General features: G+C 40.8%; 3 protein-coding genes across 11 annotated transcripts; 1 reads left to right on the top strand and 2 right to left on the bottom strand.

Annotated features, from left to right (window-relative positions):
* Nucleotides 1-2125: 2125 nt before the first annotated feature.
* Nucleotides 2126-20789, bottom strand: OXNAD1 (oxidoreductase NAD binding domain containing 1). Of its 7 annotated transcripts, XM_063325143.1 has the most exons (11): nt 20710-20789; nt 20015-20087; nt 17196-17510; nt 16272-16434; nt 15954-16017; nt 12590-12696; nt 8923-9064; nt 5630-5666; nt 5424-5524; nt 3186-3294; nt 2126-2495 (listed from the first exon to the last, which is right to left on the bottom strand). In XM_063325143.1, exons 4-11 carry the CDS (start codon nt 16400-16402, stop codon nt 2341-2343), a joined length of 846 nt encoding a protein of 281 aa, XP_063181213.1. In that variant the 5' UTR covers nt 16403-16434; nt 17196-17510; nt 20015-20087; nt 20710-20789; the 3' UTR covers nt 2126-2340. The 7 variants fall into 7 exon arrangements, with proteins under 7 accessions (XP_063181213.1, XP_063181206.1, XP_063181212.1 ...); XM_063325136.1 differs by having other exon boundaries at nt 5424-5666; XM_063325142.1 differs by having other exon boundaries at nt 5424-5666; nt 17196-17343; nt 20710-20727.
* Nucleotides 20772-26510, top strand: DPH3 (diphthamide biosynthesis 3). Of its 2 annotated transcripts, XR_010069864.1 has the most exons (4): nt 20772-20935; nt 21091-21165; nt 21698-21872; nt 24672-26510. XR_010069864.1 is itself a non-coding variant. In XM_063325144.1 (3 exons), exons 1-3 carry the CDS (start codon nt 20828-20830, stop codon nt 21761-21763), a joined length of 249 nt encoding a protein of 82 aa, XP_063181214.1. In that variant the 5' UTR covers nt 20773-20827; the 3' UTR covers nt 21764-23263. The 2 variants fall into 2 exon arrangements, 1 of the variants encoding a protein (XP_063181214.1); XM_063325144.1 differs by lacking the exon at nt 24672-26510 and having other exon boundaries at nt 20773-20935; nt 21698-23263.
* A 12191-nt stretch (nt 26511-38701) lies between these two features.
* Nucleotides 38702-67471, bottom strand: GALNT15 (polypeptide N-acetylgalactosaminyltransferase 15). Of its 2 annotated transcripts, none has more exons than XM_063325135.1 (11): nt 67316-67471; nt 65828-66376; nt 60411-60577; nt 59044-59248; nt 50531-50698; nt 49805-49922; nt 48832-49026; nt 45059-45190; nt 43871-43972; nt 42978-43118; nt 38702-42035 (listed from the first exon to the last, which is right to left on the bottom strand). In XM_063325135.1, the coding sequence occupies exons 1-11, from the start codon at nt 67339-67341 to the stop codon at nt 41889-41891; spliced, it is 1950 nt and encodes a 649-aa protein (XP_063181205.1). In that variant the 5' UTR covers nt 67342-67471; the 3' UTR covers nt 38702-41888. The 2 variants fall into 2 exon arrangements, 1 of the variants encoding a protein (XP_063181205.1); XR_010069863.1 differs by having other exon boundaries at nt 41899-42035; nt 43871-43941.
* Nucleotides 67472-67715: the final 244 nt, after the last annotated feature.

Raw genomic sequence — 67715 nt, 5'->3', positions numbered from 1 at the left:
GCACACTGTCCTATTTACATTCTAGAATGAACGAACCAGGAACCATTCCTTGAAATAGGGGTACTCAGAAGGAATCTTCCTCTCCTTTCAGGGGGAGGGAATTTGATGAGACAGCCCCGCTGGGTCTGCGGTGGCCGCTGAGGAGGTGAGTCATTTCAGCTTGCGTATGGTGCCACACGGCAGAGGAGCACAAGCTGAAGGGGATGAGGCTGCAGGCACCAGAAGATGAACACTTATGGGCAAACCCTCATCACGGAATCATGGTATTGTCCCCAAAAGGCAACTCTTTAAGGTCCATCATTCAGAGTTCACCTCTTCCTGATCCAACATACAGCCTGTTTCCTTAAGTTCTGTTTGTTCTAAGCCGCGGTGAATACAGATTTTTCTCTTTGAAGCTCAGTTTGCTGAAAAGCTCTAGGAGTATTTCAGTTAGTTGTTCAACCAACTTCTGCAACAATTACAGCACCATTCTTCCAGCAAGGGCTTGGAGTTTCCCAGTTAGGCTGTCTCACTGGTTTTTAAAGATGAGGTGAATGTGAACGTGGCAGTAGGTATCACAGAATCACAGAAAGGTAGGGTTGGAAGGGAGATCACCTAGTCCAGCCCCCTGCCAGAGCAGGGTCACCCAGAGCAGGTGGCACAGGAATGCATCCAGGTGGGTTTTGAACGTCTCCAGAGACGGAGACTCCACCACCTCTCTGGGCAGCCTGTGCCAGGGCTCTGCCACCTGCAAAGTAAAGAAGTTCCTCCTCATGTTTAGGTGGGACTTCCTGTGTTCACGTTTGTGCCTGTTACCTTTTGTCCTGTTGCCCGGCACCACTGAAAAGAGCCTGGCCCCTCCTCCTACATGCTGTTAAAACATACCAGAGAGTGATAAAAAGAGATTAAGACTAGAGGCTAAACTCAGCATATTGAAGCTGAAATGATTTCTTGGGAGAGGCCTACGGCTGGGCTGGAGGCCTTTTTGGCTAAGCACTGGGATGTAATCCTTGAAAAAAATTAAGTGCTTCATACCAAAAGTTCTGTTGCAGGCTGGAGACCAGGTGATGGAATCGGTATCTTTGCAACCTCTGTTTAAGGCAGAGCAGAGGGATGCTGATGGCAAGAAACATGCTGCATTACCTATCTGATTATTGTCTGAAACATCCAACTCCAGGAAAAGAGCCACTAATAAAGAGAAGGCCTGATCTGTTTAACATTTTTAGTAATTCAATAATAATTTAGTATTTTTAATAATTTAAATTTTCCTTATTGAGGTTTTCAAATGTACAGCGGGAATCTCTGCCACTTAAGGACTTGAACTGTCTATACAGATAATTAACTCACTCGTTATGGCTTTTTGTTATTCTCAACATTTATACGATGAGTTTTTCTGCAAGTTGAGGCAGGAAGTTTTCTGCAAGTTCTGCAGGTATCGGCCGTAATCCCTAGAGGTAAAAAACTCATACCTTAAAAGAACAAACTTTACAGAGACTTTTTTTCCAAACAGAACTGGGATGTGCTGGAGCCTTCTAAAACTCTGCACTGAAGCAGGATGAGGGAGATTTCCTGTCTCGGCTGGTGCTGGCCATTGCTGCTTTTGAGGATGTGGCACGTGGAAGCACAAGCTGGATGGGCTCTCTGAGGTTCCCATGAATAACTCTGAACAGCTCTGGCAGAGGCCAACAGATTTTTAACACATTCTTATTTTAAAATTAAACTCAAGTCTGAATATGATTATGAAAAAATGCCTTTTACTGTCAACACAGTTGACAAACCACATAAAAGGTTTGGTTTTTTTCCTTTTAACAAGAAGTGTCAAGAGAAGGAAGTCAGAACACAGCAACTCTACTTCTATTAAAATATTAATTTATTAATATTTATATTAATTAAAATATTAATTTATTATCTAGAATGGGGGAAGGCAGTGTGTTGACACGTTAGCACAACAATTCGGGGCAGATTCAGAAGTCGTGGCCTGAATTGTTATTTATTATAAACTGACCTGGCATTGCTGCACACCTGATTCTCTGCAACTACTGAATCGGGCACTAGCACGCTTGTAAAAGCTGACTAACAAAATAAGTGTGTAAAGTGAAAATGCGCTGCCGCCCATAAGAAGTAAGCAAACCATGAAAAACCCCAGAACAATTAATGTCTTTAATATAAAATCATTTTTCCCCCAAAGCAGGAGCACTGTATTACAAGTGCATTACAAATTAAAGGAACACCATCATGACTGAGGACATCTTCATGTATAAAGTAAAATCTTCCAAATAATTCATAGTCCATTTTCTGTACATTTCAGCGTATTAAAATACACTAGAAACAAATAATATTTTTTCTGTTAAGCGGGTGTCACTACCACCATTTCTCAAAGAAAACACAGTTTCTAGGAACACCAATGTTGGACAGTAGTTTGGATATAGATTCTATCATTGGAGGTGGACCGCAGATGTACCATAAAGTATCCTTAGATACATGTTTTTCTAGATCCTTTTCAGATATTCTTCGCTCTGACAAAGAAAAAAAGTAGGAAATGAGAACAGAAATATTAATCATGAAGTAATTTAAAAAAAAGAATGACTGATTAGAGGTATTTCAAGCACCCCTTTCTTAAAAATGCCAGGCCTGTTTTAAGAATAATAGGTATCAAGATTTGAGGCTTCCAAAACCATTTGTTCTTCTGGGAATTTAGATCAGTATTTCCAGTTGGGATGCATGAGATACTAGTCACTGAAGAGGAGCATGGCTTACATACAGCTAAAAATCCCACATTCAGATAAAAAAAAAAAAAAAAAAAAAAAAAAAAAAAGTATCTCAAACACAACAGAAATAGAAACACGATGAAGTATCTCTTCTTACAAGCAGTCAGCTTATCCTTCAGCAATCCCACCTTAAGCAAAGTAAATACTTAATAACTTCTGTAATAAAGTTTGCAGTGGGAAACACCAGTATAAAGTTTAGAATTAACAGAGGAGGTTTACTGGAAATGAAAACAAAAACTGCAAAGGGAAAATTTTTCTCCAGAGCATAATACGTACAGTGAAATTATTTAGGTATAACTCACATCTCATTTTGAATCTTTAAATGTAAAACTACTAAATTATGCATACACTAGAACTAATTATATTAAACTTCATCCTCTAGGATGTAATCAAACTTAGATTGTAGAAATCGCCTCCGTGCGTTGCCAGTGTATTTACCTGTAACATGTGGCTGAAGTTCTTTACAGATCTGTGAACTCTGCTGGGTAACGTGGAAACGACATGTGATCTTTCCAGGAAATGCATTCATCAAACCAAGAATATTTTTCTGTAACGTTAAACACACTTGCTTATACCACAAGCCATTAAATCAAAGCAGATGTATGCATGCGGTCCCAGAACACCAGTCATTATTACCAAGTACCGAGACTTTTGCATTTCAGCGCTGAGAACTTGATGGGCTTGATTTCGCGGGGCTGACCTGTACACGTACACAGAATTTCCATAGCTGGAATGTGAGTACACTACCAGCCATGTTTTCTCCTTTTTTACATAGGCTGCAATTTGTAAGATTTGGATCTAAGAACCGGTTATGTCATTTCCTAGTTTCTTCCCCATGCAAATTCTCACATTTCCTCCTTCCACTTCCATATGAGTTTTCCATTTAAAAAAAAGCCCTGCGGTTGGTATTTACCATTTGCTAGGAACTTTTTGAGTATTGTCTGCTTTCTCTGGTAAGATGGCTAGACCTTTCACTCTCTTATGTTCTCCAGGTAAAACCAACTACAGCGTAATGCTAATGCTATTTTTACCAGAGTAGAAACTCTGTGATGTTTCAGTTCCCCGAGTCACAACTGTGACAGTTACCACCAAAACCCCAGTGGCTTCAGTTCAAATCATAGTTAAAAAAAACACCAACAAAAACCAAACCCAACTAAATCCGTCAGTCAGATGCTATAGTTAGCTCTGAAACTAAGATTTCTTTACTGTCTACATTCTGCGCTATTTGGCATTTTCACTGCTGGAACGGACACTGGAAATTCTTTCCTAAAATATTCTGAAATAAAAACATTTTCTACTCTGTGAATAGGTAAATTAGCTCATTGTGTTATGTGTTTGCTTACTAACTAGTTACTACACTGAGCAGTCTGCCATGGGCAGCTTAACAAAAAACCCCAGACAGACTCTACTTAATAGACAAATCTGTTTCTGATTCCCTAAGAAGAGCTGGAATGAAGAGCAGCACAGAGAGATGCTGCTGTACGCTGTTCCACTAGTACCTCTGCCTGCTTTCGCTCTTCTGCATGTGACTCTCAACTTCTGTCCCCTTTATAGGGAACCACGTACAATTTGATAGCACTTTTGAAACTAATCGCATCCCGTTGAGTTGAAGTCCTAGGACCACGCCAGAAAGCACGCCTAAGGTGGGACTTAACCTGCTGAAATAATCCTGCAGTCATTCCCAACGCCTACTTGTGAGCTATTGCTCTGCAATTCAGTGACACGGACAGAAAGGGGCAAGTATCATACATGCGACATAAACCGCCGCAGTACTATTTTCTAGTATCCTAGGACAAGAGACAGTCTCTCTTTAACTGAACGAAGGAGAATTTCAACAGCTCAGCAGGTTCCTTGCAGCTTAATAAGGTAGTGTATAAAATGAAACAGACAGCTGAGCAATCGCAACCTAAAGGAAAAGGCCTATCCCCAGTGTCCCAACCATCATAAGGAAATGAGGGTCACATTCAGTCCTAACAAAATCAGGAAAATCCAGCTAAATAGCATCTTGAAGCAGCAAAGTTATCCTTTGTGCTATCCTTTGTAATTCTTTACAGAAGCTATGCTAATTTGACCCTAAAATGTTATCAGTGACCCTTAATTGCTGAGTGTGACACCTGATCTTTAAGAGCTGAGGAAACGTTGATGAAGTACTATTACAAGCAATTTTACAAGAACTGCTTATAAATCCTTTATTCCTAGACTAGTACCCAATAACAACTAATGCAGTATCAATAAAGCTCCCCTATTATTTTAGAAACTATTTCCTTTGGATATAATTGCTTCTGCTAGTCTTTAAATTTCAATGCAACATGTACTAAAATGATGTGGCTATAGCATATAGCATTATGCATACTATTAGTGTGTATATACACACATATATATTATAGTATATATAATCTTTAGTATACTGTGATGGTCTTATGTGATTATAGTCAAATGCAGACACTTAGGGCTGACTTATCAGTGAATCAATAAGGCCAGTTATGCCCAACAACATCCTCCATTTGTACACTGGTATAAGTAATTAAAACACACGTGGGATTTGAGGCAGGAAGGGACATTTGTCTCTGTACATTGTCTTACACAGAGGGGCCCTCTGGAATTTGTCAACAAAACAATACACACACTAATAGCTGAATATCTGAGATCTATTTTTTTAAAAAGCTTTTTATTTACCTTAAATAAGAGTTCGCTTGTATTTTTTGCACTGTAGTACAGCTTCACTGTTCCCATTTTGTATCCATTTCCTTTACCCTCTTGGTATCCCTGAAGATCTGCTATATGCAGCAGCATAGAAAACAATGGGTTAATTCCAACACCCCCTGCTATCAGCACTAGTTTTACAGGGGAGTCACCAGGCTGAGGGTCAAAGAAGAAATCACCTCCCACTCGCAGAGCCACTTCTGAGTCAAGAGTACACTAGGATGGAAAAGAAGATATTTCATTTCAAAACTAAAAGCAAAAGTTGAAGTATTATTCTTCTCGCACCACAGTCACGAGACTTGCTGGGCTGTAATTTTTTATTTTTATTGACCAGTGAAGGAAAACTGGAGTACTTTAAAATAAACGCGCAGTTTCCAGCTATCTGCAGTAATCTGTTTCAGTGTCTCTAGGGATCTAGTTCAAGTCTCAGAAGTTTCACTCTTCTGATAAGCCAGGGTGGTGACTCCCCTTCCCACTCCTGTAAGAGTTGAAAGAGGAATGATTCATGCAAGGGTTTTTCACCAGCAGTATGTGGTTGTGAAAACCCGAGGTTAACATGTGAGATGACACATTTACCCAAACCCAGTCATGTCAAAAAAGGCCTTGCTATGAGGTCACAGAAGGAAGTCAGAACGACTTGCAAAGATGCAAAAGGTTTTTCCATCCCCATTCCTAAAAAATAAAAAACACGCATACATGAAGCAGGTATCCACAAGAATATTTTTTGCAGAACCACTTCTGCATTTGCAACTTCAGAGTTGCAGAAGAAGAAAAATCAGGGGAAAACCTTCTCTCTTCCTCTCCGTTCGTATGTAAGAAATCCTTTCTTACAGAAATTCACCAAAGCATGTTTTCTGATACACAGAAAACTAAAACTACAGCAAATAAAACATTCGGCTCAATATCTTCTTAGTAAACTGCATCCCCATATGAAGGGTGAAACTGCAGCACAGAGAAGCCAGGTGAGTTCGCCCACATCACCGTAAGCCCACAGAACAAACAGAAGCAGAAAACCGAACTCACTTCAGATCACATACAGCATTTAAAAAATAAAGAGGATAGGGAAGCCAAGGAAGGTGGGAAAAAAGGAGAAGAGGGAAGAAAAAAAAAAGTAAAGCTACAAGAAAAGCTGAAAAATTAGTAGTTAATAATTTACAGAATAAAAACACTTCAACCAAAAAAATATTTTTGATATCAGGAAACAGTGCTTGAAACAAAAGAATTTTCATTAATGACACCTGTATAGTAAGCAAAGGTCTAAATATGTAACAATTCCACCAGGAGGAGGAAGGAGGCCCTTTGACACAGGTACTGCACAGACCACAGAGGTTCCTACAGTAGTAAGCACTGACCATTAAAAAAAAAGCTTTTTGCCTTTCTTAATTATTACATAAAGTATTATCTCTCAATTATAGTGTAAGACAACCAGCATTTATTATCTGAAACTAACTTCTCTCTCCCTTTTCAATGGACACTGCCAGGCTTTCCCACCATGTTTTACTTTGTTTCCCCCCAAAAATGTTTATTTCCACAAAGGATACCATATTCTATGTCCTCCTCCTGCCACATGAATCTGGAACACTCCTGGATTAATGCATCTCTGAAACAATTTCATTCTGGTCCAATCTGCGTCCTTAACCTGCTGTAGCTCATCAGGATGGGACATAGGACACGGGAAGACTCTCTCTTAACCAGCAGTCTCCCACATATTTCAGTGTGTTAACCATGGCAATGTCAGGTTTTTTTAAAACAACAACCCAATAAAGTCTAGAGTAATATGGTGAGAAAGTGTTTTCCTTTAGCCTGGTTTGTAAATACAGCATTGAAATGGCGTGGAGAAGTAAAGCAATCAATTACACATACATTCTTCTAAATAAAAGGCTGTACTTTCCTAAGCTATAAAGTACACTGTCCTGAATTTTATTTTTATATACAATAATATTGAAGAATAACTCTAAATACCTCTGAAAAAAGTGAATAAATGAGTCATCATATCTTTTACTCTGACATATCAACTTCAGTTATAAATAACTTTATTTAAAAGTTAATTATTTAAATTAAGTATCAGAGTTTCTTCACCATATATACAACCTTTTCAAATTCTAGGTTGCTTTTTTTTTTTTTCCTTCTTTCCTAAGGAAAAGCATGCACTTTTGTTTAGCTAGAAGAGTCCGTATATACCCTGGAGGTTTGCCCACAGCATCAGTTTTAACCTAGGCTTACCCACTAACTAAAGATTGTCCTATAAATTCAACCAGAAAACTCAGCAACAGCAAACTGACTTTTATGTCATTATAAACAAAATCCTAAAAGAGCCTCCAGAGACTGGGAATTATGAAGTGAGGCCTCCCTATTCTCTAAAGAGCAATACCAAAACCCACACAATCCTCTTCAGTATTAGGTGCTCTGCTGGCACATACATTACTAGTTCTACACATCTCAAAAAAGGTTATTTTGTTTATGTTCCAGTGCTATAACTTGCTATAACAGCAATTAAAATACTGTGGATGGTCACATGCTAACTACAGGATTAGCACCGCTTTGGATATTCTCAATTCTAATAACTTTGCGTCAATCTTTACTGCAACTGTTCGCCACTGAACAAAACTGAAATATCTGTAAACCTGAAAGACTGTGTCAATCTAAACCTTGCAGCCACATTTAAGAAATACAAATGCCAGGCAGAGAACAGTAAATAGGAGAGATCACAGGGGGTTGTGAAAAGAACTAAAGCTGATAGGACAGGTCATCTATGAAATATGATCAGCAGCAGAAACAGGACTCTTCTGACTATAATTAAATGGGGTAAACGGATGAACAAAACACTGCAAGAAGCCAAAGTGTCAGACTTGACTTTTAATATAGCAAAAAAAAAAATCAAGATTTGGGTTGTGTCAATATTACAAAAATATTGCATATTTAAAAGAATACTATAGACATTCTGAAGTATTCTCTTGTTTTGTTATTTCGGAAACAGTGATCTAAATATCTCCTTTTGCTCCCCCTTAATAATCTCTATTTGTATTTATCAGACAATGATTCCCAGTTTGTATTTGTAGAAAGGGCCAGGCATGATGGCAATTTATCAGATGTAACTTTGTAATGTGTAACACAGCCTGTTCTCAGGGACACAAGTTTTAACAGAGGTTTTTCGATTTTTTTCAGTTCATGAATTCCAAAGGAGTAAAAACCCTTATACACCTTAACTACAATATCACTGTAAGTCCACCAAGCACAAGTGGAGTCAAAGATCACAATAACCATATTCCCGCATGAACATCCAATTTCATTCCCTTACAGAATAAAAGGTTTTAAGATGTATGTTTTATTAAAAACGGTTCAACAAGTCAACAGGAGTTTTGCAGTCAATAGCAAAAAAGTGGTCTGAAATAACACACCACCCTCTCCCCCCAGCCCAAAAAGAAAAAAAATAAATATCCAAATCTCACGATCAACGGGTAATCTCATTTACCTCAGTGTGAATCCAGTGAGCAGGAGGATGAGCAGTGTCCTTTACTGCCAGCTCTAATATTCCTTCTCGTTCCAACAGGCCAGGGCTTGAACATATTGAGAATCCCCCAACTACAGATACTCCAGGAATAAAGAAATCAACCCTAAAAATAGACCAGAAACAAAAGTTTAAAGAAAAGCCAACAACCCCAAACATGGAAAACAACAACCAAACCAAAATGTCTGCCTTTGTTTTAATTATTCTTCCTTTACAGAGACATCTTCATTTCCATAACATAACTTTTCCAAAAAAGGACTTAATCTTGAGTAATGCCATTTATTTAAGATTATTTTCATCTAGAAACATGTCATCACCTTTGTTAAACTAGCAGGTTTTTAAACGGTTCTGCTTTTAGCATTAGATGCCACATCTCACAACAGACTAGAATTCTAAGTGTTTAAGTAAATTATTTGCATATTATAACAAAAATACAATATGGTCTGACAGAGTGGCTTCAATCTCACTTTTTTCAGTCTCTTTGATGGGCTCTTCAATTTTGAAACATAAGATTGGAAAAATAATTTTAGGGAAATTACTTTTGATTAGACACTTTCGTTTCTTGAGAAGATATTTCTTGGGAAATACGTGAAGTAAAACCACAGTCTGTAAAAAAAAATTCTTATATGAAAAACCAGTTACTAGAAGCAGAATTGCTTTACCTATTGAACTGCAGTGCCCCCTGGTGGCAGGTATCTTTTTCTAGTTGATAGAAAATTGAACTGGAATAAATTACTACAATATTTTTTAAAGTTAAAAGTAAACCATGCATGAGCTTCTACAGATTGGAAGGCAACATATGGCTAAGCTTTTGCAACACCAGCAATTAGAGAGTATGGAAGGCAAGCCATTATTACACATGAGCTATAATTCATTTTTGTAAAAGTAAGGCTTTGATATTCCAAATAGTATCAGAAAAAGTTAGGAGTCAGTTTATGATCTAACATTTAAACTCCTCGGTGTTGCATAAATCTTAAAATACTTTAATTTTCTACAGCACATAACAAAATCCCTGTATTTCAAAAGAAAACAAAGGTTTAAAACTAATTGTGCTGCTCCACTTAGGGAAGAACCACGCTGGTAAGCAGTGCCAAGTACTAGAAAATCATTATTCAATCCAAGCCTGAGTTAGGCTGGCTCAGTGTTAGTTAAATGAGAATACAACAAGAAATACAGCCTGGCTTCCACTGCACAGATATTTTCTTCAAACAGCAAGGCTGTATTCTTCATGGAGATCACAAATTCTTGAGGGAGAAGCACTTTGAATAGTTCACTACTTTTTAAAGAAAAAATCTTGCCTGCTTACTCCCCACAAAACTTCACCCTTCAAAGAAAAATATCCCATTTTTCTCTCAAAAAATGCACAAAGTGTGATATATACAATACTATAGTGATATAATTTTTAACTTTATGCTAATAAATTTGATCACGTATAGAGGTATCTGACTGCAAATGAAAGGTCAACAACCAAAACCAGTTGAGAAGGCTTATTTTGCTGTCCTCAGCTTCTGCAACCCCACTGACCATGGGGCTCAGCCTTCCTGGAGGTAAGGATCTAAGAGATTAGAAAGGACAACTCTTGTATTGCAGCATTTACTGTATAAAAGAACACCGCAAGATGCTACTAAAGCTCTTTACCACCCTCTTGTGGAAAATAATCTTACTGCTTACATTAATAACAACAAAAAAAAGATAAAATGTTACATTTATGCTGTAAGGTAACAATTTGCATTCAAGTAAAAATGTTCTGATTGACATATAAGGGAAACATTATTCGTGACTCGGGGGGGAACATACAAAACTAAACATTGCTGTAAAACCTAAACTAAACATAGTTTTTACCTTCCTAAAGTACTAATGTAGGCATATGTTTCTTTCTATATTACTATTTCTTTTCCCGTTACATAATTATGAAAGATTTCAGTGCACAGTATACTATATTACAGTGGACCAGCTTGCATTTCTGATGGCTTGTCTCATCTTAGCTGTGTGTAGGAAGGATAAGAGGACTCCTGAAGAAATGCTGCCTGTGACAGCTTAAGGGAAAAGAGTAGTTGTACAAGGAAAAAAAGGGAAAAAAACCAGCCCTATTTAAATCCACAACAGAGAGAGGCGCAAAAAGATATAAAACGGAGATCTTATGGTGGTTTTTCATTTCCCTCCTTTTAAAGGCTACCTAAGCCAAATCTTTAAGAAAAGAAGAACCATTGGCAATTGCTGGAGGAAGAGATCAGAAACATTAAAACCATAAAGCTACTTCTTCAAAGTATTTATAACATGCATATACCTCAATGCATGTTTTAGTAAATCAAAACAGGTAACAGTTCAATATTACTTGAAGTAAGGTTTTTTTGTGCTTGCAAAACAAATTCACTTTTACTTCTGAAAAACTTGATAATTAGAACACTTTCAAAAAATATATGTGTTTTAGTGACAATCTTTGGCTGTAATGTCTTCCTAAAGCAAATTCTAACAAATTAGCCTTTTCTACGCAGGAAATCGTTGACTGGTGTTTTGTAGTACTCATCAAAAAATGCAACCACAGTTCATAGCTACAAGTATAGAAAAGTTGCTGTATCCCTTACAATAGCATTAGAATACTTTCAAGGAAGAAAAAAATGAAAAAGAGTAATTATAATTAAAGCTTTCAGTTTTCAGCATCATAATTTCTAAAACATTTTTGGAGGGTAAATGCACTTTCCAAGTACTGGCAAGCAAGAATTTAATATGAGTCACTGCACATGTGCAAAAACTGCAGCAAATTACTCCACAAACAAATTATTGCAATCAACATCTTGTGTTCTGGTTCTAAATTTAAAAGCCAGCATATTAACACTACATGAGTAACATACGCTGTTAATACCCTAGCAGCTATACTTTGATTCCAGCAAAACCGCTTTCAGATGGCCTAAGCCAATAAAAAGTTTAAGAACATTTAAAATGACCAACGCCAAAAGAAATGCTCAGAGTTTTAAATTAATTTTTAAGAGGAAAAAAAAAAGTGATTGAGTGGAGAGTATTTTTAACAAGGAAGGAAAACAACCATGAAAATCCACTATTTCCCTGGGAAAAAAAAAGCTGTAAGGTTGATTAAACAAACAGCTGATTATTTCAAAGGCTTAATAATTCAAGTTTTTTTATTTTCAAGTTTGAGTATCTATATTCATATATTAATCTGACCTAACAAGCTTGATTTTCAGCATGGAAACTTCTAGCGGAAGAAATTAAAGTTACCAGGCAATTCTGACTTAATTATAAACCAAAACTAAGTAACTTGCAAATCAGCATCAGTCTCGGCTCCACTGTAAAGATAACTAGTAAATAAAGACAGTAAAGACAGCTTGCAGACTAAAGTGCAGCCTACTTCAAAGTATTCTTGAAGAAACAATGTAATATACATAAACCAGAGGAAAATACTGAAACAATCAAACTGAACATGTAAAGAATATTGATTTTTGCCCTTTTAAAACTAATTTTAGCATAAAATTATGTGAAATGTCAGCTATTTCACGGAGCACTCAATAATAAAACATCACATTATATAAATTAATGTTTTTTTCCAGAGCTCAAGTATCACAGGCCTTTTAATATTTTGTTGGTAATTTCCCCCACAAATATTGGAAGATCTTACCACTGTCCTGCTTTGAAAGTAAAATCTTTATTTGCGATAGCCAAACGAAGTCTTTTGACTGTCTTCGATTCATTGGTGATTCCACACACTTTTGCTTGTGAAATTACCTAACAAAAGGAAAATACACCATTGTGTTACGTAGATATCATTTGCAGCAAAAGTACTCAAGAATCTGTGTGCGAGACACCTACCGCTTTGCGTGTTACCTGTGGCATTTCATTACCTAAAGCACCAATATTTTTTCACTGGGGTAGAGAAATAAAAATGGATTCACTTACACAGTCACTGAATGGAGAAATGGTGTTCTACTTACAGTCCACCACGTGTGGCACTTTTGTCAGGTTTATTCCAAGATTATATACAAACTTATTTTATTTCAGTTGAAGAGAACATAACGATAAAAAGAAGCGATTGCTAGTTACCACTTTCTAGATTCTTTTGACATCTATACAAGGCAAACGCTCCTGTATCTTTCCAGCAACAAAGTAAAAGATCTCTGATATAAAGACTGACAAAGAAAACTCATAAAATATCAGCTGCAACTGAAGTCCCAGGGAGAATTCTGGATCTGTATCTAGTTTTATTTAAGTAATTAAATGCACTACTGAAAGGTTATGCATTAATGTGTAATGCATTAATGAAAGAAAACCAACGAGCCTTGTGTTACTGCTTTTAGACGCATACCCATTTGACCACATATGTGATCTATGAACATGGGGAAACAGTGACACAAGCATTCATTGCAAGTTAACAGAAGAGTTTTTTGTTTGGCAACCAGATGGGAGGAGATGTAAGAGCCATAGCTGATACCACTTTTAAAGAGTTTTAAAAAAATAAATTATGAAAAATAATGCTTTTCTAAATGAAAAGCAGATTTTGTAACAGAACCGTCGGGGAGGAGCTCCCCACTTAAACTCTGATGCCCACCAATACAACGTGGATTTTCTTCCCTTCCCCTCCCTGCCCTTCCTCCTCAACTATTTTTGAGTTATAATTATTAGCCTTTTTCCTCTACACAGAGAGTAATGTCCTAAATATTTTCTACATAGGCCAATATGCAGATCTCACTCCGTTAAAAAATTCAGATGTCATTTACCACACTAGGAAATACTAATAATACCACCACAACTCTACCGTTTCTCATTTGTGTAACATCAAACAGATTAAAGAACTATTTAAACTTTAAGCAACTATGCTCTAATTTAAAACACATGGCAGGAAATTAATTTATTCATAAACCAACATCTGAACACATCCACTGTCCCATTAAACAGCAGGACATTTGCCAATTTAAAATAAAGTAGCATACATTTCTTTTCCACTTTAGCAGACAGTATTACAAGGGGAAAGCAATCACTCTAAGTTAATGAGAGAAATGTCAGATACATGATTTAAATGGTTGTTCTGATAGAGAAACCTTAAGCACAGGAAATGGACATTAAGTTTGGATCTTCTTCATTCCCTTCTTTACTCTTCAGTACACTCTCTAATTTGTTCTTTGGTTGATACATCTGACAGAGCACTGGAAATTTAATTCTTATGAAGTTATTGCAAAAATTGAATTTGAATCAGGGTGATCAAATATGTTCAACCAGTATTTTGGACCATCACAAGAATATCCAACAGACCCAGAGCAAGGCTGCAGTGAGAGGGAGGAGGACAGAGGACTCCAGACTTTGCTGTTGTATTTCAAGAAAGTGTTAGGCACTTTTTCTTGCCCTGGTCCTTCCCATTACCACTCTTCAACAGGCAATATTGTGTAGCATGCACGCTAATGTAACACAGACCTACGATTCTTTCATCTTTCTACAGGACTGAAGTGGCCAAATAAGGCAATACAGACTGAGGGAAGCCAACTGCTGATTATATGGAATTTAAAACCAAGCAGAGGATTTAAAATAAACTGATTTTAAGGCAGTCAGAAATAAAGTAACAAAGAATAAATCAAGCATTAAAAAAGAAACAGCATAATCCTCTGATATGCAGAGAATTTGCAGTACCAGAACTGAGCCCTGCTCTTTCACCTATCCCATACAACTTCTTTCTCAAACCTTACACGGTTTCCTGCACCACCTCAGAGCTTCCAAAACCTCATAAGTATCCATTTTCCACATATTTTCCAGCTACCCAGCATTTATGTTGAGCCGAAAAAGTAATCCAGCCAAGCAATCAGAAATATCCAAGATAAAAAACACATGGTTGCAAAACTCAAGTGCAAGCATTTTTTTCATGCCAGAAGTAAACAAGAATGTGCATCTGTCCGTAGCCGTCTCCATACTCATTCTGTCCATGTACTGAGTTAATTTGGCATAAACTGGATCCACCTGAGAAGCCATATGTCCACGAGCAATGCTAATCTAGGCCTGTGACTTATTCTCAACTATACCCATAGTAAGGGAAAAATGTAGCAGAAGACTTAATGACGTACATACATGCACATTAATAACTGTTAGGGCATTTGAGAACACAGAGTTTGTCCTGCTTTGTGACACACACAGGACTGGCCTGTCACAAATGGCTACTCCTTAACACTGAGAGAAGCTAACTAAAAATGGAGAAAGACTGGGCACTGTTTCCCAGTTCCTGGGAATTAAAGACGAGATTTTTTTCAGCCAAAAGTGTGCCATACTTCTGCTGAAAAGTCTAAGAAAAATGCAGAATTGTTTCACTGGTGAAACGTTTTTGAGACCTGAAGTCATATTCTTCCAGTATTTAAAAATTTTAAAACATCTACTTTAGCTAATTACAGAAAGGAAATACCTATATGAAGTATAAGATGTTCACCTCTGAGCATAATGAAAAAGAATGCTTGCTGCACAAAACTGAGATTCAGAATTAGCATTTCTGGATTTTGACAGAGAGCAATGCTCTATCTTCCTTGTACTTCTGAATTAAAATAGATACAAAGTAAGATCCTTTTTGCAACTGTCATGTCTCCCTTCAAAATGTCTACACTTTTTAATCTTACCACCTATAAAAGGACATTTGCCGCATTTTTTTAATCTCAAATTTGAACCAGAATTGTAGAAATCCATAAAAATCTGAGAAGCCTGTGTAGAGATGATGGGTTTCAGTGTGCTTTCATTACTTATCATAATCCATACTTGACCAGAATTCTATTAAATTTCTTGTTCAACATAAATTACGCAGCATTACACGTCACTGACAATTTTTATAACTCATTACATTTCACCCATTGACCACAAAATACACTTACTTTACAATATCAAAATGAAAAATGAGGAGAAAAGAAGTAAAACAGACTCCAGTAGAAGACAAAATGAAGCCTAAGAATCAAATACCATTATCCAGTTTCTTCACACCAAAAAAAAATTACTTACATCCTAAAGAACAGAACACTAACCTCTTGGCGAAAATTATTTGCTGTCCTGTCTAGATGATCCATTTTCCTTTTTGATTTTATTGTGCTGCAACAAAAACCAAACAAAGATAATTGTCATTTTGACAGCTATGCTAGATAGGAATTTCTATTAACGTAACAATTTACCAGAGCAATCCAGACAACAGATGACATAAGTCCAAACAAGAATTAAATACAAATATATATTTGGGAGTTAAATAAGTATTTATAGGTCTGTAATAATTTCTCGGCTTCATTTTGACGGTGTTACTATGACTTTTTTTTTAAAAAAAAAAAAGGTTTTGTATGTGGATAACATACCCGTTCACTGTGCAGTAACAAAAAGCAGAGTGCCTCAACACCACCAATGCTGAATGAGTGGGAAAAATCCTGCTAGCACCTCTCAGTAAATGAGGAACAGTAAACCCCACATGAACAGTAGCATGAGCCATGATGACTAGGCTGTCTTCAGAATCACCAGCTCCTGAAAAATCCATATAAATATTTGTTAAATAAAATACCCACTGTTTGACATGCCTTATTTTCACCCTGTATTTCCATTAAATCAGAAAGGCCAAAGCTCAGCTGGAGCTAAAACTAGCAATAGACATACAGGGTAACAATAAGGAATTTTAAAAGTACGAAAGTATCACAAAGAAGTGAAAATGTGCAGCCATCGATTGACGGGAAAGACAACCTAGTCACAGATGATACGGAAAAGACTGAAGTACTCAACGTTTTCCCTCAGTCTTCACAGGCAAAGCCTGCACCCAGACCTCTGCTGGTACCAGCAGCATCGAGGAAGGAGAGGCATAAGTAGAAGTAGGGCCAGCAACTGCTTAGAGAAGCTGGATGTATTCAAATGCACAGAGCCAGACAGGTTACACTCAAGGTTGCTAAGAGGCATGCTAACACGTTTGCGAGGCAACTGTTTATCTATTACCTATGAAACACAGTTCTCAGAGAAAGTCGCCAATTAACAAGAAAAAGGCTAACGCATGGTCATTTTTAAGAGAGGCAAGAAGCAGTTCCTATGTCCAGTCAGCACCACCTCAATCTCTGGAAAAATGCTCAGAGCTTGTCCCCTTGGCTGTGTGAAAGCTAAGAAAATAATCAGGGAGATTCAACACAGATTTACCAAGGGCAAATTATGTTTGACAAATTTGAACACTGACTGTGAGGAAATGCCTGATCACGCAGCTAAGGGGACAGCAGTGGATACAATCTACGATTCTATGAATATACCTTGACTTCCCTGTGGCTTTTCACACCATCTCTCATAGCATACTCCTTAGGAAGCTGCGGCCAGATGGACTGTTGGAGTGGTTGAAAACTGGCTGGGCAGGCAGAGTGAATTGAAGGCTTGATGGCTTCAAGTTGCTTCAGTTGCTGGCTAGCAACAGTAAGAGTATTCTGGGGTTGTTATCAGGGCTGGTACTGTTCAGTAACTTTATCACTAAGTTGGGTGAAGAGACAGAATGTACCATGCTAAATTAGAGGGATGGTTGACACGCTGAGTGATGTGGCCTCACTTCAAAGGAACACTGAGACACTGCAGGACTGGAAAACAGAAACCTCATGAACTTAAAGAAGTACAAAGGTCTGCACCTGGGGCTGGCCTAGTCCAGTGCTGGCAACCGTCATGCTCCAAGCAGGAGCTTTGACTAGGTGACCCTCAGAAGTCCCTTGCAGCCAACATATCTCCGATTCTCAATGCTTAAACAACAATTTTATTTGGAAGAAGATCAGACAAACACTGAATATGCATTCCCTTTCTATTGATAAAGAAAGCATTCTAGTTGGAAAATTTTATAAACACTAAATAAAACTTTGTTTACAGGTTTATTTAAAAACATGTAAATCCCTCATACTTCCATATATTCTACACAATACCTACATCTCTAAAGAGTTAAGGAAGTAGCAGACACAAGCTACAGTGGAAACATGGTGTGAAGCTTCAAAACTGCACGCTCAAACGGAGCTATGACAGAGAAAGATAAACTGACATGTACAATATTCAAAATAAGTCACAAATATCCTTCACTTACAAAGTGTAGGAACAGGCTCATAGTAAGTGAAGAGATATTTCTCATTGCTCGTAAATCTGCCTTTGTTTTTCCTAAAATGGATTAGCATAATTCCCTATCATATTATCATCACCTATCCAATTATCATATTATTTCTATGATGCAGTCCATTACTTCTTTAAAGCATTCTTAATCTTTTACTTCCATTTAAATCTCTTTTCCTGCATTCTTTAAAAGCATGTAATTTATTTTCAAAATGTTTTTGTTTTTCATTTTGAATCCTTTGAAATGGCAATGATCCAGCTTGTTTAACTAATCAGGCCTATACTCTCTAGGCTTTCACTAACAGCTGTGTTGGCTGGTCACTTAGTAATTTGTCCTGTTTGTAATCTCGTACAAACGGGAGGCAGAGCTTTCATAAATTAGGCTGCTCGGAAATGGAATACATTTACTGTAACTACTCAAAATGCCCACTTTCAAGCACAAAAAATACTTCCTGCAGATTTAAACTGTCCATAATTTTTAATAGCTTTTCAGCATTTAATTTCACAGCAGCTTGCAACTTTTCAAAGTGGAATTATTTAAAATTCATCTACCACCAGTGAGCAAAATTACTTAAACTTTTTTTTGCCATAGCATCTACAGAGTACCATATTTAAACAAAATACTTCAGCATTTTCTCCATGCAAATGTGGACAAACTACTGGTAACAAAAGTATTAACATTCTTAAATTATTTTAGCAAGACAAAGTACACATCTAATGAAGAAGTCACACTCCTCTATATCAGCATGTTCAGTCTGCAAACCCTGAGTGCTTACAAATCATTAAGCAACTCAAATTCATGAGATCATTTTATAATCTGGAGCCTTTTAGATAGCAGATCTTGATTATATCCATCTACATCTACTTTTTTAGGCTTTCAGATGCTTTTTGATTCATGTTTTCAAGCTTTTCACTCTACCACATTAACTAATTCAAAGTAAAAATGAAGGATGTTTGAAAGTAGACATCCTTATGTAAGCTGTTTATGCCAATAGCTGTGACTAATTAAATCATCACAACATCACAATGAACCACATAAAATCCAGCGCTCTGCTTCAGAGGCCAAAGACTGAGAATAAAGATTTAATTATTCTTTTTTCATAGTTTTTTTTACTCACCTCACATCCTCAAAACCCTTTCCGTAATTAATTGCTAGTAAACACAGCGACATCTGCTGGTAAATTAGGTAGCCTAACTTTAAAATCCACTACAAAGATTCTGGATCGTTTATTTATATTTAGTTTAATTCTGCTGCTTATGTTGACAGGCACTTAAAACCAGCCTCATTCTCATTTTCACTGCTACCACTTTAGAAAGCAAACATGTTCAGTTCTACACATGAAAATGTAAAACAAAAACAAAACAAACAAAAGTTCAGTATCAATACATAATACTGAAAACAAAATAAATGTCAGGCTTATTTTATTGTACAAGCTACAACTTTGAAGTCAGAGCTGAAAGATTCTATTGATACAGACTATTTTAAGACTGAGACTCTACCCTAAATTAAAAACAACTGTTGAACAGTAGTTCAAGATACTTGTTCCATTTACACTATCATCAATCACTTTCCAATCCTGAAAAAGCACAATAAAAACCAACTGCAATTTTTACACTGTAACTAATAAATTCCAAAATCTCTTTTAATGAGCCCTCGTTCTCCTCTACCATATGAAAGTCTGAGTCATGCTTTTACAAAATGCGAACAGCCTCTCCCCCATCTGCCATCTCGGCAACTTTTTTGGCTCATCCAGCTCTTTCTTTGGCAACTCCCTGCCCTCCAAGAAGCGCAGTGCTTCAGCCTCCCAAGCTCCTGTCTGGTGGGATGTTCTCCCTTTATTTTTCCTTCTCTTCTTACCCAAGCCCTTACAGAAACAGCCATTCCAAATACTCCCCATCTTCCTTCGCTTTGCAGACAGAAATGAGTGTTTCTTTTGTATATGACTCCTTCTCACTTAGAATTATAATCAAGCAATTCATTCGTTCTCCTTACCCTCTGGCCCTGGGTTAATATCACTTGAGATCTACGACCGCATCTCTTCTTTTCCTCAGTCCTACATCAGTATCTGAAGGGAGAGAGTTACTTTTAGTCAACTCCTACCACACCTAAGAGCAACCTACTAGATAAGTTAATGCAAGAGAGTGTTGAGGGGCAAGCAAGGACACTGAAGCAAGCAGGATAAGACATCTTTTACCAAAAGCAAGTGCCCAGATCGGTAAGAGATACATATCCTTCTAACCAAACTGTCCCTCCTGTAAAAATCATCACCCAAAAAAGCTTTCCCCCTTTCAACTAGCATTAAGGGGCCCAAGGACGGGGGGGGGGGAACGGGAGAAGCCTGCCCTTGGCTGAAGCGGGGCGGCACGAAAGGCTGGAGGGCCGCCCTCCCGCCTCGGCCCATGGAGGCGGGGAAGGACAAGGTGGCGGCAGTACCCTTCCGTGTCCCCCTCGGCCGCTCGGGATCGCCGCGCCGCCTGCGAGGCGGGCAGGAGGCCGGGGCGGGGAATAACCCTCAAGGCCGAGTAGCGGAGGGTACCGGCCACCGAGGGTGGCCCGAGGCCGCCAAACTACTTCCCGCCACCATGAGAGGACAAACTAGGGAGGGTCCCCCCGCCCCACGCTCTCCCCCTCGCTTCCCCCCAACAGACCCCCGGGTCGCGCGCCCTACCGCAGCAACAACCCCCTACCCGGTGCCACGTCACGTGACCCCCCTCTCGCCCCGCCCTCGTCACGTGATAGAGGGCGTCCGCTCCTGCGTCCCTTCCGCCTCCTCCCGTCTCTTCCTCCCCCCCTCCCCGGGGCGCCATGTCGGTGTTCCACGATGAGGTGGAGATCGAGGACTTCGAGTACGATGAAGAGACCGAGACCTACAGCTACCCGTGCCCCTGCGGGGACCGCTTCCTCATCACGCGGGTAATGGCGGGCGGGGAGGGGGGGAGGGAGGGAGATGGAGGGTGGAAGTAGCGTTAGGCCGCGGCCCCGCCTCCGCCGGCCGCGGGGTGTCTGTGTGTGTGTGGGTCGGAGAGGCGGTGGGTCGGTGACTGTCTCCTTCCTGGGGACTGTTGCAGGAGGACCTGGAGAACGGCGAGGACGTGGCCACCTGCCCTAGCTGCTCCCTTATCCTGCGCGTCATTTACGACCAGGTGGGTGCGGGGAGGCGGCGGCCTGCGTGCCCCGTCGGCGGCCTGCGTGCCCCGTCGGCGGCCTGCGTGCCCCGTCGGCGGCCTGCGTGCCCCGTCGGCGGCTCGGTTTGCCGCGCCGCCCCCTGAGGAAGGCGCGGTGGCAGCTTTTAAAAGGCCGTGGTAAAGGTGGGATAGAGTTGGGTGAGCTCGTGGCTCTGCTGTTTGTGACTGCGGCTTATGCGTCATCTCTTGGTTTTCTGGTCTCCTTCTGCCGTGTTTGGGGTTTAAAAAATGCCTGCTTGTGTAAGTGTGGGGTTGAACACTGGCAAAACATCAGTGGTGGCAGGGTCTGTCTATGACTCTAGCAGCCCTATCAGCTAGCCTAATGGTTTTTCTTACCTAGTAGCTATGTTATGGTTTTCATGTTTTGGGAGACAGTTTCATACCACCTATACCCAGGCTAGAAAACAAAATGTTTATCTGGTGGTTTTTTTGAGGGAGAGGAGACCCAAAAATAATGAAAATCAACTAAAATTCTGTTTGCTGTCTTTAGGAACAGTTCATGCGTGATGAAGTCGTTGCAGAACCTTTGACAAACAAGGAGTTGATTAAATGCTGATGAATGCATCCTGAACCGTTGCTGCTTTAGAATAAGAAAGTAAGGACATGGCAACTGTGGAAAGAGACATGGTCCTCTTCCTGGAAGTGCTCGCTACTGTGAGATACAGGTGCAATAACCGACTGTCTTCATAATTTGAATGAGAATTTGCTGGGACATCAACACATGAATGGGTTTTGTTCAAAAGGGTTATACATTTTAAAAATTACATAAGTTGCCATATGTATTTGAGGAGTATGATCCCAATTGACAGGAAGTCAATATACAGAAGAAATATGCGGAGTTGTGAAATTAAAACGTTTATCTAGCAGTGGCTTCTTAGCCTGTGGAGAAAAGTGGGTGACATGTGGGCATGTATCAGTGTGAAATGACATGGGGAGCTGAAATGTTGAGAGACAAAATTGAGAAGTCTGTATGACATGATGCCATACAGAATTACAGCTTTGATCCAGTGTGGTATCACCCAGGATGTGGGCTCACATACTTCCAGCCCATGTTTAATACAGGGGAAAACTAAGAGACCCAGAACCAATGCTGCTGGTAAATTGTTTTTACTACTGTAAGTACAAAGAGGCTGCAGTTGTATTTATATGTGCAGTGGGTGCAACACTTGATTTGTGGCAAATTGGTTTCTTGAATTGCAGTTGCTCTGGAACACCTTTGGTAGCTGTTATCGAATGACTCTCTGACATAATAATGATGTACTTTTGTGGGTGTTGTGTGAAATGAAACAAAAGGAGTCCAACTTTTTTTACCACTGCACAGCTAGTAATGTGCAAATGGACTTGAACTCAAAGTGCATTGTAGTTTACCCATATTTTCTCAACAATTTTGTGATTTGACTGTTGCAGCAAATATAAAATGGGCTGCAGTTCTTTGTGCCATTTGCAGTAGTACATTTGCTGAATTTCTCAGTCTTCCTTTGTTGGTTTCTGTCGTTTCCTGGATAGGAGATGCACACATTTCAATTAATAAAAAGGAATTTTTTAGGGTAGAAAAGAATTGGTAGAATATACTTCAAAGTACATTGATTCCAAGACTACGTCTTGTATTAGAAGCCTCTGCATTTAAGTATTTATTTAAAATTATGGTCATTCGTGTGTTTTAGTAGGATTTGACATCTGTGAAGTTAAATTTGGGGAAAAATACTCATGCAGCATTTATTTAGTTGTTTTTCTCCAGGCACTAAAGATAAGCAAGTCTTACTGAATTCTTGCATTTAACTATTTTTGTTCTTACAACGTTCTGTGAATGTTGAAGATAAACATTCTAATTCTTAAAAAAACAGAAAAGAAAAAAAAAAAGAAAAAAACCTACACCCTTCAGTTAGAAGTTTTGATGCAATATGCACAGCCCAAAGTGTTTTCATGCCTAAACCAGAAGGTGGCACTCATGTTACTTCGATATCTGTGCTTCAAAAAGAAAAAAAAGCTGTGGTACTTTGGTTAGCTATATCAAATATTTATTTTGTCTATTTAAATAAAGATATTTAAAACTGCACTAGTGGTTATAATGGGCCATTGCTTATTGTGTTTGTGCACCAGCCACAATGATTTCCAGAAGTCTTGAGTTGGTGCTGCTGTGGTGATGATACTGGAATTTCTTCACGTTAGCTAATAAAAAGTGTTTTGGTGTATTGAAAGATGCAATAAAGCAAATTTACAGGAACGCTGTTCAAGCTCCTATTGAAATTTCTACTGCATAAATATCTTAAGGATTTTTCCACAAGTCTTCTACATAAAACGAAGTAGAGTAAGTTTCAAATGGAACACCAGAGAGTGTATGCTCGGAAGTAATTACATCAAAGTAAATTGACAGGTGTAGCATCTCTAAAGGTGCATGGATTTTACATAAGTAATTTGACTATATTTCATTTTATAGTGAAGTTAAGGCACTGTTACAAAGACTTCTATGACACTGGCGTAGAAAACTATTTATATGCCATATGGTTGTAAAAAGTGTTTATCAATTGAATTTTAGTGGCTTATGCTAATACAAGCTTTGGAGTGATTCTCTGTAGTGTTCCCTGCTCACCTAAAATAGAGGTAATGGCTTTTTTAACATTAACTTTAGCAAAATTGGTTACTTTAATACATCAGTTAGGGACTGTTAATGCTTAAGGTTTCATGATAAGCATATTCTTACCAAGTATGGACAGGATCCAAGTTGTATAGTGCAATTTATATGCACATTAAGTTTATTTGGTTACATAGTTTATATCAAAGCTTTAATGAAGTATGTATTACATTTGCTTTTCTGGAGGTTTTTTACAGCATAACACCAGTAAAGTGTTGTGACTGACTTTGTTAGAAAAGGATGTGGCCACACTTGCCCACATAAATTGCTTTCAACTCAGTCTTATTGCAGTGTCGTGAGGATCTCAAGACGGTAGTTACTGTCTCCAAAAAAAGGAGATAAAACAAGGATGGATGTCATATAACTCTCTTGTTGGCTTTTGGCAATCAGAGAGAGGCGTTTAAAAACCATTGCTGGTTTGTGGCTTTCCATTCTGCTCTGCAGAGAGGAGTGGAGTTCTGTAGCAACAAAGTTCATCCAAACAGCTGCCCACTTCTGTGTTTTGTTAACTTGTAAGAAACTTTTGACTCCAGTGAGTGCAGACAGCTTTTTAGAGTTCTTCTGTACTGTGTAATTCCAAAACACCAGTCAGGGCAATCTGAGTAACCCATCAGAAATGTTCCTTTTCTGGAATTCAGTCATGGGGTTTCTTCAGAGCACCGCAGGCTCTTGCGCGGCGTGCAGACCCCTTACGTGTTACGGGTGTATTACATATTATTAGAAAACAATGGTTCATTTCTCTTCGAAAAAGGCCATTGTGTAGGACACAAAGAAGTCTTTTGCGTGCTGTTTGTATCTGACCAGCAGATTGATTGATTATGTATTTGATTAGGTCCTTGACTCTGCACAGAGGAGGCCAGTGTGATGAAAACAGCATCGTGTGAACATTAATGGAGGAAGTTGTATTCACTAGAGATTACAGAGGCTGGAACAAGATCAACTTCAGATATTCATGCTCTGAAATTGCTAACACTGTTAACACTGTTAAACACCACTAAACTCCCATATAATATTGAAAACAAGCAATACGCTGTCTAGCCACAATTTTATGGGAGAAATAAAGATAATTTGTTCTTCATTAAACTAAAAAGGCTTAGCTTCTCCAAGTAGTCAGATTCTTGTTTGCATCTCAAAGAAACTTGCTGAGAAGGTCATGTACTTTTCACTCCTTGTGCCTGTACGTCAGTGGCGTACGCGATTAGTTTTTAATAGTTGCTCCAGAAGTCCATGACAGCGACCTTGGACCTCCAAGAGCTGAGGTCATGAGGCCACCAATTTAAGCTGTTGCACTTGTTCCATTTGTCTTTGTGTCAGGGAAGTTGTAACGTCCTGAAGGACACTTACGTTAACACCTTGGCATTTCTTCCCTCCATCACAATTTTTAACTTTGGTTCTCCACACCAGTCAAAAAAATTACCTCCTTTGCAGAACATCAGTTAAATAAAGAACATTACCTAGATTACCAGGTCCATCTACCAAGAAGCAAATGCTGATTAGTTTCAAATAAACCTTCAAAATTTCAGTTAAGTGCACTGACAGCTGTGTGTTGTCACTAAGAAAAACAGTTGCTATGTATGCTGTTTCCATGCCTATTACAGTTTAAAGTTCAGGCTAACTGTAGTGGTAGGTGTTTATTAACATTGAAAAATGGAAGCTGTGCCAAGCTGGAAAACTGCTGTCACAATGGCACCGGCTGTCATGGAGGAAGTGGGTCAAAAGGGACTAACCAAGAGGGTAAAGGCTTAAGCAACCTGTCATCACTCCTTCTTCCACCCCTTGCTGTCACTGTTTCGATCTGTTTGCGTATCAGGTGGTCACCTCTCCAAAGTTCTTGGCAGCTCACCAGTCCAGCACAGGCTTCCTGTCAGGTCATGGAAAACCAGTGCCGTGCTGTTTGCCCTGCTGCTGAGCGCAGCCAGCCAAGAGGAGCTTGCTCCCAAGGCCAGGTGATGCACGAAGGTCACCATCAGAGCTGCCCCATCCGGCAGCGCCATCATCCAGCCGGACAGGCGATCACCATGGCTACTGTAAGAATTATATCTCTAAAACAACATAAGTGAACAACAAATGGGTATTTTCTGCATTAGGTTATGTGCTGCAACATGCAATTCTAGCCCTTTAACCAGGTCAAGCAGAAAGTGGGGCTCTCAGAGAGTTCTTTAGAGCTCTACCTGTGTGGAGATTTTTTTTTTTTGAGCCAAAAGATCAATCATGGTGTCCACCAACCTCAGGCAGGAACAGCCCCGTGAGCCCTCGCGTTTTGCTTTCAATGTCCGCCCTCGTTCTTCGTGTTCTTTGTCTTTCCTCTCCTCCATAGAGAAGGAAGGAGCTCTGCCAGCAGGTGGTGATCTAAGGGAATAATTCAAAATACGTGTGATACTGGTGTTGGCAGCTGTGTAATTGAGAAGTAAACTTTTGCAAGCCCCAAATAAGGGGTCATCGTTGTGGAGTGTTTCCAAAGGAAGCAACTAGACTCACTTGTGAGTATTATGATCTTATGCCTGCTCTCTTCCTTCTAGTGGAAAAGTAATTTAATTTGCATTCATGAAGTAGTAATTAATTCATGAATATTTGCCCCACATATATATTGTTAAATAAGGTCTTTTTTTTTTTCTCTTTTCCATATTTTCAGTTGTTTTCTGATGAATACAGTGTAATTTTCAGTGTCCCATTTTCTTCTCAGAGTCACTTCCCTGAGAGATTTTCAGTCAGCTCATTGATGTTGCAGAAACCAAGCTTTCAAAATTTACGAGTTGGGCCCCTGAAGATCCTAAGTTTGTCTCAAAACTGTAGTATTAAAAAGGTGTTTTAAATTTATTCTGTCAGATTGAAGCTTTTAGGGCTCAGATGTTCATTTTGCTACCAATATTCGCTTTTTTGTTGTGTGGTGGTTATTTTTTATTTTTGAGTCAAAGCATAAGGTCCTTATCATGCTGTTTGAATGCTGAAGCTGTTGCTGTAGGGAAAGATCCAACTATCACAAGACTCAGGGTAAAATTAACAGGAGCTGGCAATACACTGACCCATAAGTCACCCCTTCAGTGCCCTCTTCGTGCTTTCTGCTCCATGGCAAATGGTGTTGCTTTGGTCTCAGCTGTAGTCCTTCTGGACAAGTCAGAAAACAACTTTTTGGCATGTTCCTTATTTCAAGTAAAAGTTATTCCAGTCCATCATAACACTAAATAGCTGCAACGTTTCTGAGCATGATCTTTTTGTGTGTGGTCCTACATGTGTTTACACAAAATGTAAGTTTCTGGTATAACCTCAGGAAGAATAACTATTTTGCATCCCTAGGAAGAAATTACGTTTTTCAAGGGAGTTGGGTTTTTTTGTTTGGTTGGTTTTTTTAAAATACATTGAAATAGATACTCCTTAACAGTTGTAATTTCTGCATATCTCTGATTATAGGCCTGTTGCTGCATCTTTCTGTGGAAATTGTGTACCTATGCAAAGCCAATGCAAGCATCTGGTATTTATTTTATCTTTCGGATAATAGACTGGTGAGCTCCAACTGAGCTTTGTATACTGCAGATTTATCGGTTTGTATCACTCCGTAGCAGAGGTTAGAACTGATTTTGTAGCTTGTGGCAGATATTAAGATTAATCTTTCATGTAATTAAATATCGAAAACAGTAGGTAAAATATAAACCCTACATTATCCTACCTTTTCTCTCATTATGGTAGAATACTTTTGACTTTATATTATGCAGAGGCTTCAGTGACCCCCAGTGCACTGCACAGGTGTTACCACATTGGTGGGTTCTGGTGTAGTTCCCTTAGATTGATTAGGAGAACCAGACTCTGAATTTAGATGTGACAACAGTCTGGAGGCAGAGATACAGACAAACCACCTGTCAGAGTGCCGTTTCAGAGCCAGTAAAGAAAGCTGCTGTCCTACAGGCTGAGATGAACTGTGGCAGCAAAACAGGTAGGTGCATCAGAGCAGAACTGGCTGTCTCAGGGCAAACCAAAGGTCTCCTTAGTCCCATCCCATCCCCAGCACTGCCCTGCAGCTAATGACAAGTCTGACGATAACCAGGGGAAGCATTTGGGAGTACTTCCCTAGAACACCCTACTACACACTTTGTAAGTCATGGACTTCTTGAGACTGATGCTTTTGTGTTTAATAGCATGAATGAATGTATATTTCCATGAATTTGTCTAATCACTTTTTGAATCCACATCACAACTTAAAAATCCCCTGTATCCCATGGAAAGGAATTACACATGTTAAGTACGCTTTGTGAAGACAGGGATCTCTTTTTGCTTGTTTTGGACCCATTGCTCCCTAGTTCATTTGAAAACTTTTGGGACAGCAAGGGACAGTTCCCTGCTCTCTCCTCTCTCTCCTGCTGATGACTGCTAAGAATTTTTTCTTATTTCCCCTCAGTTACTTCTGCCAGCCTGTGAGGTCCTTGTCTAGTCAGCCACTCCGCACAGGAGCTGCTCCATACCTCTAATTGTCTCTGTTGCCCGTTTCTGAACCTTGCCCAGGTCTCCTGCACCATTTTTGAGAGGGATGGAGATAAGAACTGTACACAGTTTTAGACGCAGGTGCATCATGCACACAATTGGCATAATGGTATTTGTGCTCTGTTATGTTCTCTATTTTCTAAAAATTCTTAACATTTGATGTGCTTTTTTGATGCGCTTTGTTGAGCACTAGGCTGACATTGTCTTAGAGCTGATGTTTAATTAAGGAAAAAGCCTTTTCGAATCTAAGCCTCAGAGTAACCATGTCTTTCTCCTACTTTTGCTCATGGCCAAGATGTCTTTTAGAAGAAGACAAGGTGATCTGAGTCAGGTGTCATCAGGTCTGGTGGTCTTTCTGCTAGTCTCTCCCAGTTGGGGTAGTTGTTCTACCACAACCTCCTAACGATGAAGGTGTGCCAGCTCCATGCATTCTGGTAGGACTGTCCCAGACTGGTTAATGCTCTTCTCCTCCCATCATTTAGCTGGCTTTATTTGTTTAGTTTTGCAATTTGTTACTTCCCTTCCGTGTTCTTTTTAATTAGCCATATTGCACTTCTTACATGGCTTCATCTCTTTCTTCAAAGACACGTCTGTGTGCCTCTCATCTTTCTTTGTCTTTGCTACAGTGGCTTTCCTGATGGGTATCTGGGTTTTCCAGGCAGTGAAGCCTTTGGCTGGAGTTGGTGGTGTGTTTCAGTGTGAGGTTTCTTTTAAAATTGAATACACTGTATTTACTTTTCTAAAAGGAGTGTGGATGCTGCCCAAGATGCACATATAAAATAGTGCCCTTTTCGAAAGGGCAAAGAATATTATTTTTTTTTTCATTCAAATCTACTATTTCCTTCTAGCTTTATTTTCTAATACTGGCCGGGGAAAAAAAAAAGAAAAAAAGTCTTATCCTGAATAAATTGTGAGTGATGAATGTGACCGAATGAAGAATTCTTGCTTTTCCTTTTGAAGAAGGGGTTAATTGTAACTCACAGTCTCTCTCCTCTTGCGGAACTACTCAAGATAAAGCTATTTCTTGGAAGAATACCCTTAGGAAGCTAGTGACCTAGAATGAGCTTGGCATAGAATTGCCTTTTAGCCTTAACTGTGATATTCGCTGCTGCGATCTTCATACACAAATGGGTTTTGACAGGCTTTGCAAACAGCCTGGGGTCAGAGCCTACGAGCTTTCCGTGGGCAAGTAAAAGCTGTGGAGCCGGGAACATAATCGGTTTCCTATAGAGACAAACAGGAAAATTCCCAAACCCTGGGATGGTGCACAGCGGGACACTGATGGGCAAATGCAATCCCTCATTGTAGGACTGTGAAAAGGACATGGCAAGCAGCAAGACATGCTCCCAGCCAGGGATGGTTCATGAAGTCCAAGCAGCGCTGTTAACTGGAACCAAGACTGTATTTTTAATATCCCTTGACAATAAGGCCCAAGGGAGAGCAGGTGATGGCCCACCAAGCTGGCATCCTGCCTTGGGCATGAAAAGATGTTTCTGTGATCCCTACATCTTCGCTCCAAGCTGCTTAGCAATCTAGAGATGGGATTTTGCTGTGGAAGCAAGGTTGAGCAGGAGAGGGGGTTGATCCCTAAGCCTTTCCCATGCGGATTTCCTCTGTGTGCACACACACAGAGAGCACATGGCGGTGGGGCGGTCTGGGGCGATGCGCTGGTCTCACCTCCTCCTGCTGATGAGAGGGAGGATTTTTTTCCTGCCCCAGCTGTTTGTTCCAGGCACTAATCTCAGAATTTGTTTCTTTCTCGGTAAACCTAGCAAGTAACCTAGCAGTTAGGGCTGCATAGTTATCCCCTGTGCATACAGCAAGTGAGGGAAGATGTACAGAAGATATGCACTGGAAGAATTTAATCTGGTCCCTAGAAAACACTCTGATCCTTTTTTTTTTTTTTTTGTTCCCCACCCTTTGATAGTTTTTTCAAGTCTGGGATTTTCATAACGGAAGGAGAATTCAAATAAATCAGCAACCGGAGAAAACGCCAAACAACCGCAGTCAAACTTTCTCAGTGTTTTAAACGAATAGACACCCACCACCCACCACCCCTCCTCAAGATATGACGCCTAACGGGATTTGATTGCGCTTTCTCAGCCAGAGAATTTCTGTCAGTACCTCTGCCAAGCGCACGGTCTGACGGAGGGAGGATTTGATAGCGGTCCAGGTTAAGCCAGCCTCTTCATTCAGAGACAGGGACTGGCAGCCCCACACAGGCTGCAGCGGGGCCACCCAAATGTCGAGTTTCCATCGAGGAAGGCCAAGTTCCCCACACTCTTTTTTTTTTTATTTTTGCAACTGTAGCAGGGGCCGTGTCCTTGGGTTCTTTCCATGCCAAATAAAGCGTCTGCACATTTTGTCTAGTTCGGCTTTTTTGTGCGGTGGAGGCGTTTATACCACGAGCACCTGCAAAAATAGAGGTCTGAAGAAAGGGATTCATTTCTGACAGGTTAATCAACCCGAGGAGTAAGAAATTACCGTGCTAGATTTGTAAACACACTCGCAGGTTGCCTCGCAAGGGCAGCTTGTGAAGATTAAGCTGGCTGCGGATACTCTGAACCTGAGGCACAGGGAGCCCTGTGAGACACAGCTACTATAAAGTGCTCCGAGGCAGATCCTGCCACCCAGCACAGCCACCTAAATCTGCAGTGGTAGCTCAGGGAGCTTCGGGGATGTTACTTCAGATCCACTTCACCCCACAGAAGGGCAGAATTTAAATGAATTACTCATGAACAGAGAATAAAGGACATGTGCAGTAAATAATAAATTTCTGGGTTTTCTGCCCTTCATGACTGTCTCTCATAAATATTTCACGCTCTCTTACTGCTTCACCGTGTTCAGCCAAAAGATCAGACTGGGCCAGTGCATTTTGGTGTCGTTCACGTCTGAGGCTGTTACAGCTCAGGGTGAGGCAGAACCATAGACAAAAACCTGATTTCTAAGATCGTGATGCCATCCTGGCCAGTCCTGTATCTGAAGTGCCACAGGGCACATTCTGCGACTGCTCTCAGTCAGCTCTGGCTCCTGTTTTTTTTTTTTTCTTTCTCTCTTCCTGAACTGAAAAATAGGGAGGAGAGAGGGGAAGCAATATTAAATGCATACAAATCAGTTCGGTCCAAAAGTGTTAACTGAAACACATTCTTACACTTCAGCTTTTATGAAATGAATCCTTTCATTCTGAAGAAGTCAATATAAAATATCACAGTATTTCTCACCCTGCACAATCCCTCCATGCAGGCTGGCACCTGACATCAATCTGTGAGTAGATTTGATTTTGATTCCCCCCAAACTTAATTTTTCAGGGGACTTTTCTCAGGGAGTAATGAGTCCGATTTCTCTTTTTTTTGTATGTGGCTGCTGGATTCTTTCTGTTCGCTTATTTTGTTCGGCAGCTATACAGTCTCTATTAGAATACCCTCCAGATGTGAGGTACCTGATTAGAATCAGCCTCAATCGCCATAACTTGCTTCATGAGGTCGGGCTGTTGGCCCCACCGTCAGATGGGACCCGAACGCACCTCTACTGTGTTCCATGCACTCCCGGTGCTCCTGACCGGTTGTGCAGCACCAACTGAGGAGCAAAATGCCTCAGTGAGTTTCGATGAGCTACACCCATGCCTGGAGGCACAACGGCTGTTAAGACACATCCTTTTCAGAAAATCTGAAATGCCTCAGTTTTAATATTCTGCTTTCTTACTGAGTTGACTGTCGTATTTTAAACCTGTCAAATGTGTTTTATCAATGTGAAATACTGTTTACTTTCGCTCATTCTTGCGTTATCCAGATCTTTACCATGCAGACTCTTTCCCGTCTTTTCCCCCAGATGCAGCATATTGTAATTCATTGCGCATGACTGCCAAGAAATGACAATTCCAAGACTGTCCATAGTTCACAATATAGTTATTTTACTGGTGGAAATTCCATCATTTTTTTCATTATAGCCAGTCCAGCAGAAAGCAACCAGAAAGCTAAGCGAGATGAGCCTCCCAAATAGGGCAGGGAGGAAACCTCAAGTATAGATTTGTGTGTATTTCTGACACGTCCAGCCAAAAAAAGAGAAATCTTGGTCTCAGTAGAACAAATGACCACCTGCACATTCTCAGTCTGAGAAATAACCTCCTCCGTCCTGCCACTTCTCCTGCTCTTATTTGCTCTCCTGTGTTCTCCATTAGGATTGTCTTTCTACTGCCAAAAACAAGAAAAAAGGATACGTCCCTCCTATGTTCTTACTGGATGTAGACTTTGTCCACATCTAGGGGTTTTATTCATTTTACTATTTGTTTTGCAGGTGTGTTTTAAACATTTTTAATAACAGAATTGCACTGATGAGATCTAGTATAGGAGCAGGTATAGATAGCTCTTGCCCTTTCTGCAGCTTAATATTCTCCTCAGTTCAGAGGAGGAAATCACTGGCCTGGCAGAACTAGATCCACACAGGGTGGGGAGGTTTTAATGGTACCGGCACAGCTGGAATGGTCTAGTTAAGGGCTACAGGCAAAAACCAACACGTTTTTGGTGCCAAGGGCCAAAATGCAAGTTATCTGGAGGGACAGAATTTCATGGCCTGTTGTACATTTCCAATGTTCATCATGCCAAGAGTATTCCTATTGAGAAACAGAAAATTAGGGGTTAAATCTTTCATCTACAGAGTCACCTTGAAACCCCATAATGAAATATCAATAATTGAGGATACCTGTTTGCTAAAAAGATTACTGACAGGCATAAAATAACAATCACCAGTAGCTATAAATGTATTTTATGTCTTGGATATTTTCCTGGCAGACTTCAGTCTTTCATTGAGTTATGTAGTAGCAGCCCTGGATTTGGACAACTTGTGCTCAAAAGAGTAGTAGGATGGGTTTTGGGGTACCAGAGGGGAGAAAGGAGACCTTTTTTTTAAATCAGTGTACCATGACTTTCCTTGGTTAGCAAAAAAGTATGCTACCCTCCACAAACAGAGAGCTCCATTTCAGTTTATTATTTTGCAGTATCCTGTACGAGAAGGAAAAAGATGCGATAACTCTTCCTGGAGAAAATCCAAAATGTTAATTAAAGAAATGGCATTTTGGCATTCATTCCTTACAGGCTGGAGTTCGTGGCCATACTGGTATTTCATGTCTTTCTCATGAAGAGCTTTCCAAGATGATCTTCTCTACAAATGACTTTTTTTTTCTGCCACTAGAGGTCCTAAAAATAATAAGGAAAGGAGGCACAATGTACCCATGTATTTGACACTAGAGCATTCTCACAAGGTGGACATGAGTACCAGGTCACTGAAACCCCCAGTGGCTTGGCTGACAGCTCGGGTTAGCCCTAGGCAGACTGGAGGAACGTCTGATTGTTGGACACAAGAGATGAGCTTTGCCTTCGACACAGAGTGATTTTCATGCATTCCTGCCATGTCTCAGAGGAGTGGGAGGCAGGCTTTTCTTGTATTTGGGCAATGCTCGGGTAATTTGTTGTGCCACCCAAGTTAGAGCAGGGAGGGTTGAGTTGTGGAGGAAGGCTCAGGTTGCTCAAATCTGACAAGTGAGATGCTAGCAGAAACCAAGAGTGAATCAAATGCCAAGATATTAAACAGCAGGGCAGCTACCACCAGCTGAAACTGCTTCGAGGACTTGATTCTGGGTCCTTAATCCCCAGACTCCTGCTTTGTCCTTTCCCTTCTAGAGCTTGCTTTTGCAGGTAAGGAGAGATGAAAGTCACCCCAGGTGCTGGGGACAGGAACAACTCCCAGGACCTGGGGGTGTGGGTCAACTGCTGGCTGAATATGAGCCAGCAGCGCGCCCAGATGGCCAAGAAGGCCAACAGCATCCTGGCCTGTACTAGGAACAGTGCCGTGAGTAGGACTAGGGAAGTGATCGTCCCCCCGTACTCAGCACTGGTGGGGCCCCATCTCGAGTACTGCATCCAGTTTTGTGCCCCCTCACTACAAAAAAGACGTTGAGGTGCTGGAGGGTGTCCAAAGAAGGGCAACACAGCTGGTGAGGGGTCTGGAGAATAAGTCTTATGAGGAGCAGCTGAGGGAGCTGGGGTGGTTTAGCCTGGAGACAAGGAGGCTGAGGGGAGACCTCATCCTTCTCTACAACTACCTGAAAGGAGGTTGTAGAGAGTCAGTCTCTTCTCCCATGTAACAGGCAGTAGGACAAGATGAAATGGCCTCAATTTGCACCAGGGGAGGTTTAGACTGGATATTAGGAAAAATTTTTACACTGAAAGGGTTATTAAGCACTGGAACAGGCTGCCCAGGGAAGTGGTTGAGTCACCATCCCTCGAGGTTTTTAAAAGATGGGTAGACATAGTGCTTAGAGGTATAGTTTAGTGATGGTTTTTGTCAGAGTTAGGCTGATGGTTGGACTAGATGATCTGAAAGGTCCCTTCCAACCTAGGAAATTCTATGATTCTATGACAGCAAAGAGAGAGCAAATGGCCCAACGCATGAAAATGTAGAGAAAAGCTTTCCCTGCCAGGCATTCCAATAGGAGTCAGTATTTGCAACATAAACCCAAGGCTGCTGCTATCATTGTAGCCCCGTTGGGTTGTTCTACAGTGCTCAGGTGTTGTAAAAAGAAATGGATGGATATACTTGGGAATTGAACTTAAATTCAGCTTTTCCCATTTGCCACTTTTCGCTATTCTTTCCCTCTGTTAAAAATTGAACATTGATTTTCCCCGTTCTGCTGAGTCTGCAGTCTTTGCTAGCATGTAGTTGTTATAAAGACTTTCACTAGCACTGGCAGAGAAAATTCCGGCAAAACAATTTTTATCAAAATTTGCCAGCTTGTTGAAAGCAAGCCGTCCCAGAGGAAAATGTTCTTTTTTACGACAGGATGACAAGGAAGCGGAATTGGGCACCTTGCCATGGGCAGCCTGGCCTGGGGACATCTCTCATTGTGGCTCCAGTGAGAATCCCAGCTCTGTTTCAGAGAGTAAAGGAAACACTGGGTTTTGTTCCACACTGAAACCAAACTGAACTCAGAAACCTTGGATGTTCTGCGAAATGGAGTTACCACTCTCTGCCAAGCCTGAGCATCAGGTTACAATGTCTAACGTTGAATTAAAATGTACAAAAGACTGTATTTTTCGGAAAAGACAGGCATTTTTTTGTTATTAGCAAATTATGGCCTCATTGTACTTATTGTGCTTATCAAGTTATTTTTCAGTGTCAAGACCTATTTTGTTTCACCCTTCCCTGTCATCAACGATTTAAGGGTTGTTCTTGGCGCGAGGGAATCTTGAGAGCGCTGTCACGGGCTGCACGCAGGAGGGTGTTCCAACAGCAGGAGCTGGAGCTGAAACCGCTCATTGTTTATGTAAAACTAAAAGTTATTTCCTTAGCATCAGCACCAGGCTCCGTTCCTGAGGTTGTACGTGTGCGTATCTGTGCAGACGCCACAGAAACTAGGAAATTAATGTTTCCTTTGCTTCTGCAAATAAAGGAATCAGCCTCAAACTGCCCTGAAGAAGCGGCTCTTGCCACCACCCGGGAGCTTGCTACGGCAGCTGGCGATCCATCAGCCAAGCTGCATGAACTCGGGAAGCATTCATGGCTCGGTCAGACTAAGCCATCTTTCAGGCTCCATGATTTGTTGACTGATTTGTAAGTTAAAACATCTCTTGGCACCGCAGATGATGAGTTTTCAATGGATATGACACATACACAAATTAGATAAGAAGACAGAAAGCCAGAGTTTTAGATAGACAGCTTGGCCAATGAGAATTTTACCGCAAGGCTTATTTTTAATTGACGCGATGAGTTTTATGCATCTGCCCACTTGAAATATTCTGAGTATGAAACTGTCTCTTCGTTCACTGCTTGGCTGTTGATTTCTAAGCGGGCAAAGCAGGCCGTGTGTGCTAATAAAAGGGACAGGAGAAAAGAGAAAGACGCTAATGCAATGAATTATCTTCTCCATAGGGCTGTTTCGCATTAAACATTTTGGTTTGGCTACAGCTTCTGACCGCTTTTGGTTTGTTCAGTAATACCAAACCATATGGATAAAGAGTGATTGACAGAATACGCTGTGTTTGAAGCAGCCTCCCAATGGCTTGTACTCAGATATAAATATCTGATATTCTAAATCTTGAGAGATGAACTCCTGATGCATCAAAGTGCCAGTTGATTTTCTTTCATATCTGTGATTAAATTTTTCATGTAAATGTCACATTAAATGATGAAAAAGAGACTGTAACAAAAAATCATTTTTCACCTAATAGGATATTAAGTTAAGAAGTTAAGAAAAAATACTGTGAAAAACATAATACCAAAGGATGTAATCCTTTAAGGCTCATTTATGCCTATAACGATATGACATTATTAGAATATTTTTTTTCAGTCTGTAAGACTGAGAGACTAATAAATATACAACAAAGAATGGAAATTCATGGTAGCAATCTTTTAAATAATTGCACAAAATAGTTCAGATTGTTTTAAAATATATTTAGTATTTTTATATAATGCATATTTTAAAAAAATGGATTATTTTCACCATCTTCTCAATTTATAATGCAAAATTACTGTTAGTGTAAATAAACATGATATTATTACCAAAGGTCATGGACTTTAACAAAGGCCGTTGTGTAGCTACTTAGAAACTGGATACTGTATTCAGCCTTTAGGCTGGTCTGTATGTAGCTGAGGTTCAAATTAAAATGAACCTTGCTAACAATCCTGACACCTGTATTTGTTCCATATCATGAAAATTCTGCTGTAACTTTCTAGCCTACTCAGCAGAAAGATATAGAAGATTTAGCATTAATGTTAGAGTTAACATCTTCAAAATATTACAGAGGCTTTTCTGAAAATTTAAATTCGTATTCCGCTGGGACCAAATCATGCTGTGACACTGCATCCTACACAGTGGGGTCTCTCAGTTTGTGAACAGAGACGCTATCCTGGAAAAAAATGTGCTGTTGGATGTAAGCTTATTTGAGGAAACTGTGGATAGTAGCAAGGGAGTTTGTTCTTGGCTGTCATCTCTGTGCCAGAAGATCTGGGCACTGGGGTTGAGCTCTGGGAAGGGATTTTAGCCTGGGTACCCTTCAGATGATGTTCCTTCCACCTAACTCCAGTTTAAAAGCTACACGCGCCATCTAAATTAATCACTAAGACTCCCTCTTTAATCAGTAGAGAAAGCAAGGACTTCTAGATAGTGATTCACCCATCTTGTTTAAATACTTGTCTTTGAAAAGAAAGACGTTGCCTCTGGAAGCGTTCTCTGCTGACCAACAGAAAGAAGCCTAGACAATTAGCTTAATTGTGACTACTGTTTAGGTGGCTGCAGTTAACAGAGGCGAATCCCATCCCACGTGTCTAATGCATAATAATCCCCAAGTGGGATAGCTATTGTACAAAACCCCACCATTTGCAGCTAGAAAGACAGCAAAAATGCTATGTCTGCTATCCCAAGCCATGTAGCCAGCTTGTTTTTCTAGTACATCCTTCCAAGCCACCTGGTGAAGAAACAGCTGTGGGCTGTCTGAAGATCGTGAGCCAGAGATCGTGCTTTCCAGGGATTCTACTTCTGTAGTCCCTATTCAGACCTTTCTGCTGAAACCGATAGAAATTATGGCAAAGGACTATAAAATCAAGCCCCCTCTAAGAGATGTTTGTGGCGGCCGAGTCCTCCTCTACACTTCTGTAAGACCATTAAGTGACAGCTAAATGAAGGTATTGCCACTGGAAGCTTTCGGTGGGGTTATTTGCAGACCAGCTGTTCTGCAGCATGAGGAAAAAGAAGCATCAGCCAATCACATCACAAGGAAGAGGAACAAAAATAAAACATTTCACTGTGCACTGATAGAGTTTATTCAGGGCAGAAGTGGCGCAGTTTGTGTAGCTTGAAAACATGAGCCAAGAAGCTACCAATATTTACGAAATGATCCTTTTTTACTCCCAACGTGTTCGTAATTTGAACCAAACTGCTGGAGATAAAATGAGATGCAAAGGCAGAAACTGAAAGCTCTCACTCGCACATCCCCATCCAGCTGTTATAAAAAGAAATCTAGGCTGTTTCTGTTCTTGTCTTGGTTGCCTCAGCATAGCCCCATTCCTTCCTGGGGAAATCTGCAGCGGCAGCTGTTGTGTTTTAGTAAGCAGACAGTATTACAGCTCAGTCAGCATCTCCAAGGAAGGACCTGGAGGCACCTGGATGTGGACTGAGAGATGCCCTGAACATTTCTGTGCTACAGGATTTAACATAAAGGTTGCTCTATCTTTCCCCTTGTTCACACTTCAGGTTCAGACACGGAGAAAAATGCTGCCATTCTGTTTCTCTACGTCAGGGATGACACCTCACCAAACAGGTCAAACCCCAAACTATGGCCAATACCAACTGCATCAACTGGGTCTAGGTTTAAAAGTAAGTTGAATAACATTACAAGCCTTTATATTCTTCAATTTCCAGTTAACTGGAAGAGGAACAAACCAGGCTGTTTAGTAAGCGTTGTCAACCGAAAGGTGACCTCTTTCTGCAATCTGACCTTTTAGCTCAGCTTCGTGGGTGGGTTTGGCTCCAAGCATTCATTATGGCTAGGTTGCCAAATTCAAAGAAACAGGTGGAGTTAGACTATAAGATGTTTACTCCTGTTATGCTGGAATTCCTTTGCTCTTGCCTGAGGCTCTACTTTGGAGGCCTTCAAAGTCAAAACTGCCACTCCGTTCTTGCCTGAAACGTTTTGTTCTTACGCTTCTCTCCTGTCAATAGGAATCAGAGGAACCTGAAATGTTGTCCCTGTCTAAATACAGAGCTAAAAGTATTTTCATGTTTTGGGATGCTCAAAGCATCGCCGTCTGCTAGTGGTGTGTGACAGGTGGGCAAGAATGAGGAAGACACCCCAGCACCCTTAGCAGAGGTTGAGCCCCCTGTAACCACCTGCGTGAGGAGAAGGGTCTAGTTCATGGATCTAACCACAGGGGCGGAGTGTAAAGCACCCCAATGGGGAAACAGCATTGGTACAACCAACTGATCCATTTAGAAGGCATACAGGAAGGAAACTAGGAAAAGGAGGAGAAAGATGTTTTCCCTTTCTTTTTTTTTGTGTGTGTGTAATAATAAGTTATTTTTATATTAGAGGGAAGCGTCCTCCATAGTTTGGCCCGCAGTCCGTGTCCCCTGGCTGTCCCCATATGGAGACCTGGTGCTCTGGAGTTTAGTTCTCTTGGAAACCAAACACACAGTTACACTGTTACTAAAAGCAACAAATATAATGATAATTACATTTAAAATGGTACGGGAACATAAATTTCATTTTATTGTTGGAAGAGGTATTATGTAACATATATTTCTGTTGTACATATACCTACAGCAAACCTTATTTTCTAGGTTTTTACCATTATGTTAAAAAGCAGTATGAGGATGTCCACATCTCTTAAGTTTTATTCCAAACTTTTCCTCTCTAAAACAAAAATATTTTCATTCTCCTTTGTGATAAATCTCACTTATGATCAATTATCATATTTGTATACACACTCTTTTAACATTAAGCTAAATGCTGAAGGAATGATATTCCCAGTGTAGAGTCCAAAATATAATAAATAATACATAATTAAAAAATCTGGCATACTTTTAATTTAAAATAAAGGAATCACATGTCATTAAAACAGCATCTCACTCATCTTTTATGCAATTTTAGAAATTCTCTTTCCTCACCCTAGATTTGGGCAATGAATAGGGATCACTTGGTGTTCTGGAAGAAGTTGCTACCACCCTTTCAGCCGAAAGTTGAAGCATTTTCAAGAATGTCACAGGAAATTTTAAATGACACATCAGCAAATGGTATTAGATTCTGATGCTATCAGAGTAAGTGGTAATTAGGGTAATTGGAGTGATGCCTGGACATGGTGTGGAATCTGTTGCACTCAAAGCAAACAGAGAGCCCACTGGGAAATATTTTGGACAACACATCACAGAATGCTGTTCTTTTCTCCTGTTGTAACCAATTTTGTATGCTCGAAGCTAATTTATTATGATTTACCAAGAGCAGGTGACTAGAAGGCTCTGAGCAGAATATTCTGTTATTCCTTTGTCTAAAGTTCAAACAATGTGCTCTACATTTTACAAAAACCCCCAGTTTTCTGTCTTTTGAAAAAAATCTCAAAAACAAATTAAGATTCGTTAAGGATACCCTTCCCCTTTAATAAATACATATGGTTATGACTGATTTATACTACTAATCAGGTGTGGTGCTGATGTGGGAAGACTCCCAAATCTTTGTTCTTCTATCTTAGCAGGCTCTTGGAAAGTGTCGTCATTATTGGTTTTAACTCCAAAATTGAAAGTGCCCTAACAAAATACCAAGAGACGTTTGCTTTGCTAGTGCCTACTGTATGAGAGCATTTTCATTACCTAACATCAACTCTCCTTCACTTCTTTGAAAGACAGGAGGTCAGCAGGGATGCGGGCTCTGCAGAAGAAGCTTGTTTAGACAATTTTGTATGCTACTGTCTTTGGAAAAACAGCTTGGAGACCTACAACACCAAGAATCTAAAAGATCTTCTTGGCTAAAACTTGACAGTGTGAAAGACTTACTCACTTTCACATTGTGAAAGACTTATCTCAGGATGCAGGCAACTGGAAGTAGGCAGCAGTATTTTCTTCCTAGGTAGCCACTGTTGAAACCTGCCATTTCCCTTCCTTTGCTGTTTTCAGCCAGCACCTTTGTCACTGGAATAATAATAAGCTCATCCCATAGATTTGTAAGAGCAAACGGATGCCACTGATACTTCCCATTTCAAAATAAGCAGGGAAGGTTTTACCCTTCTCTCGAACCTAGTTCAATCTTCTTCCATATTCCACAAAAGTTTCCTGAAAAGTTGTTTTTCAATTTCATTAAAACAAAAAAAAAAAGTTGTTAATATTTCAGTCTTATCCCATCCAAATTAGACTGTGGACGAAGGATGTAAGGAAGGGTGTGCCAAACGCTGAGGACTGTTGGTGTTCCAAGTCAACTAGAGCAGTTAGTGCCTAATTAAGTGCTAATTTGTGCTCTGTGCAATCTCGTAGAGGGTAGACATTTGGCTCAGGCTAGTTGGAAAACAAACTTCTAGCTATTACACGTTAAAACATCCACTACTTTCATGCATACAAAACCTACTTTGTTTTATATGAGTCAAGTGCACTGTAAAACAAGGTTAAACTCTTATCCTGGTTTGGCTGGCTTCCTCTTGCAGTTTCAAAAGTTTCACAAACATTCGTTTTCCTGTATCCTCAGAAGTCACAGAATGCTAAAGACAAGCTGTCTGGCAGCCAATTTTCCACGTTTCCTTCAAAGGGCAAATTTAACTGTCTTCTGCAATAGCAGAATTGAGAATCTATTGATGCTCACAGTATCTTTATTCCCTGCTTCACAGAATAAATAGAAATTTTAGCTAGAGCTGAATAAACCAGGAACTGGCGGCAACTATTTGAACCAGGCTTTCAAAGGAGAGACCTTCCTAACTTCCCTGCATGCTACAGCAAACACAAACATCTTTCTTGTCCATGCAGGAAATGTATCTTCAATCCCAAACAGAAGTAATGTTAAATTTTGGAAATTTGATTCCCACAGTCATCTCTGTCATGACCTGTCATTCATCTCTGACGTAGCACATGGGATTGTTCAAATTGCCACACCTGATTTGCATTCTTGTTACAGACACACAAAAACAAGTCCTTCTCATCTTCACTCTTTGCTGCTTCTAAGCATTTGCCAGAAAGGACATGGACAATCATTCCGTTCTGCAAGATGAGAGAAGGGAAAGAAAGAACAAATTAAAAATAAGGGATTTCCAGTAAAAGCTAGGCCACATTTCTGAAACTTTTGGCATACAATAGATCACCAGTAATGACTGGTTGCTCAAAAATTTTTAAGTATTGCTCTAAATATAATGATTAGGTTTAGCTTTGAGCCCAGGGCATGGTGAGTATTCATAATTCCTTTCAAAGCTGATAGGAGCGGTAGGTGCAGAATTCAAGAAATTTCTTTTCCACCACTATTTGTTTCTTACAGGTATACAGGTTGTCATCAGCATCAAGTACAGTACTACAGGCCACAAAATTTCAAAAGGACCACTGCTTCCCTTAGGAATCAAAACAAATTACAGTAGGAACTGCACCAGGAGATTACAGCATCCCTACAACTACAGCAACTGCCATTTTCCCAGGCTGTCCTACAGCATGACGTTTTTCAGTCTTGTAGAGCAGTTCCTGCTCTGCTGGGTGAACCCCACTGAACAATACTGAATTTCTCTAATAGGAAGTTTGCTCTTTGCTTACAATGCAGGAGGAATTTTAGTGTTTGCCCTACTCCCAAAGAGTTCTCATTTGGGAGAGTTCAGGATTCCCAGGCCCGTCCTGTATCCAAAAGAAGCGGGCAAGGATTTGCCCTGCTCTTATTTCCACAGCCACTGATTCTGATTCTACTCCTGTAAGACCAGTACAAGGACAAGGCCATATGAATTTAGGTAGTATTCCTGCAATTTGTATTTTTAAACCAAATCTGTTTCACATAGACAGTGTAAATGGGCAAGAGTCATCCTAAATTTCCTGGGTGAAAATGGTACAGAAGTGAAACTTGCCCTTCAAATACCTCGTTCCTTCCCCACACATGAATCCTGTCAATCACCCGGTGATCCCACAGTCACCATCAGCTGCCTTCCCCTCGCGGCAGTCACTACTGACCTCCTGGACATCCCAGTGCTGGTGGCTGTTGTCTGTCTCCTTTGTACAGTTTTGAGGGATAACCTTCCCGTGTCTGACATCAAAGCAAAACAGCGGAGCAGAACCAAGCCGGATTTCCTTCATGCTGTTATATTCAAAGTGCTGGAAAAGAGAGGGTTTGTTTGAACAACGACAGAAGGACATTCCAAATCATTTTAAAATGCTAATTCCAAAAATAATTTCTTGTACATGTTTGTTAAGATGCAATCCCAACATGAGTGATGGACACCCAACAGCCTTGACCCTGCAAAGCAATCGCCCCGGCTGGCTAATTCTGGCATAACTATTTACCCAAGGAAAGGCTTTGTGGACTGTAATCATGTATAAAGTAAACCCATCCTATAATAAAATTTTCTAGTTTAATAAATATTTGAACAGAAGGCTGTTTCTGACAACGTTGCAGTTAGAAGCGTGCCTGCAGCTTTCCCTGAGCTAAGTGTAAGCAGCAAAACTTGCTTGGGACTTGGAGTAAATGTCTGCAGTCAGTCTGTATTGGTTTGGCTTCTTTTAACGCATGAACTTGCTAGTCTAATGCCAGCTGGGAAGTCTATATGAATTTCCCTCCTGTCTTTGACTGCAGTTCAGGCACTAAACTGCAGTTTTAGGCACTAATGGGGAAACCCATCCCAATTACTACTAGCAAATAGGCACTTAATGATGTCTGCTGGAGCAAAGTGTGGGTATCTGGCCTCAGTGACATAGGGAACATTGCCATTTTTCAAATGACACGCAGCTGCAGGAGTGGGCATCATTGCCTTAGCACATGCCTAATTTTTAACACATCAGTATTTCCGCTAATGTCAACCCAACCATTTACATGTCAGAGTGACTGTCTTCTTAAAGTATTACAGTACCTGGGTGAGACTGTCACTGCAAGGGGAGAGTTCGATAGAGCCTTCTGCAATGGCTCTTCCAGGTCTGTAATCTGCACAGAAGCCAACACCAGTATTGTAAAGCTGTAAGTAAAGGTTTATACTGAAATAAAGCACAATCAGATACAAACAAAGTATCCTTCAGCTAACTTTTTTGTGATTATATCTCTTTATGATATATGTTTTTCCTCAGAATTCAGGCAGTATTTTTTTCTTTCAGACTCGATCTTGCATATTGAACTTGCCAACTGCTCTGATACAAAAGGCAGAGTCCCACCAAAGGTCAGTGTTACTCAACGAGTTTTGCTTAAGTTAGAGATACCCACTTCTGGTGTTAACTATTCTGATAGTTAAAATAAATCTTTCAACATTTTTATGCTAATGGAAAATTGCACTTCAACTGGACACTGTATTCAGAAAAAAATTAAGATATTCCAGAACAAAAGAACGTGACGATTCCTGTGATCCACACTCAGTTCTTACACTCTTCTCAAGCAAACTTTGATGATAAAGAACAGATGAAATAGTAAAAGGACACAGTAAAATCTGGCTACAGAAAGCAGTGACTTAATTAGTGGATCTTGTTGCCTTGTTGGGGGAAAGCCCTTTCCAGTAATGGAAGAAATTCATATTTTAATGAATGGTAATTATCATCCTCTGTGTTTTAAAAGAAAACATTGAGAATATTGCCTCCTGTACACAGTCAGCCAGGGAACTGCTATTGCTACCACCTCTGCCCTTGGGGGAAGTGCAGGACTGAAGAAATGCTTTTTTCTCTTCACGCACATGGGTCAGTACAGAGATATATCAGCTGCTGTTGCAGTTGCCATCTGCGTAAGGCAACACAATTCTTTTCCTTCACTAATGGCACCTAAAGAACCTAAGGTTAGGTTCCTCTGAGCTGTGACACTGAACTGATTCAGACAATATGGGTTCATCCCCTGGCTGGCTTTCGATGTTTATGTGAGAATTTGGACCAAATGTTTGTCTCCTCTGTCCTTTTCTTTCTCTTTCCATCCTAGTTGCATTGGCTGTTTGGATAATAAACGTTTCAAAGCAGGAACAGCCTCTTACTCTATGTTCTCTGCGTACTTAGTACATGGAAGCAATACTGGGGTCTTTGAAGAATGCAAAACCACTAATCATTCTTTATAGTGTGCTTTCTCTTACCTTGCCAGAGAATCTTGGTGCGTCTTCAGGCTGGGAGAGTTCAGGGTACACATTTGATACAAACCACTGGAAATTTCTACAGCCCAGTCTTTTCTGTAGCTGAAGGCGCTCACTGCAGTCCGGCTTCTCTGCCTTTATGGAGAAAGCACAGGGCCAACAAGGTTACTAGTCTATTTGTGTTAAAGATGATAGAAGTAAAAATGACTACATAGGAATTATTTCTACCACCTCTTCTATCCTGCATGTTATAGATATCGCTATATATTTCTCATGAATATGCAAAGGAGGAGGACCAGCTATAGCTTTCCTCCAATTTTGTGCTAAAACAGCATTTAGTCTGGCACTGTGATGGAAGTAAATGTGTCAGAAGTAGCATACACTGTGAAAATAAGTATTTCCTCTGAAAATGATTATTATACTGCAAGATAAGTCGGTCTTTGTCATCCTTATAATAAAAAAGTCAGGGACAAGTTTGATACTTGTTGCACTGAAATCAGTGGGATTGTGTTAGATTGTAATTCAGTATAGAATTTGCCCTGCTGATTAAAATTCAATTTCCTGGCCTTTAATAGCCCAAATTGCCCAGTTATCGTCAGTCCTCCATGATCAGAGGATGTAAGTGATGACAGAATTTAGCCCAAAATATTGTCTATCACATTATCTGACAGTTACTAGATCTAGTAAGTCAATGTGTTTTGTGGCTATAATGTCATAAACCCTTTTCTATGATTTATGTGTTTTCTTGACTTATATACACACAATATCAACTCTCACCCTTCCTGGTAGCAACTCTGTTCTGAAAAAAGAAAAGTGCCTTCAAACCTTGGTGCAGCTACAGGCATCTGCACTGCAAAGGACTGAGAGCCTGAATATTTGAGGACATTTAGCACTGAAGATGGCTAACAGGGTTCTGAAAACCTCTAAGCAGGTGCCTAATCCTTCAGTTGCAAAACCACACAAAACACTTTTCTAACTCTCTCAGTGCCCTGATACTAAAAATATCTTCACCACCCTTAAAAGTCTCTCTCCTTTTTCTTGCCAGCAGTAAATCTCCCCCTTCAAGTTTCTACTTTTTAAAAATGCAGGTTTGGATTCCAGGAAACTGGTATGGATTCCTACGTCAGAAATTAAAATTGGTAACATAAGCAAAGAATTGCCCATAAATTACTTTTCAACTTTTCCTCAGACCAGCTATTTCTCTGCATCCATAAGAAAGAAAAAAAGGACTGCGACATGCCTGGAAAACACTGACAAATGAAGGGCCATGGAGATCCATGGAGAGGTATCAGTTTCTAAAGGCAGGGATCAATCATGCCACGGGGCACTTTTTGCCACCCCCTGTAAGCTGCACAGGCAAAGCTCAACACTTGAGTATCAGTCTTGGATTCAATAAGAGGTTTTCTTGGAAAAGGGAAATAGAGAAGTAAAACGTTTCCCCTAACAAGAGATGTTTCTCATGAGATTCTGCTTTGGCTGAAGAAGGCAATGGCAGTAAATCTCGTTTTGTCATACTAGTTACAGTCTGCATTTAATGCCGAATACATACTGTAAATAATGTAAAGAAAGTCATTAACCCTGTAAACCAATCAGAAAGGAAACTGCTTGTAAATTAAATAAACAAACCACACAAGAAAAGGAGAAAAAGAGACGGTAGCTGAAATAGCAGAAAGCTGGGAATGGCCTTATTCATCTGCATTAACGCTCACCCCACGGGAATCCCGCGCAGGATGCGATTCAGGCCATAAAATGGGAAGATTTATAAAGCAACCTAAATGGGGGTCACTAGTTATTTTCTGCAGAGGGCAACGTCGGCCGTCAAGGCTCACGGAGATTTTTCTAGTGGCCAATAGGTGGCTCCGCTCGCCCTCCCAGTGCAATAAATCCCCGGAGGGCCCCTCTGCAGCTGAGCGGCAGTAATGTCATCGCTTGCTTCTGCCCTTTGAATAACATCCCGCTGCAGTGACATACTGAAAATATTGGCTGTGAAAGAAAGAAACAGAGAAAAAGGCCTTTTATGTTATGGTATGCTGAGCACAGAGATCGTAAAATTGATCACTTGAAAGAGCATCATACTTAGGAGTACTAAAAGTATTCTGGCTAGAATAAACTCTTAGGCAAAAGGTCATGGTGCTTAGAGTTAGTAAACGGTATCATTGATGGCTGTAGTTTTTAGTACAGAAAATTGCTTCTGAGTTGACAAGAAAGGCCCTCATGAAATTATTAAATTATTTAAAAGACCTAACTGCCCATCTTAAAAGACTTGGCCTAGCATCCTCCTTGTAATTACATGCCTGTAACCCTTGTGAGTCAATTGATGAACTTCTGGCCAGTGGGGTTCAAACCTGCAACACATACAAGGAGGGAGAAGCTTTTTAGAAAAAGTGAAAGTAGATTAAAAAAAAGGAATGTGATAGCCTCAGACTCTAGGATTAGCACAGCAAGCTGCCTGGAGGGGCACATCCACCGGTGGGGTATAAGGATGTCAGACTAGGTGACAGGAGAGAAGCCACGTTGACGCACAGAACTTTTCCTCTCCCCAATACAATGCAGCTCCTGCTGGATCTGACTTGCTTAGACAATGGCCAGCACTGCAATGACTGAGGCATGCAGGACTGAAATGCATGAGTAAAACTGAATGGGAAACTGCACAGCACCTACCCATGCTCTGCCTAACTGTTTTCAGTGAATCTTTTTCTTCTTAAAAGCATGGCGTTCTTAAATGAACAAGAAGACGAATGACACGTTTTCATTCACAACTGCTCCCAAGTTTGTCCACTGCCTTGTAGGAGAGGATATCATTACAAGAAAGGGTATTGGAGCCAGAGAATTCCTGAGAACTGCAGCAACATTAACAACTTCACATTATTACCAGGTTAACATTAACAACATGAACCACAGCTGCATGACTCCCAATAAACAAACATCCACTGGTTTGTAATACATAGGATATACAGACCCTTGATGGATCCTGATCTGCAATGGATTACACAGTGGCTTAAAAACAAGTGTGGCTGTTCTGTAGTTGTTGGATGGTGTGTAGTCTGCAGGCAGTTCAAGTGTGGCTGCATGCCAGGGCCGCGCCACACACCTGGCTGCAAACCTGTCTTAGCATACAAGCTGCTGGGAATCCAAATCCTTGGAGGTCTGACTGCTGCCTGAGTGATGCTTCTAATTAAAAAGTAACTTGTAAATAGTGGCCATGTTGAGATCTGACTTTCTCAGTTACAGACAGTTGCTTCTGGACATCTGTCAATTCAGGAAAAAAAAAATCACCTTTTTTGTCAATGGACCACTCAGATATGTTCCCTTCCAGTAGAAGAGACATCATAGTTTGCCACGTGCCCGTGAATATTACTGAATATCCTCATGAATCGCATGAGGAAGACCTTCAGTAACAAAGAATGAATTCTCTAAGAGGGCCTTCTGAGCACACAGCGCTACTAGCTTCCACTTCAGATGCACTGCAACACTCCATGTACTATTGGTGGACAAAAAAATCACAGCTTGTTGGGCAAGCTGAAGGAGTCATTTCAGAAGGAGTCATACTCTAAGAGATTTGATAGCTTCAGCAAACAACACCTAGGTACGAGTTTCTCTCTTTCCTTCCTGATCTGACAGCTGTTCTACTGGAAGGTTTCGTAAGAAGACTACCCCCAACACCACGCACGTTGAACATTTGACTGTACACAGACACCCCATCTCTATTCCACCCCCTTCACCTACCTCAACACACACTCCTTCCCTCAGGAATAAACCACTACAGATGTCTTTACCTTGCTGATTAAGAAAGCCACTGTGTCATGCTTGTAGAAGTTCTCTTTAAAAGTGCCCAGCCAGGTCTCTGCTATTCGGATTTTGTTCCTCACAATGGCATCTTCATAGGAGAAAGCATGGGGAAAGTGATTTCGATAGACATGCCCAACTCGGGAGCATGGAATAATTTCTACAGAGCCACCACAGAGCCAGGTCTGAAACAAAAGAAGGTGAAGGCACAAAAAGAGATTATCTTATTTTGATTACTTTTATCTAAAAAGGAGAAGCTCCTTTACTATAGACTCTGCCTCAGGAAATCCTAATCTCCACATTGCAGGAAACAGCAAGAGCATTATTATGTGCTTCTTCATATATTCCTTCCCACCGATACAGAGACACAGAGAAGATACAGACTTTTGATTTGACTCAGTATGGCTATTTATATGCTTTTATGTTTTTCTGTGCGCAAACAGTGCAGTGTAGTGAAGAGGCCTGGGGGCTTACCTTCTTTTGTCTGGGACATTAAAGACTCTGTGCCCTTTGTGTCTGCATATTTCATTGCTTTTTAGTATCAGTTCCTCCTTGTATCCAGCAAAAATCAATGCAAACAATATAATATAAACAGTTTGGTATTAAAACTACAGGCTGGCAAAGAAATAAAGGTTACTCTCCCTTTGGTGCATGTTACATGCCAAAAAAGAAGAGGCAGCTTTTAGAAGGTGCCAAAACCAGTGACTCTGTCCTTGGGCAGATAGCGATAGCCAGTAAAACTTCCGTCTCCTGACATAATGCTCCTAACTCACAGCAGATGCATGTTCTTGTACAGTCAGATCACAGAGCGTGGGGATAGATATCTGAGAGGAAAGCGATATTCTCCATACCCCAAGACATTCTGCACTTAAATGCATTTATAAATTGCTTCTTGCCTTTTCATTCAGGTTCCTTAAAAGCCCAATAGTTACCAGAGCTTGATGTTTTAATTAAAGTTCTTACCCTTATAGATAGCTCCAGATTTTCTGCTCCCCACGTGGTCATGTCAGAATCATAAGCTCCAGTGTTTTGGAAGTAATGTCGATCCATGGCCACCACTGCACCAGCTACCACAGGACTCCTGTGTAGAAAACAAGTCTGGATGTGAACAGCCTTAGTTTTGGATAGGGAATTACGTGAAGGCTGAAAATCCTGCCATTTCCATAGAGATAGTATTGCAAAATGATTGAATACTACTCCGTGTAAGCTTCAATGAATTGATTATCTACCCAAAAGAAAGAATAACTGGATCTGAATTCTAGGATTTACTTGGAGAAGGGAGCCAAGGGCTGAAGTATTAAATAAAGCTCAGAACAGTGGGAAGTATTACATACACGTACAGCCAAAACAACAGACAAACAGATAATGATTAAGACAGCTCTTTTAACTCTGCATGATCTATCTTTTGCTTTCCCTACAAACTTCCACACTGTGTCTGGTCAGGTTGTATACTAGTTGCCTCAATGTGTGGAAAATACTTGTCATGCTGAAAGTATGACTGCAATACAGTTAGAATGATTTACTAAAGGCCAAACAAAGTCAGTGTAAACCAAAAACCTATCCCTTCAAAAAACGTTAACCAAGCATATGCAATTAACCACGTCTCTCTTCTGTTAGCTGGAAGATGACCCAAATTGTACAGTTTTGCTGCTGAACTGAGCGGAGTCGTATTGGCTGATGGACTGTTACCTGATAGGGCTGATGGGAGACTGTCGTACCTTCTCTTCACGCTCTGGCACTGGTTCCCAATGAAAATCGAGCTTCCAATCAAAAACACCTCGATGCAGGCCCACAGAGTGATAGTACTGAAAAGTCTTCCAGTCTATGACATCTATGACAGGGGAGACGACACTGTTTCTGAAAAAGACAATATAATTTATTTTCAAAGCCAGCCCGCAAATTACGTTCACTACTCTTAGTAAACAGTGGTTCTCCTTTTTGACACTGTCAAGCACAAGCACTCCTCTAGATGTTAAAAGCCGTTATTTTCCCTGCTGATAGAAGCTCAGGTGCTCAGTGCATGGGAATACTGAGCCTGCAGTGAGGAATCTGAAGATCAATAATTTATTGATAACCTGTACCTTACATTGTCATTTAAAGCTATGCAGGATTTTGCTACAAGTTAACCATCAGAATTCTTATAAAGTTATGTCCCACAGAGGCGCCAGCCTCTGATGCTGTAGACTTTGCATGGATGCAAAGTCCATAGCAAAAGATGATTTTGGCCCCAAACACTTTCATTTTCCTGTAGATGTTCCACACACTTCATGAATTTGTCACTTCAGGCCAACAAAGAGTGCACTTATCCTTATTTTGTTCTCCCAGCTGTTCTGCAAAAACATTTATCACTGCGTTCACAAGCCAGTTTCTGTTTGTATTTTATCACAAGCTTAAAATGCTCTTGCAAATGCACTGTCACAGTGAGGAATCTACTTTTAAGAGCCAGAACAGAGCCATTGCACCATAAGTAGCAATCCTCCAATTCATTTCTAACTTCAGCTAAATTTGGATTAGTCTGAGAAGAGGTATTAGACATTTCCCCATGGCAAACATGTCATGGTATTTCACAGTGTGCTTGTACATCATCTGGGAATTAACTGGTAGTTCAGAAGAGCCACCAGTGTTCCTTGTTTCCAGGTCAATGACGTATCGCATTTGGGAATTTTCAAAGTATAAATGCAATGGTATCAGGGACTGCAGGAAAAAAAGTGTTGAAGAATATTATCCATTTCTTTTCTGTTATGCAAAAAGGATAGCCTCTGGTCTCAGTGTAAGGCCTTGCCTCTAGACAGAAGGTCCTTTGGAGAAAGAACAGTAACACTTACTAGGGATTAAGGTACACTGGAAAAAATTACTCTTGTTCTAGAGTAAGAGTATCCATATAAGAAATTATTCTGGAGTAGCTCTTTCCCTAGAAAATAACTTCCTGTTAAAACTGAGAGAGAGAAGTGAAATGGTCAATTCTGGGGCAATAAGTAGAAGGTTTTACCTCCTCTTTTAAAGATATATATGTTGGTCAGAGATCACTTTTGAGAGAAATATGCTTAAAACATAATATTATCAATGAAGAAAGGTCATCTCAGAAGTCTCCAACACAGTGAGCCCTTTTTACTTTTCCATGGCAGAGACCAGCACCAGGCAAGGAAGATGGTAGCTCTGGGTGATGTTAATGTAATCTTGACGTATCTTCTCTGACTTTACAATCACTAGACTAATGTTTCTTTAGTATCGGGGTGGGGGGAAACTCCAAATTTTGTTTTATCACAGTTGCGATTTCCTGTAGAGAATTTTAGAAGCCCATGGAGAAACAGAGACTACTGATTGTCAGTGAATTGTATGAAGATGATCTATGCAGACTATAGCGTTAACATGACTCGGTTATTCCTTTGTTTCCTGATAAAAGCAGACTGTCCTATGATGAGCTAAAGGCAGAAAGATTTACAACAGAGAAGTGATTATATTTCTCCATTCAGGTGTAAAACCAGCCTTTGTAATAGGTAATAATAGGCACTCTTAGAAACAAGCACTGGATTTATAAATAGAAGAGAAAATTTTATGGTCACCTGCAACATTTGTAGGCATATACATTAAGGCAGTGATTTGTTGTCATGCTCCCGCAAGACTCAAGAAGAAATTGAAAGAAATGATAATAAAAATAGTAAAGATTATATCCTCCGTGATTCCCTTGGTGATACCCCTGTGACACAGTTTTTTATCCAGGGCAGGAGCAACCACCTCAAACTCCAGCCAGCAGAAGCCCTTCTACTGAAAGCTGTATTTAACTTTTACTCACTTAACAGCATGAAAAGTAAACTAACTGCTTCTAGAAGTTACTAAAAGGTAGTGTCCCAGTGGAATCACACAAGCACATGTTTTTTCTTGGATATGCTGAGAAAAATCCAGATAACAAATTAAATGGATTTTATATGACTAAGCTTCAAAAAATGAAAAGTCAACGTAATTGTAATTTCTACATCCCGCTGCATTCTCCAGTGTATGAGCATCTCTGACAACTGTCTGGTTAGGAGTGTAGTTCGAGTTGTACCTCAGGTCATTGCTACTTGCTGAAATGAATGCTATCTATTGCTACCTGCCTATCCATTCTCATCCAGACAGGACTGAGAAACTAATGACCCCAAGGTAATTCACTTTACAATTACAGAGTCAAGAATGAAATATCAGGAGGGTGTACTGGAGTGGAAGCCAGAGGAGAAAACGTAGACTAAACCATTCAAAAAACTTTGACCTTGGAGACTATATCACATGCACATATCCAAGATAGTTCCAGACAGGGACAATGTGGATGCTCAGTTATGCTCAGGTATATTCTGGATCAGCTACATTCTGGAGCAGATGATCCAGACATTTCAGACTATCCTGCATTTGCATATCATTTCAGCCATTTAAAACCTGTCCTTCTTTTTGGATCCACTTTAAATTTGTTGCCACTATAAAACTCCAAACTCCAATGATGCTTCCAGCATCAGTGCAACTGCTATAAGAGTAAGCACCACAATAGCAGTTCTTGTCAAAATAATCCTTTCTTTTTAATGCATGCTTTTGATGTGCTTGTTATTGGGCATTGACTCTTCAATGCCTTTCAAGAAAAATACCTGCAGTGATGTAATGGATTCTGATGGTTTGGAGACCAAGCAATTATCCAAACTATCTGCAAATTATGACATGGAAAATTACAGTGTTTAAGACAGCCAAAAATAACTCACCAGATAGGTCATATTCTACCTTGCCTAAATTCAACAATAAACCAGAACAAAATAAAAATCTAATCTTCTTTCCCAGAAAATTATACAGTACAAACTGATAACTGTGTTTTAAAGCTATTACTCGAGTAGCTCTTTCAGAATGCCAAGATAACAATTTTCAAGAGTATGTAACTAATGCTAGATCTTCACCTAGTATAAGCTGGTGTAGCTCTGATGAAACCAATAGAAACACCTTCTTGGAATTTTAAATGCTTTGAGTGTCTTTCAGATCTGAAATAGAGGAATCCAGTAACTTTATCTGTGTGAAAACTGGCCAACGTCCAATTTTAATCTTAATCAAGCAGTGCGTTACCTATCTTTTGCTATTAATGCTTTTTTTAATAAAAGATCTGTTTTCTGCATATTCAGTGACGGTTTTATGATTGCGTGGTTGTAAATGCAAATTTGCAACAGAAGGTAATTGAAAATTGGAAGATGTTCTTAGCTATTCTTTTTGTTTTTAACTGGGTAACTGGCAGACAGTCAGCAGCTTCTCAGTACTTTGAAATGAAACACACACTGGCAAACTACTGCTAATTTTACTCTGTGGAATCCAAGGAAAGGGAAAAACAGGAAATTCAAATACAACTAGCAGCAAGACTTTGAACCATTTGACTAATTTGCGAATATTTCAAATGCTTGGAACACACATGAACTACAAAAGGTCACAATTCCATGAAAAAGAGCAACCCAAACAAAAACAATTTCCTGGTTTGGGATTTCTCAACCAAATACAATTGCAAATGCAATGTCTTCCCATGACCCTTTACAGTCAGCATGGACATTATGTTCTTTTATATTTTTAGAATAAGTAACATGAGGAGAGGGAGATTTAATTAACACATCTGTTTTGAAGTTTTAGATACACTGGTTTTTGAAAGTGCGTTTTATTGATTTATGCTTTCTTTTGCTGGGAAGGGAACTCATTTTAATCTGTTTAAATCCCACTTTAAATAAGGAGGAACAAAAAAAAACCCACATGAAAATTATGTACTTTCTTCAACTAGTTTCAGAGGGTATCATTCCCTGTAAAAACTGGATAGCTAGGAAATCCAGGCAGTCCAAGTTTTCTGGCTCTGCACATAGTCAAAACTTCAGTTAAGTAACTGAGAACCCACACTGGTTCCACAGCACACGGCATTTTCACTGAAAACATCTCGCTGGCTGGCTGAAGTCTTCAGGGAAATAGTAATGCAAAACATTTAAAATTAGTTAGGGTTAATAAAAAGATAAAATGCAGTGATCAGGAATGGTAAAGCTATGGTATAAAGGATTACTTAAAAATGCCTTACAGATCAACTCCAGACTAACTCAGGGCATATGAACAGTCTCCTTGAATTGATGGACTACCCATATGCTAAGCACTAAACATATACGTCAAGTCTCTGCTTGGTAGAGTGCTAACGGAATCCTTTATTTAAAAAAAAAATATCTTTTGAACCTGTCTTTTTTGTTAAAATATTCAAATTTGTATGTGGGGTACCAAAATCTGTAGGAGCAACCAATACCTTTTTTACACTGGACAATCAGGGCACTGTGCCATGAATCATGCCTAAATCCTCATTGCTCCTACGTTTGGCAGTAGTATTGGCTTTTGGCTTTAGATTCTTGTCTTCAGTTTCTTTACCTCAACTTCTTTAAAATAGGTCACCCACTGATCTTGATCAACTGTCAAAGACTGCAAAGAGCTAGCATATCTTCACATAACATACCATGTAAATGCAGAACATTAATTTACTGAATTTGAAATGAGGGTTATTGACAAATGGAGGATACAAAAGCATTAGGCAACAGAGAAGTCTCAGGAAGCAGGCTGTTATATGTGAAGTACATGGAAGGTTTTCAAAACAAGGAGAGTAGCACGGAAATGCATGCTCAGATGCTGGCGTTGTGTGGGCTTTGGATGGATAACATCATGCTTCCCTGAGCCCGTTAAGAAGGTAGAAAACAGATGGTTTATGTATTTTGTAGCTTAAAAGGCTGGGGTTTGGGCCACTGAGAAGTGGAGAATCAGATGAAAAGAGATGAAGAAGCTGTTCAACTTTAGTGTAAAGTATCTCCCTTCTCTCTAGTGTATTACCATAAAACTAGAACCACACAGAAATTTTCTGGACAGCAGAACTCTATTTCTATTCCTGTATCTACAAGCAGAGGCTCCCATTCAGTCCAGAATGGGAGCAAACAGCAGATGAGCTACCTTTCCACTGCTATGTTAATTTCTTATTCTGTTTAACAGCATTTTCATCAAAGATTAGTGACCTAGAATCACAGTGCTAAGTAAAGGCACTTTGAATTTTAGAAACTAGATAGGCTTCTTTTAATAATATCACAGGCTTCTGTTTCCTAACATAGTATTTGAGCTGTGAGGTAGGCAGTGCGCTGGCACAGAGGGAAACAGCCCTTGCAACCAGGAGCAGGGGAAAAGTCATAGGGGCAAGCTACCTCTTTGCAAGCCACCTCTCTGCCACAGTTCTGGTGTCCATGCCTTTTTTAGAGGTGGAATTCCTTGTCAAGAATATAAGCAAGATTCATTTTGCTTTCATGCAGTATGCTCAGGAACGACACTTTGGATCAGTTTTTAAGGGACACTGTTTTTAGGTTAGAAGAGCAACCTTTTCAAGGCTTCATGGCACAGTTTATTATATGCCCCCTCTGCCTTTCACTGCTTTTGGACAGAAAACAAAATAGCAGCTGTCTCCTGCAGTCTCCTGGTAGAGGCAAACCCCTCAAAAGACGACTGTAATAACTGTACAGCTGCATTACTGTAGACCATGCTACTTACCTGGAATTATCCTGGAACACAAACAGTTGCCAAATGAAATGATCTGTGGGGCATCTCATCTAGTTTTCTAACATTGTCCAGGTGCCTACAGTATTCATCCTTGAATAATCAAAATGCCAAGGGATGCTTTACAAACTGCTGAACCATTCTCCAGGTGATATACTAAGCTGATGCACAGCTTCCCAGTCAGTTTGGTAGGTATGGTTCACAGAACTAGTCCCAGTCAAGGTGCCCATAAATCATGTGTAATGATTTTAGAAAGATTCAACGCTTCTGGGGAAAATAATTTTGATTGGATTAGTGAATAAACCATCACATTGGGAAATGAAATGTCATCACCCAGAGCAAGTCAAGCATCTCTCAAATATTTCCATACCTGTAAAACTGGGACAATTTTTCTCATGTTTGTCCTGTCTGTCATTACCACAGGCTACTCGGAACTGGGGGTATCTCCCTTTCTGTAAGTATGTTGAACTCACAGTGAGGTCTCAGCTTGGGCAAGGATCTCTTGGCATCACTCTAAGACAGGTCACAATAATAGTGCTAGATCTGATCAGGAGTCTAGAAAATCAGGCTTAATCACAATTTTCAAAGTTAAAATCTCTCTCCAGCTCCACTGAGCTTCTGCAAAGGTTTGAGCTTTGGAGAGACTGCATTTTTCCTTGCCAGCAAACAACTCACTCACTTTAGGTGATTAAGTGTTTTCCCATCCTGTCTCTCCAGCAAAAGCGCATGAGTTGCAGCTTGACTGGTACATTAAGAAAAGGAATGATGAATGTTTCACCAGTCACTGTAAGCTTTTTTCACTGTACTTTCCTCATTTGGGTAGTCTCAGGGAGTGCACATGATTCAATTTAACAGCTCCTCAACTGCTAAATGAAGCCAAGTTGACTATGCTAATGCTTTACATTTCCATAGCAATCTCTACACAAGCATTACAGGCAATTTGGGAAAAATCATGAATTAACTTCCTTATCAGGTCAATGTTATTATCACCATTCTTCAGCTGGGGAGAGAAGGACAGCGCGTGAAAGTGATTGCCAGATGCCTTGGAGCATGTCTTCCCTGTGCACTGGGGAATGGCACAGGTTCTCCACGCTAGCAGTGACAAAGCTTCCAGGGTCAGACACAGTGACTGATGCAGCATACAGAAAAGGATGGTTTAGACCATACTATTATCCAAACATCCTTCTACCTTTGCTCCATGGATCCAATTAACAATTAGCTAACTCAGTGTTAAAGTCTGCTCTCCTGGAGGAATAAATAAGCATATGAGCCCTATAGGGGAAGAGAATCCCTTTCTCACCCCCTGGTGACAGTGCTACATAAATCTCAGAGATATGGTAGGCTTTGTGGCTTTACATTCCCTTAGCTGAGATAATTTTTGACAGTGAATCACTACAATTGTGGTGGGATCCTATCTTCTCTGTTGCCATTGTAATTCCCCCTTCACTATAGCTCTCCTCTGAGACTTTTTATAACTCTTTAATTTCAGCAATACAACCTTGAATAACTGGCTGATTGATACAGATAGGAGTTTTGCATGAACATCAACAATAGACTACAGCTCAAGGCAGAAGAATCATGAAGTATATTCATAATAAACCATCTAATAAGTCAGCAGACAAAAAATAATATGAATAGTCCTGACATTCTAGGGCAGCATTACTCTTACGTGCAGTATTTTTAATGTTTTCATCCGAATTATGTATTCATTTCTAAAAATTCAAAATAATTCTCTTATAAGCAAACATAATCAGCCATAAAAGCAGCTTGTTCCAGTGCCTGGGAACAGCCTTTGAAGGTCTTTAATATGACGATTTAACGGTCTGGTAAGAGTTTTAAAGATGTATTTTTTCTTTTACTCCCTCAAGCAATTATTCATTTTTTCCCAAGTGGCTTATGGGTAATGATAGACAAGTTAATGTACAGATTTTTCTTTCAGAAAAGTCTCTTTAGTAAAGCATTTACTGCCATGTAATTCTTGAAACATTTTCAGTGATTTAATCTCTTTGAAGGACTTGAGGACTGCATAGATGAGCTCAGCTGTACATTAGCGAGCAGGCCCAAGCACCACCCTAAACATGAAAGACTCGGAAAATGCAAATCTGTATCTTCCTTTGCTGGTTTGATGTCAGTGAAAGTACCTGTGCTTAGCTAGAACTGTTTAGGCTGCCCAGAAAGTTTATTTTTTCTGTGGAACAGAGATGGTACAAGTGACATTGGTATGCAGCCAAATTGGCTCAGGAGGACAAAGCATTTTAGCCTTGGCTTCATGACTGAGACAGATAAAAAGTAAAAATAATGGAGTCTTGCAGTAGTTTCTCTCGTGGATGTTTGCCAATTTCCAAACAGCTTGAGACTGCAACTTTTTTAATTCAGACAACCAGGAAGACTTCTTATAGATCTAACTGGATACAAACTCTGGCAGTTCAGTGATACTGTGGTGAAGTGAGGGTTATCAGCGGCGTGACCTATCCTGCTTCCCACATATCAGAATGATGCATGTGGTGATAAGGTAGAAAATAAAAGCAATATGACCAGAAGGAACACGGTAACAAGGACAGGATAAAAAAAATACCCAAACCTTTCCAAGTATATCTCTTTCAGCAGAAATTAGCATATGCAGGGAGCTCAGAGGTCACAGGGATATTTACCGGTTGCTGGACAGCCTGGCTAGGAGGGGTTCCAGCCAGCCCTTCTGACACTCGCAGTGTGAATCCATGAAGATGAGCACATCCCCAGTTGCCCGTGCAGCTCCTAGCATCCGACCTCGTATGACTCCAAGCCTCTTGTTGCTCCGGATTAGTTTCACACCATCCAGTTTAGAGATGTATTCACTCAGAGCTGACTTCAGGGGCCCTGTCAGAAACAGAATGGTCAATCAAATGTTTTAGCTTTGATTCAAGCTGTTTTAGAAAAGCAACAGGTAGTAGGAGATGCTACTTCTTGCTGGTAAAATGTTTTGGGGGCATTTGTTTTACATGGCCAAGTAGGCCACGTTCCAAGTATTCCCACAGCAGCATAATGTCAAAGAGAAGTAGAGACTAATGGAAACTGAGATTCACTAGGTGTGAAGCTATTCCTATGAGAAACTTTATAGCCTCCTCTCCTGTTTTCAGCAAAAGGTGGATGCTCTCATCGTCTCATAAAAGGCGCAGATCAGAGTGAGATACTACAGGTGTTTGGCTTTCCCAAGCGCTTTGGATTACTTTAGCAATGTGGAGTTTTCCACGCTATGCTTCAGCCAAAGTCCAAGTCTGGAAATTATTACAGCAGATCTGGTCCAGTGGGAAGGCTAAGATTTGCATACTATGATCTTATTTTAAAGTAAGAATGTTCAGAGTGATTGGAAATGATGGGGAAAAAAGAAACATATTTCAAAGTTGAAAGGCTAAGCTGAATTCTAGGAATGGAAGAGTGAAACCTGGCTGCCAGCTCAGGGCTTTGCTTATCTCTCTTCCTGAGGGTCCTCTTTGCCTTCTACTCTCCTCACATGCTTCTTGGAGGAGGACAGAGGAGAGCCACAAATATGATCCATGAGATGAAGATGCTGGAGTACCTCTCCTATGAATTCAGGCTGAGAGAGTTGGGGTTGTTCGGCCTGGAGAAGAGAAGGCTCCAGGGAGACCTTATAGCCGCCTCCCAGATCTGAAGGGGGCCTATAAGAAAGCTGGGGAGGGGCTGTTTGCAAGGGCATGTAGCGATAGGACGAGGGGCAATGGTTTTAAACTAGAGCAGGGGAGGTTTAGATTAGACATTAGGAAGAAGTTCTTTACAATGAGGGTGGTGAAACACTGGAACAGGTTGCCCAGAGAGGTGGTGGAGGCCCCGTGCCTGGAGACATTCAAGGCCAGGCCTGATGAGGCTCTGAGCAATCTGATCTACTTAAAGATGTCTCTGCTTACTGCAGGAGGGTTGGGCTAGATGATCTTTAAAGGTCCCTTCCAACCCAACACATTCTATGATTCTGTTCCCTGAAGCTTTGGAAGAAAGAGCTCACATACAGAGAAACGGGGACTACCTTGCTGGCTGAGGTCATCGACTAGGATGATATCCTTGAGGGAGGCCTTGGGGGCCGTGTCCATAATGCTGTGCACGGTTCTCAGCAGGGTAGACCAGGCTTCGTCATGGAAACAGATGATGACACTAGCAGTAGGCAGACTGGAGTCATATTCTTGCTGTAGGCACCTGCATGGGATAAAATAAGGGAGACACTAAAACACTGATACAAATGGCTGCTTGTCTCTCAGAGCAAAGTTGTAAGCTACACCTAAACCTTCAGGGATGGAAAGCAGTTTAAGATATTGTCTCACTTCTACTTAAGCGAAGGATGTATTAAGGTGCCCAAGACTGGAATACAAAGTGAAAATACAGGAATGACATTATAAAAATTAAAATGCAAAATTAGGAATGTTTTGCTGTATTCTGGGATACTTTATTCTGCTCTGGCTGCTTGAAAATACACAGCTCAACAGAAACAGTCCAGAAGGCAAAGAAAGAGAAACTGAAGACAATTAGAGCAAAGCAGAGAGGGGAATAAAGGAAGTCAGTCAGCCTCCACCAATTTCCACATTTTCTCAAGTAACACAGAAAAGAGTAAACTGAAGTCCAGTACCTGTAAGACTAATAAGCAAAATAACTCATCTGCACAACAGACTGGTGTACCTGTGGACTGCCTGACCAGTGAACGAAGCTAACATCCCAGTCCTGTACAGGAAAGAAATGGATCCTTACATGGGCAATGAAAACAAATGTAGAAACATTTGTTTCTAAAACAAAAGAAAGTAAACGTATTTTCCCTATAAAGTTTATACAGCTTGGGTTTTTTTTTTTCTGATAAAAACGAATCACTGATGAACGAGGCTCTCAGCTGGGTAGATTATCTTTATGCTGTTTTCTGCTATTTACTTTACAACTCCAGGTACTGACACAATCTACTGCGAGCCACCTGGCTGCATGGGTTACTGTATGGCATTTGTAGAGATGCTCCAGAGTGCCAGCTGGGGCACACGGCTCCTCAGTTTTCCATGGGGCCAAGAATTCACCCATGACATTGAAAAAAGTTCCATCAAAATTACAGTGAATTATATGTTGCTTTGACAACCCCAGCATTTAAGAACGAAAAACACTTCCTATTCATCCTCACAGAAACTGTATACGAAAACTATAAACCCTCATCAAACAATGGTGATTTCATAAATGTAAGTAAAGGATCTACAAATCGCATTCATGACAAAAAGTGTTTTCTGATGTACCAGTCTTGGTTCAGAGAGACAGGATACACTATACTGGCATGAGGATGCACATTTTCCAGAAAAGGCCTTCAAATGCCCGTTGTAGAGATGCAAAGACTGTGCCTATATATCTGCTTTGCTTACAAAAGGAAACACATTTTAAAATCTTTTCATTTCCTGAGGAGCAGTCATTCAGTTTCCTAACTCATTTAATCTCCAGCAGCAAGAACTTCTTCAAGGAATTACCAAACTGGCTGGATGTGGCCCATTGTTATTTCAGCATTTTTGTATTGCCAAGCAAATCATCATACAGATTTTACAGCGGTTGTTAAACAATTAGCGACTCAGCAGAAGCTCATGCGAAGGATATAATTTTAATACTGCTATGTTTATTACCATTTTACTTAGTCCTATTCATGGACAGAGGCCCTATGCTGCTAGATACTATCCAGCCATAAACCTGCTTATCATTTAAGAGAATCCATAGTCTGAATGATTTAATAACAAATACAAATAAATGAATACTATAGATACACTTCTGGGAATATAAATTTAAAATGAGCACAATTATAATAGTTTATTATACTTTAATAAAAAGTTATGCTGCTTCATATTAATATCTTTTTGTATAGAGAGGCAAATATTCTTGATGATTTTTACATTCTAATGAATCTGTGTTGTCCTTGGTTTACTAATTTTCTGTAATCTACAATGCTGTTATTTCACAATTTCATATGGGATAATTGTTTCCATTTTCAGCAGGATGGAGAAAAGTATACTTTCATCATGTGGCAGTGTTTGTATTTTCAGGAAGAAGAATCTAGAGGTGATTAAGAAAAGTGAAGATCTGATACAGTCCTTTTACTACCAGGCAGTTTCCAACCAGGAACATTCAGTACAGCTATAAGCACCTATATTTTGCACCATAATACTACGATGCCTTGTTGCTAGTACTGTGGTTATAGCAAGAAAAAAAGGCTGTTGTGGCATCTTAATTGGAAAAGAATTGAAAACAACTGTACTTGAATACACAACCTAGGTGGTGAGTGTTTAGTTGCCATGGAGATCAGCAAAGACTTGCAATATAGATACCTAATCTTCAGAAAAATGTGAAATGGTACTGGTATACAGAAATACCTTCCCTATAATTTGGAGCAGTTTCATAGACTGTCCATCATAAATCGGCATTTCAAAAAGTCAGGGCTGTGACTGATATGAGACATAGTGATTTAATCCAATTTGTGAAAAATAAGGAATCGTAACAAGCAGCAATGATCAGGAGAGCAATTCTGACACGGCAAAGGCACTGCCGACGGGGACTCCCACCTACCTTCAGGAAAATGTCTCCTTGAGATTCAGGTCTCAACAGCACTCAGGTGGAAGCTATGCTTTTGTAATGAAACTTAAAACCTTTTTAGACAGCTTGTGAGTTCTCTTTGCCTGCATACGTTTGATGCTCAAGCCCGAGAGAGGAAACCAGACTTTTTTACAGGCACAACCCCATCATAAAAGTCACAATGGCAGGCTTGATTCTGGTCCACTGTCCCAGGAGGGTGTCAATGGCAGCTGGACCAACTGAGAACAGCAAAAAAGCCCTTTGAGGGACAAAAGTACCTTAGAGAATGAGTCTTGATGGGGAAGAACAACTTCCTACTACAACTGGACAAGTTATTAGGCCTTTTCACCCACAGACCCAGGCTGTTTCAAAACTGGTTCTCAAAGTAAATGCGGCAAAACAAGGTACCTGATTCATCTACTGGGGTATGTTTCACTGTGGGATCAGTAGGAGTGCTGGAAGAGACACAGTTTTATGCATCTGAAAATTAGATTAAAACATTCACCTGAAAGGCATGCAAAGAGACGGGGGTTATGTTAGAAGTTGGATTCGGGTGAGAAAGGTCTAAACTATTGCTTTCCAGGTGAGGCAGTTGGATCCTGGGCTGTTAAGGCACAGCACAGCACAGCTTACAGGCTCTGGTTTATTTCCAGCAGAGCTCTGTACTCTGCACATAAGAAGAAACTGTAGTTATGCTGCTCATTGCTCCAATGCAAAGCACAACAGACCTCTTTATGTGATTTTCTAAGGAACAACAGTGAAGTGTATCTTATGGCATTTACCTTATACCTTACACCCTGGTTTAAGAGTAAACATGAAGTATACAAGTGTGCAGCCTGGGCAGCTTTATTTTACAGTATCTGGAATTGCTTCACAATTAGTAGGCATAGCTTCTGGTGTGAAGAATTTGCTGTCTAATTTCAAGTGAAATGAGGGAGACCAAGTCCATGGACCTAACTCACTGAAATGTCTCTTGACTGGTTGGGTTCTCTCTAACTAAATAATAACAGCCATTATTAGGAGCAACATGAGTCAAACAGAATAGAGTAATAGGCAATTTCATTCATTACTGGATCGCTGTCATTTGACACTGGTATAAAACTGGACTGACAGAGTTGTGAGCCAGGCCCCCAGAGTAAATTAGGCCTGAAAAATATCGTTGTGGTTTGTGTGTTGTGCCATAAAGGGCAGGACAGGCTTAGAGGTAAACTTCTGCTGCTGGTTTATGATCTGGATTTAGATCTGAACAACTGCGAAACCTCAGATGTTCAGATCCATGGTTTCAATCTGGGCTCTATAAGATGTGGTGTTGATGGCTCTTCAGGCTGTAACTAGTCAGACAGGAAAACCCATCCAAGAGCTCTGAGGCCATGGCTTAAATCTTACCAAGATTAGTATTAACTAAACCTGTCTCTTGTTGGATGGCCCTTCAGCTGCCAAAATGAGACTGTTTTTTGGCTGACATCACATGCAGTAAACCAGGATCATCATTCCTTCTTTGAACTACATGGTTCAAAGAGCTGCCAGTGAAGCATTGTGAAAAATAACTGAAACAATATTAGCATTTCATTATTCAATGGAATTACCCAAATTAACGCTGAACCTAGTCAGCAAGTGTAGAAAACACTGTTTCATTTCTCCTTTAAGATTGTCCCCTTGAATTAAAGCCACCATCTGTCTTTAAACATATGAAAATGACCACTAGAAAAAATATTATATATACTCTGTGTCTTACTTAAAATGTTTTCTGGTGCATCTAGCGGGACACCTCCCACTAGACCAGGCTGCTCAAAGCCCCATCCAGCCTGGCCTTGAACACTTCCAGGGATGGGGCATCCACAGCTTCTCTGGGCAACCTGTCCCAGTCTCACCACCCTCATAGTGGTGAGTCTAAATCTACTCTCTCCTAGTTTGAAGCCATTACCCTTACCCTATCACCACATGCCCTTGTAAAAAGCCCCTCTCCAGATTTCTTGTAGGCCCCTTTCAGCGTTTGTCAGGTCAGTTGTTATAGTAAAAGAGTTGAAAGCCCCAACACCTGACTCCTTTACCACCCCGTAAGCCCAGTGACCCCACAGCTTTGTCAGAAGCCCACCATGAAGGGATGGCTGGGTCCTTTGAGCGCAGTCAGGTGGGCTGGGGCCGGGCCCGGCCGAGCCTGAGCCGCTGACACCGCCTTTCCCGCTCGACAAGCCCGCACAGCCCCGGCACCCGGGCGCCGTTCGGACTCCCTTCCCAGCCCCAGCAGGCAGGCAGACTGACAGACAGACAACGGGGGGACAACCGCGGAGTCTGGGGCAGACACCGCCCCACTCCCCTGCCGCCGCCCGGCACCTGCTGCGGCGGGGGGCGCCGCGGCCGTCGGCAGGGGGCGCCGCTGCCCGCCCGGCCGGCCGGCGGGCGCGGCGTTGCCGTGGTGACGGGCAGGGCCGCCGCGGCCCGGCCGCCCCGTCGCCGCCCCCTCTTTCTTCCTCCCCCGCAGCCTCCATTTTTGCCGGGCTGGAAAACACCGTCGGTGTTTCGTGCAGCCGCTGCCGGCTCCGGCAGCACCTGCCGCTGACTCCGGGTCCCCGGGGGCTGTGGTCCAGGGCGGGGGCGGCCGCGGCGGGGCGGCCTGTGGGACCCGGCTGGGGCGGCTGGGGCTCCCGCCGACTGCTCTGAGGAAGTCTGGAGCTCTGAGGAACGGCGCGCGGGGGAGGGGGTGCGTGTTCCTCACACGGCGTGGGCAAAAACACGTTATCCCGAACCGGAGGGGAGGGTTTGCTAGGAAAGTCGCGGGGTTTCGAGGGGGAGAGGTTCACGGGGTACGCGGCGACGGGGGAAAGAGGCGAGTTTTCTCCCAGAGATTAAAGAGGCTGTTTTACTTACAACGGGTGTCGTACCTCAGGCAGCTCCCGGCGCAGAGAGATCCGCTCGCTCAGCGCTTCGTTAAAGCCGTGGGTTTCCAGGCTGAGCGGCCGCTCCCCTTCAGCGGCAGCCCCTTCCCCAGCCTGCAGGGGAAGGGGCAGGAGCTGGGGCTCCGGGTCACCCTCTGCCCTCCCCTCCGGCCGCCTGCTCTGCTGCTTCACCACCCGGTAGCCCTTCCTGGCCTTGCTGTGGTTCCTTTTGCCGGTGGGCGACACGACGGCCACGATCAACTCATCCTCCCGCAGGGAGATGAAAGGCGACAGCCCATCCAGGGGGTAATACTGCTGGCTCTCCTCCTGGGTCTCCAGCATCTCTTGGGTCTCCGCAAAGTCCACCTGATACCCTTCCCGGGGGTTGAACTCCACCGGCTGGAAAGTCCCTTCCCTGTGCTGGTTGCTGGGTGGTGGATTCAGCGTTGTAACCATCAGTAGCAAAAAGCCCAGCATCAGCAACAACAAGAGAAACTGCAGCTTACGTGATCCATATCTGCACTTCTTCCTCAAGAACATACTGTTGGTGACAAAATGATACAGATGGTCATGTTAAATATCACTTGGATCTTTCTCAGGCTCCAGTCCTCGGGTTGCAGTAAAGCCCTGGTTTTCACTATCTGCCAAGAGGATTTTTTTGCTCCCCTCGCATTTCACTGATGCCGTTTCATGCTTTCCTCTCTATTTACAGACAAAATATAACATTCCTATTAATATTGCACTTACTGTAGTAAAAGGTAGCATGGATCCAGTAAGATAAAGTAGATCCTTTATTAGACAGAGTCCCAGCTTGCTTAGAAAGCACAGGTTTAGCAGATGAAAAGAGTAACTAAAGTTTCATTTTTTTCCTTCTTAAATTCTAAGTAAAAAGAAATCCCATTTCTTATAGTTTCCTTCCAGAGTAGTTCTTGCTTCTTCAAAGTTTCCAGTTGCTGCCTGGACTGAAGCGCCTTATCTCTGAAAGCAGATCTGACAGCTCTCCCCCGTTCAGAGGCTTCAAGTTAACTGTGATCAACAGATGAGAACTAGTCGGTCCCTGACTTTGTTTCACACATAACTACGGCACTCAGTCAGGAAGCACTTTGCCAGACATAATACAGAGCAATGTGTGCGTCTTTCTCTTGGTCCTAATGCCCTCACTGTTCTTGTCCTATCAAATCAAAACTTTGCAAAAGCTGTAAGAGGTGAAATATAAGAAGCAAAACGTTGTATTATAAAAGAAATCAAGGCATACCACGAATCGCTCTACTTCTGAATAGCTGTTTTAAGCTAAGAATCCTCAGAGCAAGATGCAAGAATTTTATAAACTGAATAAAAGATGGAGTGCACATGATTTATTTAAGGCTAGATTTATTCATAGGGTAATATGCTAGCTGGAGTATATGAGTATATTTCATTTTCAATAAATATTTACAGCTGTAGGGATTTTAACACTGACGTAAGGGTGCCAAATTATCACCTGGCAGACTGGAGTTGTCTCCTCATCCATAAATTTGATATTGCAGGGGAAGCAGCACTTCAAGTTTTCAATAGTCCAGGGATAACGTGTAGAAAGCCTGTGCCGGAACAACAACTACTGACACTGAAAGAAAACAACGACTTCTGTGATTAAAAGAGGAGCTCAGTCTGTGAGGTTTGTTTGCTAATATTGCTGGCATGGGTGCTAGTGGGCATGGACTGTGGCATTTTTTTGCTGAAAAATGGCTGCTTGTCCAATGGGAAAAGGGCTGAGTCCACATGCTTCAGTGTCACACGCCTCTTGGTCTGGCAGAGATCAAACATGGATGTAACTCAGGTGTTACTGACCCTTTTGACACTGGGAGCATGGGATGTGTTTTTTGCATATCTTGTAATATTTG

Source organism: Chroicocephalus ridibundus, chromosome 2 (genome assembly GCF_963924245.1).
Source record: "Chroicocephalus ridibundus chromosome 2, bChrRid1.1, whole genome shotgun sequence".
NCBI lineage: Eukaryota > Metazoa > Chordata > Aves > Charadriiformes > Laridae > Chroicocephalus > Chroicocephalus ridibundus.
The sequence above is the reverse complement of the archived record's forward strand: the minus strand, read 5'-3'. Positions and strand labels throughout refer to the sequence as shown.

Coding starts and splice junctions, on each gene's coding strand:
- GALNT15 (XM_063325135.1), bottom strand. CDS start 67,341: ATGAGGAGACAACTCCAGTCTGCCAG. Junction 49,923..50,530: donor TCTCCCATCAGCCCTATCAG/GTAACAGTCCAT, acceptor TTTTCTACACAG/GAGTCCTGTGGTAGCTGGTG. Junction 42,036..42,977: donor AGCACTGGGATGTCCAGGAG/GTCAGTAGTGAC, acceptor CTCATCTTGCAG/AACGGAATGATTGTCCATGT.
- DPH3 (XM_063325144.1), top strand. CDS start 20,828: ATGTCGGTGTTCCACGATGAGGTGGAGATCGAGGACTTCGAGTACGAT. Junction 20,936..21,090: donor ACCGCTTCCTCATCACGCGG/GTAATGGCGGGC, acceptor GGACTGTTGCAG/GAGGACCTGGAGAACGGCGA. Junction 21,166..21,697: donor TGCGCGTCATTTACGACCAG/GTGGGTGCGGGG, acceptor TGCTGTCTTTAG/GAACAGTTCATGCGTGATGA.
- OXNAD1 (XM_063325136.1), bottom strand. CDS start 16,402: ATGGCTCATGCTACTGTTCATGTGGGGTTTACTGTTCCTCATTTACTG. Junction 16,018..16,271: donor TGTTACTGCACAGTGAACGG/GTATGTTATCCA, acceptor TTTTTGTTGCAG/CACAATAAAATCAAAAAGGA. Junction 2,496..3,185: donor ACTTCAGCCACATGTTACAG/GTAAATACACTG, acceptor TTTCTTTGTCAG/AGCGAAGAATATCTGAAAAG.